Here is a 72,089-nt window from a genome sequence, read left to right on the forward strand (position 1 = left end):
GTCTGATGTTCCCCTGATCGAGAGGGACCCCAAACTGGAATGGGTGGGCTTTTCTCAGGCTCAAAGCCCAGGCAGTCACGCACACTTCATCCTCAGGTAACAGTCCTTCTGCTGTGGCAGCCACCCTCCTAGGAATGGCAGAGGGTCCAGAAAGGAGGACGTGAGTTCTTTGTCCTCCGCCTCATAATCTAATCGTGTAAACATATATCAACAATAGCTGGATTTCAAAGTAGACTCCAATCAGACCGGAGGCATCAATACTCCCAATGGGAGCCAGGAGGGAGGGAGAAGAATTCTCCAGGGAGGATTTGGGACAATTGCCCAGGGGAGATTTGACTGTGAGCTGGATCCTGCAGAATGGGTAGTATTTTAACAGGTGGGAAGGGAAAATGGTAGAGAGGGCTTTCTAGGTAGAATGGACCAATTCATTATATTTTGACACCATGACCACATAGAGCATTATAGTTAAGTAGACACCTAAAATACATCAATGGAAAACACATGAGTACAGAAAACACTGTCAACAATCCACTGAAAAATAAACTACACAAATACATTGAATCTACAAATGGTAAAAAAAGGGGGGGGGGTGATGAGACTTTATTCTGCATGCTCAATGTCTACTATTCAGATCTCAAGAATAAAACATACCAGTAGCTATTGTTTCTATTCCTGTCAGAGCTTCTAATTGCTGCTATCTTATGGGGTCTCACTGAGAAGGGAAGAGGAGGGGGGAATGAAAATACAAGAGAGTTTCAGGAACGTGAAGTTGGAACCCCACTCTAACTACTTCCATTCATTGTTCCAAAGGTGACACTGGTCCTTGCGTTCAAAGGGAACCGGAGGAGGACAAGCGGTTTTAAGGTAGCACAAAGGAAGGCAACTTAATGCCTCCCTAAGGAGAAGCCGCAGAGGGCTGTGCTGGTGGAGAGAAGCATAATAGCAATAATAACAATAAAAGAAAAAAGAGTGGGGGTAGAGTGGGGTGCAAAGGCGTCCCGAGAACTTGGGATGAGGAGGGAGGAAGAGGTGGAGGTAACCTTCGCAGGTGTTCGAGGAGGATTTGTAAATGATGCAAACATAGAGACGAAAGAAGCTGTGAGGCAGGATGCAGGAACATATTCAGGGAGCTCGCAGGAATAATGGAGAGCACACGTTGCATCATCAGGATCACTGAGACCCGAATCCTCTGGGGAAGTCACGTCTTTTTTGTACAAAATGTTTTGAAGCTGAGCTTGGGGGTGGAGTGAAAGAGGAGGGGAAAATCACCGGGAAAAATTAAGCAGTCTGAAAGGAGTGTAAGATTATGAAGATAAATGTTTACCTCTCTGCTGCATTGTATCTCTTGAAATGAAACTGTTTTTGAATAGTGCTGCATCCGTACTGCAAGAACGTGGGCATTGTGAACAAATTGACTGTCTCAGATGATTTGACACATTTTGATTTCTGCTTAGGAAAATATCTGTTAATCCTATTAGAAAGAGAAGGAGAGGGTCCTGAGCAGGAACGTAAGAGATCAAATCACTTCACCATCTTGATCACACTCTCCCAATGCCAAGGTCTTAAAGTCTCAGCTCTTTCCACAAGACCCGGTGCCTCATCCCTGCCCTGCTTGGCATCACATCAAAACCCCTTCTTCTCCACCTCCCCCAACCCCACCATGGCACTGGCTAAAATCAAGACGAGACTGGATGGCTGCCCTCTCCCTGGCAAACTAAAGCAGAAAAGAGATCTTATTTTATGCTTTATCTTCATGTAATTTTCCTTCTTTTTCCTTCCTATTCTCCTTTTCTTCCTTCTCCCTCCCTCATGCCCTTTCTTCTTTATGTGGTTTGCTGTTTGCTAATATCCAACTCCAGACCATTCTTTGTGTTTGGCAAAGGAAGCAGTTTTATTCTTTGGTAACTCCAGGGGGGATATGGTGTCTATGATGTTGTCTAGGCCAAGCCTCCCCCAGGAAGGTTAACTACCTCTGGCCTGCTCTCCAAGGGCGAACATGCATGGCGATGCACACTTCAGCACCAGCCATCCTTTAGCGAGAAAGCAGATCCGCCCTGGCCCAGAAGTACCCTTGCTTCCCACAGTGGTGTATCTCCATGTCACCGTGCCACTTACTGGGATCAGTTACCTGGAATCCAAATCTACAGACTGCAAATTAGGAGTAAGGGAAAGAGAAGACATTTTTTTCCCCGACTACTTTCTGAAGAAGGTTCTTCTTGGAGCAACACCCAAGTCTGAGCAAAGGGTCTCTTCATCTGTCGCAAGAGCCAGCACTGGAGCCCAGCGTGTAGCTAAAAATATGCACTCACAGTGCTAGAAAATTGTGTTCATTAAACTCTACCTACAGGTCCTCACCCAGAATCTGCTCTATGCCAGAGCAGCGTGTTGCTCTTTATCCTCCTTTATAGATTAGGCAGTAAAATAAAGAGGGTGGGGCCGAAATGCAGGGGAAGTCTGCACACGTGTTTGGAAAAGAAGAAAAGGAAAAGCACAGGGATTTCTTTTTCTCTCCTTCATGTTCCGAGTTGCCAGGGTTGTCCAGACACCACTGAGAGGTGCAGGGCTTTTTCACGTTCACAGTATTTTCACTTCCACAGGGTAAGTGCTACATGTAAAATGGGAATTTAGAGCCAGATCAAATAAATGCCTTTCAAACTGTGGCACATTGCTATTTCTGGATCCCCTCCTCCCCGCTTCTTTGTACATTAAGGAGGAAATAGGAATAATCACAGCTGACATTATTGAGCACTTACTATGTGCCAAGTACTGTGGCACGTGTGCTGCATACATCATCTCAGTGCCTTCTTCTAAAATCCCCACAAGGTGCTTGTGTCACCGCCGTTCTGCAGAGGATGACATGAAGGTTGTAGAAAGGTGACATAACTTGAGCAAGTAAGTGACAAAGCTGGGATTTGAACCCTAAGCTTCCAACATCTTGTTCTTAACGTCTATGCCATAATGCCATCTCTAAGCAGTTCCTGTAAAAATATGCTCTGTGGTTTTTCATTTAAGATTTTGGTGACTTTGCCTTAATAATAATTCTGTTATTATCTTAATTTTTACAATTTTCTGCAGTCAAATAGTAGGGTTCCTCAAAGGCAGGGACTGTGTCTCCCTCACCTTTGCATCCCCTGCAGCCCTCAAAACAAAGTATCTTGAACAGCAGTTAAAGAATTATTTGTTGAAATGCACTTTACGTTATCTCTGTACCTAAATAAAGCCCATCTAAACAAGTCCATTTCGCAGACACCGCGGTTTTCCTCTTCTTTGTAGCCACCCTCTTCCTCCTGTTTTGTTTTCAAAAGGTTGATTTTGAACTGGAGGGACATTGCAGTTGTCTTGTCACTTAGCGTGATTTGAAAGTGAGAGTCTGTGTAGTGCTTTAGCCTGCCCTCAGCAATCAGGCTTCACACTCGCAAGGCTCTGATTGTAGGAGTTGCCTTATTTGCATTGATGAGGATGAGCCAGCTGCTAGAGCATACAGAACTGCACCTGACACAATCACCGAGTTCAGGATTAGCGCGGGGAATCAGGAATCCAGTGCGCTGCATGGCAATCTCAGCCCTACATTAGAGTCACTCATGCAAGATGACCCAAATTTGCAACGAGCACAATTAGCAATCCAAAGATGCATGTTAATTTGGGGGCTGGAGATCTTCCTACATTTCCCTAAATTAAAAATAATAAATATACTCTTTCCTAGACGAGTCTGGGCATGAAAATAATGCAGGGGATTCTGAGTTTGTAAAAAAATGGGTAAACCCCAGAAAATGTGGATTTCTTAGGCGCCCCCCTCCGCGCCCCCCCCCCATACACACAACCGAGGTATTAAATTTGGCATCAAATACGGTAAGGGCTTTGTGGTGTCATACTCCTTTTTGAATTAGTAGAAAACAGCTATTTATAAGGGTAAAAATAATAAAAATAGCAATAAATATAATACGTAGAAATGGAAAATTTAAGCTTCTAAAAGGGATTTGATATTTTATATTCTGTATTAATATTTCTGGGGCTACGTTTGGGTCACACATCACCACAGATACACCCAGTGATTTCAGGATTTCCTAAAAGTGCAAGCGATTATGTTGAATTTTTATGAAACAGAGTTTGTAAATCAAATGGAACATACTCAAGCCTTGGGCTGTGCTTCCATGGGTCTGCAGTCTATAGGTATTGAAATGCTCACCTATACTTTAGGAAAAAAAAACCCACAACATTTTGCAAAAATTGAATGAATGATCATTCGAAGCAAAAGCATGCAGTTCAAAAGCTAAACCTCCCATTGGAGAACAGAAAATTTAATGAGCTTTTAATGGAATGCAATGCTCAGAGTAGTAAATTATTTGTTAGTTGACGATGCAATCAGCATGCTGATTAAGGTTGCTTGGTTTTTTACTAAACATTAACTGAATGAAAACGGGTAGTCCTTGTTCTGCTTGGGGGGCTTTAAGGAAGCAAATGGACTTTCAGAACAGAGATTGTCAATAAAGGTGAGTGCACTCCAGGTGTCATTTGAATATGATGATAAAATACTTCTGATAAATATTTAAAAGCATTTTAAATCCACAATGTTCGCCTAGTGTATTGTGGACTCTGTTTAAAGAAACAGTGGGCCTTAGCAGGCCTAACAACAATCCCTCTATCTCTCTCTAGAAAGAAATATCTAGATCTGCTTTCTTTTATTGCAATAGAGAAAAAAATGGGGGTAGTATGCTTTGAAAATATAAGCCAGCATGGACTCTAGGACCAGGAACTGTATGGGAGTTTGGAAAAGACAAAAAAGGACAAAAATCAAAACAAAGGAAAATATTCTGACAGCAAATAAAGAGACATCTGTTTCTCTGGAATAGATTAAGATAAAAATTTAATCAAGTAGTTTTGATATTTTGATGTTTTAAAATAATTGCTATTAGAATACATATTTTTTTCAACTTATAAATGATGGCATTCTGAGACAAGAAGGATTGTGATATCGGAGTTATATTCTGTCTAATTTAGGAGGTCTGAAAGGGGAGTAAAAGAAAAAGATCAAAACTTGGAAATAAATTATGCAATGCTTATTTTTGTGGTTAGATTGTTAATACAGAATTTATAAGGTATATTATTCACCATATATTAATCAATATGTACATTAGCTATAAATTACTGTTTCTGAGAGAGATTTTGTTACTAAATCCGTTTAAATTGCTAGATTTATTTTCCCCCAAAAAAGGGATTCTTTTGTTTGTTTGTTTTTCTCCCTACCAACTGAAGAATTATGGTAGGTTAATTTTCTTTGAACAGCTACAAAGTTCTTTTTCTATAAATCCTAATTAGTTTCATCATCGGTGATTCTCTGGCAATGATAAGGTACCCTTAAAATCCGATAAATAACTACCTCTTGCTTTTAACTCTTCCTGTTTATGACCCAAGAGGTTAAAAGCCTTTGACTGGCATTTGACTTCTGACCTCATATAAATGTTATCTTATCAGTTCCTGCTTGTTAACTTGTATTGAGTGCTTGTCCCTGATGGCTCTTAGATAAAGGGTTGTGGGTTTTTTTCTTTTTTTTTTTCTTTTTAATATATTTCCTATAGGAACTAAACCACTTGCTTTGTTCTATGCCTAGTGCACTCCAGTCTACACAGTAACTGCTATGAATCTGTTAGAAAGCCCCAAATATACTTTTATTTATTCTCAACATTATTTTTAGTTTAGCTTTATGGGTGGGATTTTATGATTGAGTATATTTATTATAATTAATAGCAGTAATTACTAGTGCTCTTAATCCTTTAACATGTCAGTCAGGAAGCTGGTGAGCGTGGTACACTCTCTCTTTTTTTTTTAACGCAAAAAAATTTAAAAAAAAAACAATTTTAGCTTTGCATTTTGCACCAGCATGAGATGAGTTAGAGAGATAATTTATGGAAATCTTGTCTCCCCAGACTTCTGAAGTCTGCCTAATGAGAGAGTCATCAGTAAGATATATCTTTTTTTAAAAATCGAATCCAGACCATGAACAGTGCACTTTTGGACCTTTGAGGGAGGAAGGTGGCGGCCTGGCGGCCTCCTTTGCCCTTCTGTCCTAAGAATTAAGAAGGATTTCAGCCTTTTATTCCTTTTGCAGCCGTGTGTGTTGTTCACACATTCAAGGGTGTATGTGTGTGAGTCCAATCTCTATGTACACATCTAAATACATTTGAATGTTTGCATTTTAATCTCTCTCCATACCTCGACGGCATCATGAGGGTATTCTAGGTAGATGCTGGTGCCTCAGAGACTGCCTCATTCACAGATGACCTACAGTGTGATTTGTAAACAAAATATTACATGAATTCCTATGTGGAAAACAGGCAGTGAGGAGGGGAAGAAGGCAGAGGCAGCCATCTTGGAGTCATTTTGCCTTTTAGCCTCCTTCCTCCTCATCCCAAGGCTCGATAGTTAGGATATTATCTTCACGTTTAATTGGCCTTCAACATAATGCAGGAGGCATGTACAAGAGACCTTTGTATCAGTGTTTGGAGGAGAAAAAAGTTGTAACCTCTTTGGACTTTAAATAATAACTGCGACTATAGACAAACTACACCTATTATTCTCCATCCTTCTAAATAAATATACATATAAATGAAGCATATGCCACAGCTTGTAAGAGACCTGTACAAAACCTATTAAGGGAAACAAATGTCTATTTGGACCATTCATTTACTGCTATCTAAAGAATTAATATGTCAGTAAAGTTATCTGCCCTCCTCCTCCCCAATCTTTTCTCCCCACACAAACACTCACAGGCACACACACAAACACCCTCACTAGGCAGCAATGACAACCCTAGAAACTTGTTCTTTTAAACACGAATTCCCTGTCTCTTAAATCTGAAGTAGTTAAGGATGAATTTAAAAGGCCAGCTTTTATTTTTTATTTTATTTTAATTTTCTGTGTGTGTGTGGAGAGCTGCTCTGGCTCTGTAATGTCCCAACACCGCTTTCATCATGCTCATATTCTGGCAACACACAGGTTTCACGCAATTTGTCCTAACTTTTCATTTCAACCATTGCTTTTCTCAAAGTGGCCAGAGTTTAAAGACTCAAAAGCAAAGGGAAAAGAAATACCCCCGGCAGGGGGAAAAACAAACCAGCCCCCAAACTGGTGCTGGTATTCACAGCATTGACACATTCTCCAATGTTTTCTCTGTAGTTATAACACAAAAGCGCTTTCTTCCCTGTTTTGATGTGTTAAAGACGAGAAAGAGAGAGGACACTTGGAAGTGGTAAAATAAGTATTTGGAAGCACAGGGAAGGTGTTTCTCCTTTGAATGTCCAGCCTGTGTCAATAACATGCAGATACTTACAGTTTAACATTAATTAAATGTTTAAAAATGGAAAGGGGGTGAAGAGTTAAATTTAAGCAAGTTGTGTCGCATCCATTGAACTTTTAGCTCTCAGTGTCGCCTTCATATTTGTCTAATGAGATGTGCATCTGAAGCCAACCATTCTGCTATCTCTGAAATAAGGGTAACCACGATCCTAAGTCCCTCTGAAAAGGGTGTGAGTGGATCAATAACGAACTACTGTCTAATTCTGGTATTTGACAGAAGAAACCACAAACTTTTACTCCTTTTGTGTCAGTAATCTGAGTTAATTTTTCTAGTCAATATGATTTGCAGATTGTTTTACTGGGCGAAACAAATAAGGATCTGAAACGAATAAGGATCTGAATCCTAAACGCTCTCCTGTTCTGACGGCTAAATTCTCTGAGTTGAATCCCAGAGTCCTCTACCATTGTACGTTGTATCCTGGCTTTAAGAAAAACAAGATTTAAACATGTAAGCTAGATGATTTCAAAACTGGTGCACATTACACCACCATTCTTATTCATATTTAAATAATTTTTTAATATATAGTGGTAAGTCTTAGTATACCTAAGGCAGGAAAAAAGTATTTACTTAAATCAGTTTCTATACCAATCAAAATGAACTCCCCAGCCATTTTTGAGGTAATATTTTAAAATCATTGTGGTTAGTAATACTTGTAAATCATTGTTGTGAGAGGAAGAAGATGAAAGGTAATCGAGGCCCTTGTTTTTCTGTATAGCTGTATCATCAAGCTTTATAAAGTTACTTAAGGGTGTATTAAAATACATTGCTTCTATGTAGTTATACGCTTATAAACTTACTCTAAGAATATAGCAAGAAATACAGTCCATTTGATTTTTTTTTCCCATTCCTTGCCAGAAATCAAACATGCTCTATTTGGAAAAAGCAGAGACTTCTGTGATATCATGGACTTTTTTGTATTTCAGTAAAGAAGTTGAGGACATGGAATCAGAAATATCAAAATTTTTAGGACCCAAGTTATTCTTGTAAAGGTTTTATCCCTTCCTTTGTGAAGACTGATACAGATGGATTTCTAATTTCCTTTGGTCTCTGTCCTCTTTTTTGTGTTTTCTTATTCACAGAAATTAGCTTTGTCCTTTCTTACTAGAATGTTTGATTTGGGCACACTCTCCCAGATAGATTCTCAGTCTCACTCCCCCCAACTTGTCTAGGGTTTAGGATAGGGAGTGGTTTTCCTTATTTAAAAAGCTTTGTAATTCAGACTCCGAGAGCCTGGACCTTTTCTCTATCCATCTGGACATGCTCAAAGGTCATACCCAAGACCATAAGCCATGTTTATATCCTTCTTATGGGCAAATGATAAAAATAATATCCACAGGCATCTGATACTAGGGGCATGGCCTGGACACACACCTTGCCCTCTTCCCCTTGGCCTCTCCTGCCCTGATGAATGAATACATCCCTCTCCAAAGTTGATGCTTTCAAGTGACCAGTCAGATGCTGGCAGGTCAGCTGGCTGTCCTCTTGAACACTCTAGGGTTCATAAATCAGAGAAACGTTGGTGTGACTGAAAGAACAAGGTAGTCCAGCCTGAGGGAAGCCACGTAAATCTCTCCCGGAGCATTGTTCCTGATAGAGAGTGGGGATTCGAGCTGGGGTAACTCCTGGGGTCTTGGCTGCTATTAATGCCCTGGCCCTCCTGCAGTGGGTGCTAACTTGTGCATGAGAGCTGCCACCACCCTTTCCAAACATCGGGCCGCTTGGAAAAGTCAAGCACTGCTGAGCCCTGATTTTCATTTAATAGTCAAAATCAAGATGCATTTGGGCTATGATGATAGGACAGCTCCCTTGAAAAGAATATTTGAACTACAAAGGCATTCATTTAGGGCTAGCGATGTTGCAAAAGGGCCTGCTAGAAATTAGCAGCCTGTCCTGGTATTTGGAGAGCAAGAGTGACAACTTATTGGAAGTTCTCAAGGAATCATTTATATTTCACACTCCACTAGGCAGCTGATTTGAGATTGTCTGTTAGCATAACAAAGGCTCTGAGCCTGTGAACTTCAGAAACCTTTCGACCTCTTAGCTGCTGGCATGAATAGCCCCCAGTCCTGCCTATAGAGATCTCCCAAAGCTCCCCTGTTCGTGGCTAAATTGTTAATCAGGGTAATTTAATATAGTTTTCAATATGCCTCATCTCTTATTGGGAAAGGTATTCACAGCTCCCCTACCCCTGAAAAAAAAGTTCTTTTATTCAAGTGTGAGAGGGGCAGCTGCAGACAGACCCCCATCCCCCAACACCCTCCCCCCCCACCCCGTAGCAGCAGTAACATTCGGAGCAGCAACCATGGTGAAGGGCCAGAAAAAGAAACTCGAACGACCATCCCTCTGCATGCATGCACTCCAACCTGAACCTGAAATTCCAGTCTGTTTAGGCTAGGAACCGACAAAACAAAAACCCAGAGCTCAGCATAACTGAAACCTCAGCGCTTACACACACACACACACACACACACACACACGCCACACCCCCTTCTCCACCCTCTCTTTTCCCCCACCCTTCTCCTCCCTCCTCGTCTCCTAACTAAGCTTCTCTTCTGGCTCCCGTCAAGACAAAACGCACCAGAGCCCAAGGCCTGCTAATTTTCATTTCTCTCCCTCTTTGGAGGCAGCCCACACCATCCTGCATGCTCCTTCACACAGTCACCCTCAGCCCAAGCCTGCAGCCTCCCCCAGTGTCACATACACTTGCTCTCACCGTTCCCTCGCACACTCTCAATTCACATGCACATTAGTTAGCTGAAAAGAGCCAGAGCACAAATATATACATTTTAATCCAGTTAAGACCTAAGAGGTCTCATAGGATGTTCTTCGATAGTTTGAAAACCAAGTATAAAACTCAGATTTTGCTGTTCATCTCTAAGAGGCCTACAGCGTGCCTTTCTTTCACTTTCTACCAGTATATATTGTAAAAATATAAAATAAAGTGAATAAAAAACAATCACAAGCAAACCACCCAGCTTCAGGCAGACGCTGCTCAAATATTAATATGTTGTCTTTTTAAATTCTTGTACCCATGTGCAAAGTCAGAAGAATAATTTCATACAAAGAAGGAAAAAATCTAAAATCACTATTTTTTTAAATTACAAATGTAAGGATACAATCTCTTAATCTCATTTTTCCACGTGAGAATTTTAAGACATTTATAATCTTCAATCTTTCATTTCCACCTGAGAATTTTAAGACATCTTAAAATGTATCTGAATATTTCCTGATCCCTTTAGTGGTGATTTTCTGTGCATTTGTGCTCTGTCTTTGTGCGAGTTGAGGCCCTGTGTCTTGCTGCTTCCTGGAACAGCCATTTCTAGTGTGCCCTGTTTTGGTTGGTGGGCTGGCCTCAGCCTCCTGAAGTTGGATAAAGCCAGGATCTAGTGCCTGAAGTATTTTCTTTGAATTTGCTGTAGTTAGAGTGGTCCCTGGTGGGGGTGGGGAGACATTCTTCGCTCACTTGGGATTGTAATCTAGCATCTCAGAATCGCTGAGATGGGAGACAAATTTCTGTATACAGAATCAGGAAAAGGATTATTAACCTCCAAAACAGAAGTACAAATATAGGCCCACAATTAATAAAACAAAACAAATCAAACATCCCAACCTCTTTCCCAAGATAATTTTTCCCGGAGTTAAAAGAATAAAAGGTTTTCTAAAAAGTTTTCCTGGTCAATTTTAATATCTAAACAATACCCAGAGGTGACACTTTAGAACATAAAATAAAATAAGTATATCTGGTTAATATATTATATGGCAATCCTAAAATCTGCATTTTCCTAAAAAAAAAAGGATTCTGACAGCTTTCATTTCCGTGTTTGAAAGTTTTTAGATTATAAGCATTTTTGTCAATAATCTGTGCATTATTCATTTTAATGTTGGGCTTTTCCATTTATTTTATTCTGTAAAGTAGTGCTTTTCATTTTCCTAATGTCTTAAACCAGAACATTTCTAAAAATATTAATTGATAGTTACTACAAATCAGTGTATAAATATTTCTGGTTTCTCTTTTTAAAAAACCAAATATATTAAACAATTCCTATATAAATTAACAGAAATTTAACTTTCAAAAGATGTTTAGAGAGAAAAAAATATTATGGCTTTTAAACCCAAGAAAGAAAAAAATACACAATTTGAATTTTTAAGTGCTTTCACTGAACATTGTTTTCATTAGCTTTTTCTTCATTAGAATTTATGACCCATGTCCATCATTACACTTTCACATCTCTGATTTCTGTTAAATTTTCTAACAGAGGTTAATAAATATAAAGGGGTAAAAAGGCCTATTTGCTTTCATCTAAAGTGTTCAATATTTCAAGGTTATTTGTATTTGCATTAAAATTTTTCCATGTTCTAATTTAAATTATTTAAATTGGCCTGAAATTAATTCTATTTGGAGTTAGGAAGTAACAGGAGGATTTTTTTAAAGGAATTAAGTAACATGATTTTGCTTAATTATAATGTTTTCTTAAGGTTGGGCCATCTAACACTCTTTCTAGCATGGCAGAGTAGTTTGGGCTTCATATTTATGGAAGAAATAGGGTTGGGGGGAGAAGGATGTATATTTGGAATGGTGTTTGACAGGGGGAATGAACGCAGACACCAGAACAATTATATTACAATCCCATTGGGAATGCCAGCACCAAATTTAGCCAGACTGATGGGGTACTGTCTAGACGGTCCCTTTTGTGTATCAGCTGTTTTTTCCATGCTTTATTGCACTGCTTGAATGTGTGAGTTGAACATGCATATGGATCCCAAACATAACCATTCCTGCAACCATACATTGCTGTTAAATTTTCTCTCATTTGGCTAAGAATCAAGGGCTGTGTATACTTACTATATTCCCTTTACAATATTTTGTAATTAAAATGCAGCTTCCAGAATTAGAGGTTTAACAAAGGTCATAAGACAAAGTAGAAAGTGCCTAGGCTGTTTTTTTATATGAAGAAAAAAAATGTACTAGGTAAGCATTTCTATCTTCTCAAACATGTCCACCTCTTTTCTACAGAAGTAAAAGAAAGCCAGAAAGAAAAGAAATAGAACAATGAGAGGAAAGAGGCATAGTACATGTAAATTACCACCTTTCCTTTTGCAAAGGGCAAAGGATAGAAAGAAAGAATATTTATTAAATGTTTACAGTGTAATTAATGGCAGTGTGTGTGGTTTTCCTTTTTTTTTTTTTTTTTTTTCTTTCCCTCTCTTTATTCGGTAAACCAAATAGAGTTCAGTAATCAGGGTTCTTGTGAGGTCTTAGAAATAGATTCCCAAACTCTTAAATAAATGCTTACAAGATTGCTGTTCTGTTATTGGTCAGGTAGGAAATCCCAGAGACATTTCACATCTGGGCAACTGTCAGGATTTTGTTTTGTTTGTCAAGATAGTGCAGGAAGGCTAGGACTTAGTTATATGTGATTACAGTATCCACACAAAACATTCAGTGTTCAAAGGAGCAGAAATGCACCCCTAAATATGATGCATACTCCACGGGTGATAGGTACTAAGGTTGGATGCCTTTGCTAACAACGAAGAATTTGAAACAAGCACAAATTAATTATTCAAATTAGAAAGTGAGAAATAGAAAGACATATTAATGCTAATGAAAGTAGGTATCAGATCTACCTCTGTCTATGAAAGGTTTATCAAAAATTTTTGTCACCAAGAATGAAAAGGTATAAGAAATTGGAATTCCACAAAATGTAAAACATCATAAATATAATTCTTGCCTTGTAGTAGTAGTCCAAATGAATCCACTGTTTCAGGAAAGAGAATCCCATGTTTCACAGCACATTAATAACTTTTATTAATATGTACACACAAACTATTCGGAGCAGGTTTCTACTTTCCATTTGCTGAATTGTGTGTGTGTGTGTGTGCCTTAACAAAAAGGAAAATGGTAAAAATGTTTTGCCCTTAAGGAAAATAAAATAAAAGTTAAAGTTAGTGATAGAAAAAAATATTTTTAATAGTTATATGGTTTGGGGCACTAAATTTTGTCAGTAACTAACTAATGGATTTTTAAAATAATAATTTTCCATGCTTTACCACTGGAATTCAGTAACTACCATGTCCTATGGGCAATGAAGATTTTGTCCATCTTTTGAGGATTGGGTATTGAAGAGAAGGCTGGAGGAAAGAGAAAGTAAATTTTGTTCCCAATGTTACTGAACAAGATAAGACTAGAAGTGATCTGTTTTTTGGCTTGAAATATCAGATCACAAATCAACAACCATAAGATATGACTGGGGACATAGGGTTGGGGAAATTTCCAGGTTGGAAGAAGGTATGAGACTTGAACTACTGACATTAAACATGACGACCTTGAGTAGGCACTTGTAGGCACTGATATTAAAAACCTCTGAGATATAACTTTGGCATGACTGAGAAAAAAATTCAACCAGAGGCAGGGACAGAGAGCAAGAGAAACCAAGACTGAGAAATAAGAAAGCAAGAGAAAAATGGTGGGAAGGGGGGTCCGGGGAGTGGTGCTTGGGGGTGGGTGTTAGGCAAGAGTGGTGAGTGGGAAAGAAAGAGAGAGAGAGAAGAGAATGAATATTCTAAGCATTGTTTTAATCTAAAACAGAGATGCTTCCAGGAGAATGAATTTCAATGGAGCTGAGCCAAAAATAATTATAGAGATTTTCTTGTTTTGTTTTGTGAATGAAGAGCATCTCTTTTCTCTGGGGATGCGAGAGTGAGAAAGGACCAGAGCCAAGAGATTGAAGTGATGCCCCTCTGCCCCTTTACTTCCACACAGCACAGTAGCGGACCTTTCTTTCTTCCCCTTTCCAAAAGCTATTGGCACCAAACTGTGCTAGGAAGAGAGGGAAGTGGCAGCAGCCCTCCAACCTAGCTGGATTTTCTATTCTTACAATAGCTTGTTTACTTTGATAAGGCTGAAGTATTGAAATTGGATGCAAGATTGTGTTGGGGGGCAGGGATACATATTTTAGGTTCTAGAGATAAAATTGAGCTATTTACAACTATGAATATTCCCCTGTTAGAGATACTTGAAACTTCCTTTGGGGTTTGTTTTACCAATTACATTTGTTGTCTTGTTTTTCATTATCAATAGCAGGCTACTAAAGGAAATAAAGTATTCTCTCAAGTTTCTTCCATTTTCTCTGTGATGTAAAATCTTTATATTGGAACCTTTTTTACAGGGAAAAAATTGTCGTTTGTTAAAATATCTTAAGCTATGACTGGATTTTTGTGAAAGCGATATAATATACCCCTCACGAAAGCAGAAATAGAAAGCTTTATACTAATTTGAAACACAGTATTGGGGGAGAAACTCACTAACATTAATAGACTATGGGGAGGAAGTAATCATAAACAACTCAGAATTAATACCTAAAGACTATTCATTTTCTTACGTTAGATTGACTTTCATACAATTCACACCATTAAGTACTGTCTGAACCTGAATATTCTCTCCAAATCTCTTGCTTTAAGTGTTGTACCATGTTAAAGACCCTGTTGTCATTTTTATCATTCATAGATAGAAGTTAGTTCTACAAGTAGGCTTCAGGTATTTTATTTTTGTATTATTTGAATTTAAAATATATATATATATATATATATATATATATATATATATATATTTCAGAAACCTAAGAACCATTTCTTTTCCTCTACATGGTATGTCACAACTTTTTTAAACAAAAGTGAAAATTAACTTTTGTTTTTATAAATATTTGACCTGCTAAGTTTAACAATGTAGTTATCCAATAGAAGAACAGCAGAGAGTCATAAGCTTAACGGGTTAACATGAAAATGACCTTCGTACACATTTAAAACAAGGAAACCTATTTTACATTAGCAGTCAAGATTATCTACTGGCTTAAGCATAAACATCTTTGAAAGCAGCAAAAATACATCTAATTTCCTTTAAAACATTTACATATTAAAATTCTTCCTGTTTCTGTCAAAAAACTATTAAAATGTATAGTAGTTGGCAGTAAAGTTGTATGATTCTATTATGTAGTTAAGTTTTTTAAAAATTTTCTTAAAGATGGAAAATGTCTTCATGTACATGAGACTTTATTTAGGGATTTTCAAAACATGTTTTAAATGTCACTGTGAATATACTGTGTAAATCTACGAATATGAGTTTTATGAATCCACATTTAATTTAATTAATCATATTGATTCACTTGACATTTTTCTCCTCCTGCATCTCCCCTCCCCCCTTTTCCCATCACTCTATTAAAAGCAGTTCATTCACAGGGCTAGACTAATTATTGAAGCAGATTTTACAAAATAAAACTGACAATGGTTTTAGAAGAACTTTTAAAAGCATTCAACATAGATTTTGTTAAAAGTGGTTAAAATGAATATTTAAGAATTCAAAGTACTTAATCATGCTAATCTTAACATTACATTTAAAACCCAATCCCCAAATGAGAGATCAACTTTTTAAAAAGAGCAATTATTAATATTAAATAACCAGAATAATCACTAATACATTCTAAGCTGAAATAAGTATATGAGATTAGCAATCAATATTTATTTTTCCAAGTTTTAAAAGAAAGCTTTACCTCTTTTAAAATAAAATAATTTGCAAAATAGGAAAATATTTAGTAATATTTAATGTCTATTAAAAACCCAATATACACCATTTGAGAATTTATGCTTATGCTGCATCATTAAAGTTGTTGAGAGAAACTATTAGTCTACCAAAACATTTAAAGTATAGTAGATAATAATTTATCGTTAACACTAGTGAAATATATCACATCAATGTGTGTATTTGTTAATACTATCAAGCTCTAGAATGGATTAGGAAATGAGGAGATAAAGATAGGTTTACAATTAATAAATGCCCCAAAGATATTACCAATGGCAAGGTCTATATTGTACAGGAGTATATAGATATATGTTTACAGATATGCTAGATGTAGATATATTTGTCCTTTGTTTGTACTGGTCATCATATTATAAAATGGATTTTTAAGGGTTCTATCTTGACCAAATATTTTGGTCAGAAAAGTTACATTTCACTTGAACCCAACCATAGAAATTGCCCCAAAGGAAGTCTCGTTGGTTTGTTCTTTTCATTTTTAGTGGTATAGAGACCAGTTTGCAACTGTGGGGCTGGGGACAGGGGACAAAGCAGCAAGAAGCAATTGAAAGGATTAGGATGGAAACTTCCTCAAGCTTCACAGGCGTGTTTGCTGGTCACAGATGCCATTAAGGTGTATAGATAAGATAGATTTAATATTAAGACTTTAAAAAGAGCCTTCACACTCCTGAAAATGCGCAGGCAAAGCTGAGCCTCTTTCTTTAGGCCATATACTTTATTACGTTGGCCCAAGAATCCTGGCTAAAGATAGTTTCATACAGCTCACATGCTTGGGTTTTGTCACTTCATGTCATAACCTCCACATTACTTAAAATATAGTTTTAAAATGTATTAAACAGAAATGCTGATATAAGCCTAAATGTAGCTGTACTTGCTGTTTCTGCTCTAAGTTCATTCATGGTGGAGGATTTAGTTAAAGGGCCCAGAACAGCCATGCTTAACAGTAAGGAAACAAAATCCTCCTGGCTTCTATGGGGGCTAGGTCTATGTCAGAGGAGAGGGAACTCACTGTAGATATCTGAGATAAATACCTTCTGTAAAAATGTACACATTTCACTGGTGTCCTATATAATGTAAAGAAAAGTATGCTGCGTTACAAACAAAGCCCTGTTAGCTTTTTTTGCCTAAACTAAATGCTATTTTATATATCTTAGACACAGATAATATGCAGTAACATTTATGATAGTAATAGCTGACTCCAAATAAGAACTGCTAGTGATTCTAGGTGTCTCCTGAATCATAATCAAGGACTACCTGGTAAGCATTAAGTGACAATAAAGGGTATTCTTGCTAAAATATTAGATGAATTAAGAATAGAGAAAACGGTCACTTTGACAGAAAAGTCAACAGAAAATAGCAGTAATAATATGTGCCTTGTATACGAGCATAGTGTATTACATCCAGTGTGCAATGTGCTATTATAAAAAAAAGTATGGTACCTCTTCTGGATGATACAGCTGCATTAGGAAATTTTATAGAATGGCTTATTTTCCAGAGCACAACATTTAGCCTTTCCACATGCTTTTTTGGTAGAATTTCTCCTCCCAGTTAAAAACTGGTTTTCATCACACAACTGCATAATTATTTTTCTGCAACTAGCGATAATTACTTGTTTTGTGTATCTCTACTAGAGTGATTCAGTGTTTGCTGTTCTACCTCATAAAATGCATCTGTATTAGAGGCGTATGAAAAGGAGTATTGACCTTATATAATATATTGCTATATTGGTAGGGGCACACAGCTCTAATTCTTTGTAAAAGGCACAAAAGTCTATATTGCTTTGAGTTTTCCTTTTTGAATGCTATGTGAGTTTTCTGACTAAAGCATAAAACTGGAGGTAACTGAAGACAAGAAACCTCACAACATGGAAATTACTCAGTACACAAAGAAACTCCCTCTCAGATAGATGTACAATGGATGACTGAATAAAAAGGGCTGTTGGAGGGATGTGTTTATAGTGGCATCATAAAAAACTCTGGAATCACTGTTAGTGAGATTTGTCACACCAAAAAATCAAACACAGATTTCAGATCATTCAAGAATATCTAATCATTTTCTGTCACTCACAAAGCTCTCCACAAAAAATTAAAAGAAGGAAAATTAAGCAGAGCCCCTCCTGCCAGCCTTCTTTTATCTTACAGCAGTCCTCCTCTTTCTCTATTTTCCTTCCAACTCTTGTTTGTGGTTCTCCTTTCTTTCAAGTTTTCTTTAATCCTTGCTTTCCCATGTCCCTCTTTAGTCTTATTCATCAGTGATGCCAATAAAAATAAACAGACTATTTAAAACAAATGAGTCAGTGCCAAAAAATATACGTGATTGGTGTGTGCCTTATTTTTTAATTTTATCTTTCAGTGAAACTACACCTGTGGCATTCTCTTACTTAAACTTTTTATAACTTTAAACACAAAGAAAAGAACAGAGAGCCTAAGTACTCTTTAATGTCTCTGGGTTTATTTATAAATATATGTAATCTTAAATGCAGTGAAATCCTTGTGAGACTACTTTTGTGCTTACTGATCCCAGGGTGCAGAAGGAATTAGCTTATCCAGGAAAACTCAAAGTCATAATTAGTCTTGTGAATTATAATAATCAGGTTTCATCCTACATTTCTTTCTCATGTGGTACTTCCAGTGGGAGTTCTGCATGAAAAAGGACTACAGGATTGGGCATTAATAATGGTATACCTGTGAAATATGAGTATATTCCTATAGTGCCAATGAATGAAATTAGTATACTGCCCAATTTTTGTCCTATACCCTTCAACCAAATGAAAAAAATAACTTCAAGTGATTTTTCAAATTTCAAAAAATTCCATTCTTAGTTTTTTTAAATACTTCTTAAAATTATAAAATAAAAATGGAAGTTTTTTCCCCAATGATATATATCTCTCACTCTTTGTTATAGATATAAGGCTATAATTAATTTTTATTAAAAAAAGGTTAACAATGCTTAAGTTTTACATAATTTCCTCCAACAAACAGAAACAAAAGAACAAGTAGGGAAAGAATCAGTGAAACTCAGCAGAAAGCTATATTTATTCTCAAAGCTCTCAGATCAGCCATTTTCACTAATTTGATTACTCAGGTCAATCAAACACCTTGCTGACTGATGGAGATGATCAATTTCTTTAATATATAGACCCAGCCTAAATTAAACAAAAGAAGTATAATAGCTTACCAATCCTGAGATGTTGATGTTTTGTCATTTGTGAAACAGAAATACTTCTTTCAAAATTTACACTATGATGAACTGCTAATTAGGCTTAGAAGAGTATGAATGAAATGAAGAGACAGAATGCAATCATAACTGTACATCTATCTAAAGCCCAAACCTGCATAGCTCTAATAACCCTAAAAATTTATACAATTGTCCATCAACAGGTAAATGAATATACAAACTGTAGTATATTCAAATAATGGAATACTACTCAGCAATACAAAAAACGAACCATTGGTACATTTTACAACATGGAAGAATCTCAATAAAATAATGCTGAGTGAAAGAAGCAAGACCAAAATCATTTATATAATAGTCTAGGAAATTCAGACTAATGTATAGTGACAGAAAACAGATCAGTAGTTGCCTAGGGGAATGATCAGGAGGCAGGAATTACAGACGCATGAGGAAACTTTTGGGGGTGATGGATATGTTTGTTGTCTTGATGGTGGTGATGGTTTTCACAGGTGAGTACACATGGGCAAACTTTAAAAAATATACAGTTAAATATGAACAGTGTGTTATATATCAATTTTACTTCACTAAAGTTGTTAACAATAAATGGACCAATTAGAGTGGATATAGGAACCAATCAGAATGGATGCTACACATTATCCAAAAAAAAAAAAAAAATTCAGACAGTAGGTTTCAGAATTCTCTAGGTAATTGGGACCATGTACAGTTGACCATAAAGATTTTGGGGATTGAGAATGTCCTCTTTATCTCCTTGCTGATGTTTATGATCCCTGGTTTGATTCAAACTAATTTTCTACTTTTTCCTGTTAAAAATCAGTACAGTCCTGAATGAGGTGAACACCACAAATTTTAGATTTTGTCTCTACTAGTGCAACAAACCATGTAACTTAGGTCAGGTGACTAAACTAACATCAGAATACTTCCAGACAATTGTTCAAGGTAGAGGTAAAATGAAAGATACTTCTTTCTAGAGAAAATAGGATCCATCCAGCAAACATTTCCATTTAACAGTTGTGTGTTTTGTCATAAAATCTCCAAAGGTTTTCTCTTCCCTTTATTACTGTGTGTGATAAAAATGGAGTAAGGAGGTAAATGGGGGGGATACTGTTAGCAAAATAACAAAATTACCTGAATATATTTGTCTCAAGTAGATCTCACCATGTGAGCTGATTGTTTTCAATTTGCTACAGCAAAAAAAATTATTAAAATACACAATAAGGGGCAAAATCACCATATTGCAACTCTATTCTGGAATGGAGGATGACTGAGTCACCTGTCAAGGTGCCTTGTATCGTATAAGGGACTGAGATAACTCCAGGTTGCTATTTTTATTGTTCTATTTTTATTACAGTGAATATTATGTTTATTTACTTACAACTAAATTTCTAGGTGCATAACTTGAGTTAGATCAGTGCCCATATCAGGGATGAAGGAAAAATAGCCCTACATAATTTTTAAGAACCTCAGGGACTGAGCTAAAAGTCAATAAACATATGGCAAAAAGACTGGAAGCAAATTGAATATATGTGCAAATTGACATTTTACTAAAAGAACATGCTTAAAACTTTAGGTTTATCAAACATAGGTCAATGAAATTGAAACTGAAATCTATTCAGCAAGTAGAATGTATTACTGAACGCAAAAATACACGTGTTTTACAGGACCTGAAATGCAAACGTTTTTCCATATTATGATTTAGTATTCTGATTTTAGAGATACAATATTAAAAATGTGTTAATGAAGACATTTCTATTTAGAGTCTTAGGTACATTTTAGTTTTTAACAATGTCTATCTTTTTGCCAGGGTCAATCCTCACACCGCATGGTTGGGTTTCTGAAATAAGATTTGCAGAAAGAAAAATGTGCCACTGATCTTGGACGTAAATTTATAACTTATCTTATGTTGGTATGTAGCTAACTCCTGAATTTTAAACCTATATATAATGGCTTTTCTGGGTACTTTTTCAAAATGGAAAAAAAATTAAAGTTCAACTTTGTACTTATCCATGTCTCCTATTTTTCTTTTTCTTGTATTCTTTCCTCCCTCCTTCCTTCTCTGCTCTCACTTCATTATTTAGCCAGTGATTTTTTTTCTGCTGTTGCTACTGTCAGTCAGTGACCAAGACCTTGTCTTAACCCTGAAGATGCAGTTGCTTTAGGCAAGTCCCCTCACTATTTCTTGACTGTGTTTAGGGTTAAGAGCTCTTTAGGTACAACGTTAACTATCTCTCTTTCTACAGTGTCTGTGAGATTATTTTCTTTTGTTACCTCTTAGTACAAAATGTTAGCTTTAACCAGGACCAGTTCAGTGATAAAGGAATTGGAAAGGTTTTGAAGAGGCCCCACCACAGCCTCCCTCCACCTGATTTCTCATGTTCCATGTAATCTAATGAGATGAATACACCTCCTTCCCCTTCAGACTGTTGGGAAAGTGATCTAAATCAAGCTGTTTAGAAGCCAAAACCTAGACAGCAAACCCGTACCTAGGTTCCTGGAACTGGGAACTCTTGCTGGAAAAGCACGAAGGATCTTTTGATATTGAGATGAAGATCGCTGAAAAAGCTGATTTCTTCTCTGTGTGGAATCATCTCTTGGTGTTCAGCTGTGGCTTCCTCTGGATGACATGCTCAATCAACTTCTCATACAGGCCACACTCCTTACCTGAAGGGAGATTTAACTTGGTGTCATATTTATGATACTTCTGGATGTCTGTTTTTTATGTATATATCTTGGCAAAAATCTACCCTACCCATCTCATTGGATTTTCTTCAGGGTCCAGTGTTATGATATATATTAAATCCTTTGCAAACTATGAAGTATGATTAAAATGTAAGACAGTTTTCCTGGAGACAACAGAACACTAGAAACTGATATGGTATAGCAATATCAAGCCAGAGGCATATTGGTTAATTCAGACCCTTCATTTTTTTAGGTCCTGACACAGCCACCTTGCTTGTGCAATACTCTTTTTTTAGTTCACAGGAAATCAGATCATTATTAAGGTCAACCAGCTGCTCCTTGAGATGTTTCGCCATGTAGTCTGGAGGAAATATTGCAAGAGTTTGTCAGCATTGAACCATTTGGACATGGGTAGTCTCATCAGAAAAAAGAATCTTGTCCTCTCAAAGGACATGTGACAAATGTTTATGGACAAGCCGTGTAGCTGATAGCTTTATCAAGGTCTATCCTCTGTTAACTTCCCACATGCCCACTCTCCTGCAACTTAAAGACCCTCCTTTTTCTCTTATTGATCCATTAACATAAGTAATTACAATTATAATGGATTTATTAATTAATGGCTATTATAATCATTATGAATTACTCTTCACTATATAGCATTTCATATAATCCATTCCATAACTCCTCATCTTTTAAAAGACAGCATTCAGAGTTACCCCTGAGGACAATGGAACCCACAAAATCAGTTAGAGGCTATAGTTAGAAAAAAGAAATAAAAATATTTATCACTTCAAAATGAAGAGCTAAATAGACCTTGTAAATCTCCACGTTTATTTTACGTGCATTAGGTTTCATTAAATTGGAAAAATCAATACAATTTCCAAATTACACTTTGTTCATTGCTTTTATCTATCAACTATCCAAGGAATATGATCTCAAATTTTTATTTATATAGATCTGTAACATTTGGATAGACAGTGAACAATTTTATCTGCTTTCACTAAAATTTTTACAAAATACAAAATTAAGAGACGGTAATTTTTTAACCCAGAACATGAGAATTACTTGTAAGAAAGTAATATTGATTGGAAAACAAAGTATTACTTCAATCAATGTCCAAGGAAAGTTATTGGAGTATTTTAGAAAATTCCAAATTCCATGCATTTTACCTAAAATGACATCCTTTGCTATATACATTATTTATCTGTAACTAATTCTTTTTACAGGTTGTTTAATATTCTGTCCAAAGATCAACATATCATGTCAACACTTTCTCTAATAGGATGGCAAGTGGCAAGAACAAATTGTACAGAATCCTCTTTCAAAGTAAGCAAAATTAAACTATGGAGAAGCCTGATGTAGCCCAAGCAGGTATTATAAGCAGAGACAGATAGATATGGGTTAAAGGCAAAATTCTTTGCCTTAAGAGATCCTAGAACGAAGCTGAGGTAGGGGAGATACAAAAGACATATAATTAGACATAAATGTTACTTTTACCCTCAAATAACTAACCCAGTTATTCTCTTCTACTGACCACTTATGGCTCAATTCACTAATCTAATCTAATACACAGTTGAAATGTTTTACCCCCAATTCTTGAGACCATGTGTCTCAAGAAAGATACTACATGACATCTTTTAAGATGCCATTGTACAAGAACCAGCAAGTATGCACCTGGTCCATTAAAAATGGCCTGTATAAAAAATAAGATATTCTGCAGAATCCTATAAATCCTGCTACTGCTGCTTCCTGGTTTCTATCTGTCGGTTACCTTGGTTTGTTTCAATAGTCGCTGATCCTTGGTTCTTGTTCTTACCTCAGTCCTTGGCATTTCCTGTATGACTCCTGGTAATCGTATTTAGCCACTCTTCACCACCCCCCTGAACCTAATGTCCGCTTGTTCTTTACTGATACTCTCACTGCCTTCTTCCTGCAGTCTTGCTGTACCAGTCCATGTTATGCATGGTCTGACAGCTATGTCAAGCATCTTCTTTTACCTATGTAAGCATATGTACTTGGTCAATTCAGGAAAATAAACAGTTTATTTTAATATGTACTTGTCCACCTGGAAGGCCAATTAGGAGACTGCTGCATAAAATAGTCAAAAGATTATGAGATTCAGAACTAAGATGGTAGCAGGAGTGTGAAAACATGATGGGTTTAAGAGCTACTGAAGAGATAGAATTAACAGGATTTGATGACTGAATTGAATAATAGAGCTAAGGCAGAGGGAAAAACCATGGATCATGCCTTAATTTTGGCTCAAGAAATGGAGGTAATCATGAACACATTTATTGAAATGGGAAACACAGGAGGAAAAGCAGATTTGGGGTAGTGAGATGTGATGAATTCAGTTTCTAATAACCGAATTATAAGCGTGTTGCCAAGATATCTAAGTTGTCATGCCCAGTGTGCAGATAAATTTAGGGTCTGCAGATCAGGCAAGAAATCTAGCTTGAGGATACGTATTAGAGAATAGAGTATTTTAAAAAGACTAAGTGATCTAAAAAAAAAAAAGTCAGGAAGTCACTAGGATAAGGACTGAAACCCACCGGGTTTACCACAGAGGCTGTTGATGAATATGGCTGGTAGAGTTTTAATTAAATGGTGGAACATAAGCCAGACTTTGGAGGACAGAGGAGCAAATGGAAAGTGAGGGACAGGAATGTCTTATCCTTACAATGAGGACAGCTGGATTTTTATCTCAGTCAGGATTAAGAACCAGAATTACATACATATTTTCTAAAAAAAATTAAAATGAAGTCTTCTACCTCTCTTCCACATCTATTCTCTATTCTTTCTTCTAGGTGTCTCTGCTGAGGCAGTTTATTTTAAAGAGATAATGTACATAAAATACTTAGCACAAAGTGTAACATAGTAAATACACCAGGGATATAACTACAGGCATTCGTAATTATCTGAATGTAAGCTACTTCTGAAAAACATGTGGGAAGGCAAATTTGTGTGTAGCAAAAGCAAATATTTAATTATTTTAAATGGGAATAATAATAACAATGCATTCTTAGTACATGTAGAAAACCCAACCAGTTCCTCTAAAAATCATTAACATACTTAAACATGTATAAAATAATCTATTAAGGATTTATGCATTATAAAAACCACATAATACTTGCTTACTTAACATTTAATGAGCACATTAGTGAATGTGTTGCTGTGGATCACAGATACTATCAGGTACATATTGCATTTTCATTCTACACCACAATGAATATGTGTTCTAATGTAAATAGACAAGAAGATAATATGGAAAAATACATATTGAGTGCAATTAACAAAATAAAATAAACAAATGAGGCCATTTTTTTAAAAAATGGTTACTTTCCAGAGTGAGGTTTAGTGATGTGGGAGACGTTTTCACTTAATAATGCATAACACCTTCAAAACAGGCAAACACAAAGCGCTGTCTTATTCAGAGAATAGCTGAGATGTGAATGCAACATACTCTGCATCCTCTTGTACACTCTCTGGAAATTACATGGAGATTCATTATAACAAATAGATTCAAACACTAAATTTGGGGTAAATATTTTTTAAAGTCGTTATCACTACTGTTAGTATTATGTGGACCTATGGTGTAACTCAAGAGTGCTATTGTTATGGGATATGAGCCAAGAAGAGCAGTGGTTCTTAACTGGGAGTGAATTCTCCTCCCAGGAGACATTTGGCAATGTCTAGGGACATTTTTGGTGGTCACAAAATATGTGGTCCAGGATGGTCCACAAATCAAAAGGTTAAGGATGCCGCTAAACATCCTACAATGCACAGAACAGACCCCCACAACAAAAATAATCCAGCCCCAAATGTCAATAGAGCTAAGGTTGAGAAATGCTGAAGGAGAGAAAAGAGTGAAATCAAACCAATATTTCAGAGGAAACCTCAACTGGAAGAAGGAAGAGATCAAATATTGCAAAATCAGAAGTTGGAATGAATTGATGTTATTAGCTTGGGGAACTATAAAGTGGATCTTTTCATCAACAGTGCTAATAAATACAAGAAAGGGAGCTACTTTGGGAAGGGATTATGTGGAAAAATATTAAGTTTAGTTTTTGCTATGTCACACTTCAGGGATGGATGGAACATCCAAATGCATGAGGTAATTTTACTGAGTGCAGGGGTTTTGTCTAAATTTTCTGGTTAACTTTTTTTTTAAGCATTTAGATACTCTTCGGGTTATAAGTCAACTAACACATTTGAACTCTAACTCTGTGTCATATATCATACATTTTTCACATGCAGTGTTGCTTAATCTTTAAGGAATTACTGGAGAATGATATTACCACCCCATTTTATGGATGAGAGAAATGAGGCTTAGAAATGTTAAAAGTGACTAAAGTCATACAGCTACTAAATCATTGTACAAGGATTGAAATCAATGTCTTTGAACATTAAGTCCTGGGCTTTTGGCTAAAATAATTCTCTTTTGATGCTCATGCATGCTCCAGTTATTTCAGACAATCCCCTACAACCACTCTTTACTGAGCTTTGTAAGTAACTTCCCTCAGCTACAAAACACACACACACACACTTTTTATTTTATTTTATTTTTTTTTTGCGGTACGCGGGCCTCTCACTGTTGTGGCCTCTCCCGTTGCGGAGCACAGGCTCCGGACGCGCAGGCTCAGCGGCCATGGCTCACGGGCCTAGCCGCTCCGCGGCATGTGGGATCTTCCCAGACCGGGGCACGAACCCGTGTCCCCTGCATCGGCAGGCGGACTCTCAACCACTGCGCCACCAGGGAAGCCCCACACACACTTTTTAAAATACAGTTTTTCTTTTTTCTGTTCTTATGTCAATGTAGAAGTTTGGAAAACATAAAAAAAAGCATAAGTCAAGAAGATAAAAATTATCATGAATTCCACCACGTAGAAATAACTGCTACTAAATAACTTTTAGCTAGTGATTTGAATTTTTACTGTTTTTCTTTTGCTGTTCTTCTCTGCTGATGGTTATGCTGATGTACAGTGATATTTCTAAAATGAATCATGAAGAATTAGAAAGAGGAGATGAAGGGAATGATGGTAATAAGCTAGAGAATTAGCTCTCAAATTCATAAAGAAGAAACTGGGGTGAGGTGAGGGTGGGGAAAGAATGGGGACAGGGTAATTTCCAGAACCTTTTTTTTTTGCCCAAGGAGTACTAGGAAGTTAATAAATCTTAGTTTATCTGTCATTTCTATGCTCTGCTAATGACAATATTAAATTGAAGCTACACTCTCCTGAGTGCTTATCATTTGCAAATGCAGTACTAAGAGCTTTACTCACATTATCTCATCTTATCCCTGCAGCAACCTTGAGTAGGATATTATTATTCCCAACTTAGGGAAGAAATTTAGGCTTAAAGAAGTTTTAAAAACTTGCCAGGTTCCACATCTGGTTAATGGAGAAGTGAGGCTTCAAAAGCAAATCTGTCTGGCCACGGAGGCAGTGTTCTTCCTCTTTGCTAGGTTGCCTCCTCTGAAGAAAATGAGGCGTGGAAAGTATAGAATTCTGGAAAGTGATGGCAGAGGTGAAGGAGATCTTGGGATCTCAGACAGAATACTTTTTCGTGGTTACTAGCTCCGACTTCCTTTTCTTTTCCATTTGCAGGAGTGGGTTGATATTTGGCCTCTGAAATATGGTTCTAAGCTTGAGTCACCAGATGCTTTTTATTTGATTTCATTGGAAAAATACAGTGTGATAAGGAATGCACATGAGAAGATTACCTGCCTGACACATAGTAGGCTCCAATAGTGTGCTGAATGAATGACCAGAGGAAGGCAACTCCAGCAAACTGAAGATCATTTTTCTGGAGCAACTTTAATAATAAGCTGAGCCAAATGCCTATTGAAGTTTACCACTTATTTATTTAGAAGAGCCAAATATCAACAGGTGTTGGCTGACTGAAATTACTATTCCCTGCTAGCTTTCTAAAAATCAGACCACTGCTCTTGGAAAAAAAGAATATCAGAGTTTAAAATTGTGTGATTACAAATGATCATATTTTGGCTCAAATTTAAAATAAATAAATATATTCCTTTGGTTTTGACAACATGTTTGGAAAACATAGTCTTTGGCTTTGAGTTTTAGGTTGTAGGATGGAGCTGTTGTGGAAAAGTAAATCATAGTTTAGGTGTATTTTCCCAGTTAGCCCTCTGGGTTAGGAATATTCTGCTCATCTGTGGAAACATGACCTCCCAGTGAAGTGCCATGCAAGTCATTGGTTTTACATGAAAGCCTATATTAGTCTAGTCACTCACAGGCATCTTTAAGCATAACTGTTGGGTAATAGTCTATGTTTATTGTTATGATAAATGTTTCGAAGCTTCTGTTCTCTGGGGTTTTCACAGTAAAGGAAGATACTTATCTCATTGGAATTTTAACCACACTACAATTAAAATGAAATGCAATCAATAAAATATTAATTCAGGTATGTTTGCAGATCAACTACTTAATGGCTAAGTCGATATCTATCATTCTTTAGTTTTCTGAAGGTCAATACATAGCAGAGTCAATGAGTTAACCAGCAAATCAGAAATACCTGTCTAATTGTGGGTCTATTATTGTGGGTCTATTATTAAGTCCTTAATAAAGTGCATGACTTGATGAGAGTTTATGCTGCCTATTCTTTTTAAAACCTTCTGCCAGACTGGGTTGCTGCTTTAAAGTCCAAGGTTATTGAACAATATTTTTAATGCTAGATATCAGTGTAATACCATAGGAAGTAGAATCATCGGATGTTAAAGTAAGAAATGGCTATCCAGATCCCTTCTCACCCTTTCTTTTAGAGCAGGGGACACTGAAAATCAGTGAAGATAATTGAGTTGCTCACTGTCACACAGTCAGTCATGGAGCTGGACCTGGAGTCTAGTCTCCTGGTTCCCAGGCCCTTGCTCTCCAAAACACCAAGCTACTGAATTTCAAGATTCCACCCTAGGGTCTGGTTTTGCAGATACTGTGGGTAATTTGCCTTGTCACTCGTGGGTCTGGGCTGTGTTCACTGTTTTCTAAGCAGAGTGAAGTAGGAATTAAGTAGGTGAAGGCATAAGGGAGCAGCAGAAGCTTGCACTAACTGAAAATGCAGTCCCATAGTGGCAGGTGCCATGGGGATTTTTTGAGGCTGCTATTGGTGAGGGTGAGCTACCTCTCCCTCACTCAGAAGTGAGTATCTGAAGTGACTAGCACCAAATTTAATACTATGAAAAGTATCACCTCCAAGTCCCAGGCAGATGGATGGAACTCTTTGGGGCGTCTGCCAAGTAAAATGGGTTATTGAAAAATACTGATATCTCAGTTGTCAGCATGGTGTTTTTTATGTAGGCAGTAGAAGTAAAAAACTAACAATGAATTTCCCCACTAATTTTCCACTGCTACTTTCTATGTGAGTCAGCTTTAATCACTTGTTTTACTTCATGCTGGGTAACAAAAAGATTCTAAGCTTTGGTCACTTGTGTAACTCTAGCAGCACTCTACAAAGGAGAAAGCAAAGGTTTTGAACTGAGGTTTTTACTCTTACTGTACAAGCTTATAGCAAAAAAACAAACACAAAGTTATAAGTGGAAATAGCAATTCATTTCAGTGTTTAAGACATTTACTTTCATCACATAAATGGTCACTGGGCAGTTAGAAAATGTTAAAGATGCTTAAGTTTTGCAGTATTATCAAACTGCATCAATTTGCTATCAAAATACAAAAAAAAATTAGCTCTAAAAAATAAAACAAAAACAAACAAAATACAGCTACTCTGTTAAACTGATCACAGCATTTGCTTTTCAGCTCTGTCAAAAATAGTTTGACTGATTTAATGACATTTTCCAGTTTGATTGTTAGATAAAGGTCTTTTGGAACAACCAAATCAAGTTGACCACTTCTTATGCACACTTCCTCATTACCTTTTCGTGTCTGAATGAGTTACCCAGAGTCATGGAGTAAGAGGAGTCAGGTCTTCCTACGAGATCTTTGCATCTTAGTTGTTCAAAGCACCAGCAGAGGAAATGTACCTCTATGTCTTTTGCGTGTCTGTAAACTGAAATTACCGATTTGCAGTATAATAAATTGTTAGAACTGGCAGAGGCCTTGGACAACATACAACCCAGTGTTTCCCAGGTGGAGGGATGTGTACCACTAGTGTGTACAGATAATTTTCGGAGACATATCAATATTGGATGACACAATGAGAAAATTCACTGCATTTCAGGTTTTTGGAGACTTCTAATTATATCAAGAAGGAAGTCTCAGGCTGGTGCTGACAAACAGCTATCTAACAGTTTTCCCTTTCTTTTTAAGAAATAGAAGGCAAGCCTCAGGCAACTATATGGAGCTAGAACTTAATAATACCATATGGTTTTCATTAAATTAATTTTTTCAGGTTACCATCTATTTATGACAGGGAAACAAAACTTCCTTTCAAAAAGCATTTATTTAAGTTAAAAATAAGTTAATTAAAAGATAAAAACTAAGTAAAAATTACTGCAGTGATATTGGCACAGTAGCCCAAATATTAAATAAAGGCTATAGTCACTTATGTGGTAAAAATCATAAAGCTTCTGAGGGGGCTGGAGACCAACTCCCTCACTGGACAGGTGGGAAACCCAAAGCCTTGAGAGGGCAGAAAATCCCAAAGTCAGGAGTGCAGTCCACAGGCTACTCACCAAGTGGATATCACCTCTTTATTTGAATCACTTCTGAAAAATGACTAGTTTGAATCATTTTCCACAAAATGGCCTTCTCCCCATCACTTTGTGAACAATGCACATTAAGTTTGAACTTGAAAGACAATAAAACATATTTCTTCATTCCCATGACTAGAAAAGGTTATTGAACAGGAACTATAAATATTAGGAAAATTAAACTAGATTCATGAGACATGAGTTAGTTAAAAAGAAAAGTGGGAAAAAAATTCCCCAGCATAAAACTTTAAAGTTTAAATTCAAAACTAAACAAGTAGTTTTTTTCTCTTTTGAAAATAAAATGTTTTGTCTTGTTTTAAATTTATAAGTCTTGAATACCTGGAAACATAGCAAGACTAATTTTCTAACCAATCATTTTTTAAAACATGTACAAGCTTTCATTGAAATACAAAACTAAAATGCTACAAGAATAAGAGGAAATTTAAATTAAGGGGAAATTATGTGTCTTGCAAATCTTAAATTATAATTAAACTTGCAGTCTGAGAAAAGAATTCTAGAGGTTTTTGTGAAATCCAAAGATACTTGATAAAAAGTATTTCTGCAAGGCCTGAGAGGAATGTAGGCACAATTTCCTTCTACTAACAGAGAGTCAAGGCCTCCAAAGGTGCTGGCCACTCAGCTGAGTATATATTCTAGAGGATAAGGAACAAAATTTCAGAATGACAGAATGATCACTGGACTATTGACTTTAAAAATAAATAAATAAAAGGTTTCCTCTTATCGTTCAGTTTCTGTGACCCACAAATGACTTTTATATCTTTGCTCTTGCTTAGGAGGTTCAACTGCTTTATATGTCCTGAAAATATCCCCTGGTCCACCTGTGAGGATTCAGACACAAAGAGCTATTTACTTATTTATCAACACCAGGTCATTCCATAGTTTTATCGTAATTGGAATAGACTCCAATACTCAGCCTTCCATTCAGACGTTTCTTCTATAATGCAATTCCCACTAGCATCCTCTATCTTAATGTTCACCCTTTCCAGGTGAGTTCAGAAAGAACTGTTATCTCAGGTCTATCTATCCTCATCATTTGTGAAGGATGTTACAGTGGTCCCATTTACAGATGAGGCAACTGAGTCTCAAGGAGAATAAAATATATACAGGCATATCTCATTTTATTGCATTTTGCTTTATTGCACTTCACTGATTCTTTTTTTTGTTTTGTTTTACAGATTGAAGGTTTGTGGCAACCCTGCATGGATCAAGTCTATCGGCATAATTTTTCCAACGGTATTTGCTCACTTCATGTCTCTGTCACATTTTCATAATTATCACAATATTTCAAATTTTTTCATTATTATTCTATTTGTTATGGTGATCTCTGATCTGTGATCTTTGATGTTGCTCTTACATTTATTTCAGGGTGCCACAAACCACACCCACATGAGACAGCGAACTTAATTGATAAATGTCATGTGTGTTCTGACTGCTCCCCTGACCCGCCGTTCCCCTGTCTCTCTCCCTCTCCTCGGAGCTCTCTATTCCCTGAGACACAACAATATTGAAATTAGGCCAGTTAATAACCCTACGATGGCCTCTAAGTGTTCAATTGAAAGAAAGAGTCACACGTTTCTCACTTTAAATCAAAAGCTAGAAATAATTAAACTTAGTAAGGAAGGCATGTTGAAAGCTGAGATAGGCTAAAAGCTAGGGATCTTGTGCCAAACAGTTAACCAAGTTTTAAATCCAAAGGAAAATTGGAAATTTTGAAGGAAATTAAAAGCACTACTCCAGTGAACACATGAATGATAAGAAAGTGAAACAGCCTTACTGCTGATATAGAGAAAGTTTTAATGGTCTGGATAGAAGATCAAACCAGCCACAATATTCCCTTAAGCTGAAGCCTAATCCAGAGCAAGGCCCTAACTCTCTTCAATTCTGTGAAGGCTGAGAGGTAAGGAAGCTGCAGAAGAAAAGCTTGAAGCTAGCAGAGGTTGGCTCATGAGGTTGAAGGAAACCATAACACCTCCATAACACCAAAATACAAGGTGAAGCAGCAAGTGCTGATATAGAAGCTGCAGCAAGTTATCCAGAAGATCTAGCTAAGATCATTAATGAAGCTTCACTAAACAACAGATTTTTAAGGTACATGAAACTATCTTCTACTGGAAGATGCCACCTAGCACTTTCATAGCTAGAGAGGATAAGTCAAGGCCTGGCTTCAAAGCTTCACAGGACAGGCTGACTCTCTAATTAGGGGCTAATGCAGCTGGTGACTTGAAGTTGAAGCCAATGCTCATTTACCATTCTGAAAATCCTAGGGCCCTTCAGAATTATGTTAAATCTACTCTGCCTGCGCTCTCTAAATGGCACGACAAAGCCCGGATGACAGCATATCTTTTAACAACATGGTTTACTGAATATTTGAAGCCACTGTTGAGACCTATTGCTCAGAAAACAAGACTCCTTCCAAAATATTACTGCTCACTGACAATGCACCGGCTCACCCAAGAGCTCTGAGAAAGATGTACAAGGTTAATGTTATTTTCATGACTGCCAACACAACACCCTTGTGCAGCCCATGGATCAAGGAGTAATTTAAACTTTCAAGTCTTATTAAGGAAACACATTTCATAAGCCTATAGCTGTCATAGATAGTGACTCCTCTAATGGCTCTGGGAAAAGTAAATTGAAAATTTTCTAGAAAGAATTCACCATTCTAGATGCCATTAAGAACATTCGTGATTCATGGGAAGAGGTCAAATTATCAACATTAACAGGAGTTGGGAAGTTGACTCCAACCCTCATGGATCACTTTGAGGGTCTCAAGACTTCAGTGGAGGAAGAGCTACAGATGTGGAAATAGCAAGAGAACTAGAATTAGAAGTGGAGCCTGAAGATGTGACTGAATTGCTGCAATCTCATAATCAAACTTGAACAGGTGGGGGGTTGCTTCTTATGGATGAGAAAACAAAGTAGATGAAACCTACTCCTGATGAAGATGCTGTGAAGATTACTGAAATGACAACAAAGGACTTAGAATACTACATAAACTTAGTTGATAAAGCAGTGACAGGGTTTGAGAGGATTGACTCCAATTTTGAAAGAAGTTCTACTGTGGGGAAAATGCTATCAAAAAACATTTCATGCTACAGAGAAATCATTTGTGAGAGGAAGAATCAACAAGGCAAACTTCATGATTGTCTTATTTTAAGAAATTGCTACAGCTACCCTAACCCTCTGCAACCACACTACCCTGATCAGTTAGCAGCCATCAACATCGAGGCAAAATCCTCCATCAGCAAGAAGATTATGACTCGCAGAAGCCTCACATGATGGTTAGCATTTTTTTAGCAATAAAGAAGGTATGTACATTATTTTTTAAATAATTAAGATATGTACATTAGTTTTTGTACATGCTATTGTATACCTGATAGACTACAGTACAGTGTAAACATAACTCTTATATGCACTGGGAAACCAAAAAATTTTTTTGTTGCGGTACGCAGGCCTCTCACTGCTGTGGCCTCTCCCGCTGCGTAGCACAGGCTCCAGACGCGCAGGCTCAGCAGCCATGGCTCACGGGCCCAGCTGCTCCACGGCATGTGGGATCCTCCCGGACCGGGGCACGAACCCGTGTCCCCTGCATCGGCAGGTGGACTCTCAACCACTGTGCCACCAGGGAAGCCTCCAAAAAATTTTTGACTCACTTTTTTGAAATACTCACTTTACTGCAGGAGTGTGGAACCAAACCTGCAATATCTTCAATGTTTACCTGTACCCTAGCTGATGGAGGAGAAGGCAGCTTAGTTAGCTATAAAAGTATTGATTCTTTTTGGTAAAAAAAATCACTTACTTACTTTTGTTTCCAGGGTTTCTGACTCAGCGGTCACCCATCTTTCATGTCAGACCTCCTTCACTGGCCTACTGCTTGGTTCTTCTACTCAGCAAATAGGGGTCACGTTATTTAGTTGAATTGAAGTCACCTGGATTTTTTCCTCCACTGCCCCTGACCCACCGTGAACAGCACACATACCTTTGCCCTTTAACCAATTACAGAAGAGTTTTCTTGTTCTCTATTATCCTTTAAGTACTTAAAGAGAGCTTTAACAAATTCTTTAAAGAAAGCCACTACCGTTTGCAGCTTTAATAATTCATTTGTAAAAAATTAAAAATTTGTGGGCTTCCCTGGTGGCGCAGTGGTTGAGAGTCCGCCTGCCGATGCAGGGGAAATGGGTTCGTGCCCCGGTCTGGGAAGATCCCACATGCCGTGGAGCAGCTGGGCCTGTGAGCCATGGCCGCTGGGCCTGTGCGTCCGGAGCCTGTGCTCTGCAACGGGAGAGGCCATAACAGTGAGAGGCCCACATACCGAAAAAAAAAAAAATTAAAAATTTGTAGTGAGATATTATAAATTGAAAACATTATTTGGTCTTTTGGTTTCATCATACTTGCTTGAGGAAATGAGCAGGAGCTTAAAATCTGTTCTTGGGTCTTCCCTGGTGGTGCAGTGGTTGGGAGTCTGTCTGCTGATGCAGGGGACACGGGTTCGTGCCCCTGTCCGGGAAGATCCCACATGCCGCAGAGTGGCTGGGCCCGTGAGCCATGGCTGCTGAGCCTGTGCGTCCGGAGCCTGTGCTCCGCAATGGGAGAGGCCACAGCAGTGAGAGGCCCGCGTACCACACACACACACACACAAAAAAAATGTTCTAATGTTGACCCCTCAGATATATAATCATCATGGAAAAGTGAAGACCTTGGAATTGTTTGGAACTTGGTTTTGCAAAGGCAGATGGCTTTACCTTTTATATGTTTTTCTCTGCTTTATTAGTGCTACAGCAGATAATTATAATCAAGTAGCCCAGAACCATGAGAATTAAATTATCTTGAATAATAATGCGTTTGGTTTTTGCCCAGTCTGAAAGGACAAGGATGTAAGGCCAAAGGGGAAATTTATCTTTCATCCCTCCTTGATGAATGGTTTCTTTAATAATAATAAAAAATTATCAAATTTTAAGGTGGTTTTCTTTTTCATGGCTTAATTCTACATCCATTTTAGGGAGGAGTTGAAGTCTCTGACGGGTGGTTGCACTCATTAATTATTTATATTGAATGTAATGTTTGCTTAGTATCTAATATATCTAACCAGACACTCAATGTTATGTAGACATGTAGATAAATGTGGATGAACAAGACACAGGCCTTAGAATTTGACCAAGGAGAAATGTGTGTAAGAAATTAATTATGATGAATTGGGAGATTGGGATTGACATATATACACTAATATGTATAAAATGGATAACTAATAAGAACCTGCTGTATAAAAAATAAAATAATATTTAAAAAAATAATAAAAATAAATTAAAAAAAAAGAAATTAATTATAAGAGTGTGTTTTAATGATGAAACTGGGAAAGATTTCACAGAGGAGATCATATTGAATATGGTCCCAGAAGACTGAGTTTGCTGTCTTGGAGGGGGCAAGAAGAACATTCCACATAGAGGGAATAATTATGCAGATGTACGGACAGATGCAAGTTGGAAATTTTAAGTTCAGGAGGCAAATAGCTCAAAAACTCAAATTTGAAGTCAACGTTTATCCAACTTTTTTCTCTCCTTCAGTCCTTTAAGAAGTCTAAGTTGTTAAGATGATAGTGATACCATTTTAATCTGATGCATTATTTAATTGCTTCAATGATCAGACTTAAATAGTCTTTTCACAGTATCTCTCCTCCACAATCTCTGATGGGCCAGCAGAAAAGTGAGCTGATATTGGGAGCCCTGAATGGTGACAGACTGGTCACTTTCTCCAAAACACGAGTGCTCATGAAAGAGCATGTTGTAAGATGCTTAAGCACTGTGGTCTAGATGCTATCATAAAATGGCATGGAATTGGTAATGACGCCTAAGTTTAGTGGGTCTAAAGCTTGGGGTTGAGAGAAGGTTTTTAGATTCATGTAGTATAATATATCTGAGGCAGGGAGACAATGATGTGAAAGTGGTAGCCCGTGTTCTTTCGCAAATGACTATGCCGGGGAGTGAGGTTGTCACAGAAGTGCCCTTTGTATCAGGAAACATTTTGGCAGAGCGTGAGGTGGCTAGACATTTCTAAGAAGCATTAGGATTATGTTTTTTACTTTCCTTGTGATAATAATTTTACATTTAGGTAATCAAGTATCACTCTATAGCAAATCACTTACTTTAGGTATCATCATGTATTCACTTAAGATGATTCTATGTAGCAGACTCTTAGGTGCTAGGCATATAACAAAAGAAAGATAAAAAGAAAGAAAAAAGTCCATAACTCTTTCCCTTAAGGTGCTACCATTGTGAGATTGGGAAGAATATGTTAATGTGCTGAAAGGCAGTCTGAAGACTTTAGGAACCATGGTCCCTTTGGGCAGGCACTGCAGCAATGGAAATGGTAAAAGCTCAAGATTAAATCATTCCAATGGAAACTACACCCCACATAGTCATTTGAAACCTACCTCCTTTAGAATGGATAAACTTTTTCTCAAAGAATATAGTAGTCTGGAAATCTCAGGATGCCATAGAAGTGGGTGTCCAAGAACATGCCTGGAAAAATATTTCAATCTTCAGGCCACTTGGATAAAGCCAAGAATCCACTGCCTACTCCTACTCCAGCCATACCCTTCAAATTAATTCATCAGAATTCATGCTCTCTTTGATGAGGCAGTAGGAGCTGATGTCTAATTTTACTGCAGATCATAAGTAAATATTAGCTTATGCCAAAACAAAGAGGATGGTCATTGCCACTGATTGGCCTAAATCATAGGCTATAAATAGGATTTCCATGGAACTCCAGGAGTTCTTGGATCACATTTTGAGAACCACTACCCTGGTGTACTTTATGCTGGTGTCTTCTTGGAGAGCATATGTCTGGGATATATAGATGGAAAGTTCATGCTTCTAGTAAGGCCAGAGATGGAAACTCCAAGTACACAACTTTCAGGAAAGCTTCAGGCTGATAAGTTCACAATTTACTCATTAGATTGCCTGGAAATGATTTTTGGTCAGAATAAGTTTCGGTATTTTGGGTTTGTTTTTTTTTTAAGTGTAGAAAGTTTCTTTTTTTTCATCTGTAATGTTCAGCATTCCAGCCATATCTGCACACTTTTATCAGAGCTGCTTAATCATTTTTTGGTTTACCTTTCAAGAAGCCTGAAATGAGGTTGGGTTTTCTATGACTTTGACTGGTAAATAAATATGAAACTGAGGTAAAGTCCACCTCATTTTAAATTTGCATTTTCTCAGAGAATACTTATTTACCAGTCTCTAGTCCTAAATTTTTGTCATCATTGCAATAGTCTCTTTTTGGGCACATGAGTGAAACACACACACACACACACACACACACACTCCCATGCACATTCCTCCCCTACCATGATATAAAGTCTAGGAGTTTGTCATTCTAATTGCCAGTGGTTGAAATTCTGATTTCAAAAAAATAATGAAACAAATTGAGAAATCCTGAGATTTTACTTCGTCTAAGCACTCAGCAAGGGAAATGAGCTTAATTTGAAAAATGGTGGTGATATATGCACTAGATTTCCTACCCAGCTGGGAGATTTATAGCATGAATAAGATGCCAAGAAATGAACCAATAGGGTACTGTGTGTGATTGTCTTTAAAGGGGAAAATTATTCTACAGGACTCACGAGCCATAATTTCAAATGCTTGTGTAAATATGGTTTAGTTCATCATCACCTTTTCCAATTATGTTTTTGTTCAGCTCCAGAGTACAGCCTCTGCTTCCTTGTTTGAAATGCCACCAACTGAACTAGTATTTTCATTAATACAAACAATGTTTACAGTGTCCAGAAATGATGATAGGAATATAGGAGTCTTTTGTTATTTGTAAATTAGACCTACCTCAAAGAGGTGCCCCATTAGCTCTGGCTTAGCTTTTGAACAAAGCCAGTTAAAATATTACAATTTTTAGGTTCTTCATGAAATTTTCATATTTATATAGTAATTATTATAACTATGTAGATAAAATAATATTATCTTTTTTATTTCTAAAAATACAATTTCATACCTAAATAGATTAGGAATTAAATCATAGTTTCTGAATAAAAAACTTTTATTTTTCAGGAAAGTTATAGAACCACTAAATATTTGGAAACACACCTATAGCTTTGCTTGTAACTAAAGTTTTATACTTAGAAAACTATAAAATATTTTAACTGTGTTAAATATGGTGTAGGGGTTATTTTCCCCAAGTCGTTGCGACTTGGAGAAAACTGCCTGAGTTTGAATCCTAGCTTCACTCTCCATGACCTTGGAGAGTTGCTGGATCTCTCTATGCCAGTTTCTTCATCTGTAAAATGGGGATAATAATAGATCCTATCTTAGAGGTTTGTTGCAAAGATTAAATTAGTAAATATTTGTTAGCGAGAACAGTGAAATAGAAGTGTTTACTCTTGCTCTTATGGCATTTCACAATTGTAAATAGGGGTTCAAGAAGGAGTAAAATAAGAAATATGTAAGGTATGGCACAATCGAACAGAAACAAGGCTTTGCAAGTGCTAGGCTGTGAACGACACCTTTACATCTTTTGTCCACTCCAGGAACCAGGATATTATCTGTAAATATTACTGAGTCTTCCTGATTCAGACGTCTTTCCTTAATAAAGCTGAAGACAAAGTTATTAAATACTTAAAGATCATCAGGAAGCTAATTAAGAATAATTGAGTGCTGAATTAGCTGATCTTCTGCTTTATTGTCCAGGGTTCTCTATTCTTCAAAGTTGGTACATTTGGCATTTGACTCTTTGTCCTTTCCATGTTTAGCTATTGACTCACTTTGTCATTCTTTCTGATTTAGTTCAAATTTGGATCATCATTATCTTTCTTTGTCAGCTACTCCTTGCTTCTCTTTCTGCTGCTCACCCTAATTTCACCTTTCCCAAACTCAAAACGAATTTTTTTAAAGGAATATATGCTATCTTACTTTACCTGGTTGCTTATATCCAGCTGTCCTGCCTCTAACAGCATAAAAGACATGCTATGTGTCAATGGACTGAATGATGGTTACTGCCCTGCTAGTTCTCAGTGTTAACAATCCTAGTTGATTCCTCACCAGCACCTCTAAATCAAAGTAGGGAAGAATGGTTTTGTGGTACAATATACTAGTTGAAAGATATTGGTCGGGTCTTACTGCTTGAAGTCATAGGTTAGAAGAAGAGGGAACCATCTATCTTAGGATCTGAACTGGTGACCTAGACATGAGTTCCAGCACCTGTCAAATACCCCAGAGCTATGCTAGCTTATAAAGTGATTACTCACTATTGGTTTGAAAACAGATGTTAAGGAAGAGAAAAAGGACACACTGAAAACCAAGCTTGAACTAAGGACCTTTGGAAAATCACTCTAATACTTGCCCAACCATGCTCAGTGGGAAGACTTCCTTTATTGAATCCATACTTTATCAGAATGCCTTCTCAGAAGACACGCAGTTTTTAAAAAATCCTTGTTCACAGAAAGCACTTGATAATGGAAGGAGGAAGGACCAAAATGGTAATAATTCCACATCCTCATCCCTTCCTTTGCCCTTTTTTCACTGAAGTTCAGGCAAAGTAGCATGGAGAGCAGAATATGGCAGTATGGTAGAAAGAACTCTGGACTAGGCGATGGGGTCAGTGTGTGGGTCTAAGGTCTGTCACTTGGGAAAGGCCATTCCTCTGCCTGAATTTCAACATCTATTCGTATAAGAAGGTAATGATATGTACCTCACAGAAATGTTGTGAAGATTAAATGAGACTTTTGTATGTTGCAATAGTAATATTAGACATTATTATTGCTTTTTACTAGCAATGAATAATTTTGATGTTATAGATCTGAATAATTAAGGTACTCAAACCAAACCATTTTTTGTCCCATAAATTCATAATTGGCATGTCTTCTGGGATGCAGTATGTGAAGTGCACAGGGCTCAGACATTAGGAAATGAGAGGTCTGAAGACAAACTCGGGTAAGGCACTTTTAGTCAGTGCCAGTCAAGTCTCTGACCCTTGGTTTTCCTTTCTAATGTTTCCTTTCTAATGGCGCCTAGCACAGTGAATAGTTCACAGTAAACAACTATTATATTATAAAATATTTTGGGTTTTTTTTTGCTTTGTTATACCTTCATATTATCATCCATACTATGGGGTTGCTTTTGTTTACAATTGCTTTATGGGTCCTCAAGCATTGTGCTTAATGAACAGTAAGTGCTGACAAGATTGTACCTTAAAAAGGTGTCATTTGGATTGATAAAACATTAAATGTTAATATAGTGGGCTCAAACATTCTTTTTTGTTCAGATATCCTAAATGGAAATTCTTTAGAAACTCAAGTTTCTGAGGAATGTAAACATTGATAAGACATGGTTATTGCCTTCAGGAAGCTTACATCTTAGTAGGAGGCATTTCTTTCACTAAAATCTGTGTCCAACAGAATGTGGTCTTTTTATGGTGACTGGGCTATTAAGTAAGAAAAGGAAAAATGCTTTCAGAGATTAGATGGCAGTCTTTGAAGTCAAACTTCTGTCAAAGGGGATGAGTGATGTGGAACTGGATTGGTGGGGCCGGTGGAGGGGGGGGGCGGAATTAAAGTCTGTTACTTGTATTCTATTGTCAGGCACAGTACTAGACAAGTCACATTCATTGCTTTAGTTAATCCTAAAAGCAATCCTATGAGATGGGTTGCAAAACGTTGACTTTATGGTTGAAAACAGCTGGTAACTCAGAGAGGTGAAACAAGCTTGTCTAAGATCACACACCCAATGAGCGCTGGAGATGGGATTTCAATCATTAACACAGGGAGTGGATTAGAAAGTGGGTTGTGTTCAACTTAATTGAAAAAAATTTTTAATCTGAGTATCTCACCTTCTGCAAAAATTTCTTATTTTCCCTCCTGGATTCTTCTCCTTCCCTTCTCTGTTGGGCCTGATAATGAGTTCAATTCTGGATTTTGGAGCCCTCTGATCAGGTCTATAGTCATCTTTCTGTGCACATAACCCAGGAGGGCTTATCTTATTTTTTTAACCTGCATACTTACAGAAATAAGAACTGATAGATATTTCAGATGTGCTAGTGTTTAGCATTCACATGAAAGGAAAGTCACCCAACATTAATTTAATCGTATAAATATGGTATAGAATACACCACAATTAAGATATATGACTCAATCATTTATCCTTTTATTTAACAAATACTAGTGATTATTGCTCCCACCCCCTCAATAAGTCACAAAACTTTAAAAAGTAGTTTTAGGTAATCAGTATAGTCAGCCACAAGTACCAAATTAACATGGCTTAGCAGAAAGGATTTTTTCCCCTTATGTATTAACAAATCTGAAGATGGATAACCCAGGATAGATAAAGAAGAAGGATGGAGGGGCAAGGAGACGAGGAGTCTGTCTCTTTCTTTTTTTTCTTTTTTTCTTTTTCTCTTCTTTTCTTTCTCCCTTCCTCCCTTTCTTCCTCTCTCTCTCTTTTTCCTTCCTTCCTTTCTTCCTTCCTGTTAGAACACTTAACATGAGATCTACCCTCAGAACTAGAGACCTGCTGTACAACCAAGTCTGTCTCTTTAAAAAAAAAAAATTCTGGGAAGCCCCAGCTACCAATTTCACCTTCTCCTTGGTTGAAATCTATCACATGGTTACTCCTAGGAGCAAGGAAGGCTGTGTTGTGGGTTGAATTATTTAAATTGGAAGAAAAAGAGAAATATTATCAGAGAGACAGAAAGAGGTCTTTTTAGAATATCAAGAATTTTAGTTTTCCAGCCTCCATAGTAAAGAAAAGCAAGGCGGAAAAGGGCTACAAAAGGCTTTGAGGAAGCTATCAGCTCACCCACAATGCTGGGCACAGGAAGCTAACTAGCCTTCCCTGGACTGTGTTTAATACTACAAAGGGCATTCTGGTTCTACTATTTACTGTGAATCACATTCTTGTTTCTTGACCTCTGCCAAGCTCATCTGCCTATTTATAAAACAGAGATAATTATAGTGCTTATTTTAAACTATTTTATAAGATGGTGAATGAAAAAATTTGCTTAACATCATGCCTGGCACATAGTAAATTTTAATAAATATGAGCAACTATAAAAATACAATCATTGATATTGTAAAGCATAACACACACTTCTTGACTAAAGTGAGCCTTTTTACATTAACTGCATATTCCCTTTAGTTTCTTGCTTTGTTTGTTATTTTGCTGTCCTAGGAATACCCTTCCTAAGCTCTGGATGTGTCCTCTGAGAAGGTACCCATGACACAGACCACACTGGACACCAACTCAGATATTGGGGGAAAGTTCCATGACAGCCTAGTGTGCACATGCTCATCACTGAGCCCCTTGATGAATGAAAAGCTGCTAAGCTCTACTCTCAAGCTGATGGGGCTGGTGCTGCCTTGAAGTGCTGAGAGATGCCATGCCAATTCACGGCAAAGTCTTTATTGTTGAAAGTCTTGCATCATGACATCTTTATGCATGTGAAAATACAGGATGAATTTCAACTATATGATATTGTTCATGTTCATCAGAAATGTTATTTGTCTTTACAAAGTCTGGTTTCAATGAACCAGTTATGTAATAGATATTAAATAAACATGGAATTTTACATTTTCATAATATTTGGTTTCTTGTTGTGATTTTGATGAACTACACTTTCAAGCACTGTCAGTTCATCCTTATTTACAGACAAAACGTTTGCCTGTAGCAGAGTGATGTAGTGACTTGCTTTAAGATAAGTCAACTTTTCTGTTCAATGTTTAATGCGAAACTGACTCAAAATGTTCTTTTAGGCCACATTTACATTTCTTTCTGTATAACATGTATTATACTATTTTAACTTAATGCTGTGAGCTATATAAACCAAAGTAAACCAAAGACATTCTAATTCTGTTTTTAATGTATTTTTCTAAGATAAATAATTTATAACACACTAATAAAAGGAGCTCATATTAAAAGAATTATATGACCTACTGAAACTGATCTATGGAAATTGACTCTCTTAAAAGTAATTTTGTGAAATTATTTTATACAAAATTGACTTTCTTATATGAATTCTTGACAACAAATATAAAACAAAAAGAACTTGAAATCTCCCTCTCTGTCCTTTTACACACTGAAGAGAAGTAATCGAATACTTTCTAACTTTATGATTTTGGGGTTTCTTAGAAAAAGAAACCAGATGAATAGTAAACATTTCAGTTGCACATATCAGCTCTGGCTACCTATTTAAAATAAAAATACTTTTCAAAGTACTCCTTTCAAAGTACTAGTCTTTTCACATTTAAAGTGATATAGTTTTATCTGTGGATTTATTTGTGAAATGTTTTCACATTGCCATCCAGGGGAAGAAATATCTTTGGGGTTTTTTGTCTTGTTTTTTTTGTTTTTTAATTCGGAAGGCTGAAAATAAGTAACCCTGAGCCTAAAAGGCACCTTGTAAGCAGTCATATGCATCACAAGAGATAAGAAAAGCGATGAAAGGGCAAACAAATATTCCAAGCATTAAGGTTCCTTTAACCTTGAAAGGGTTTATTTCAAATGGGCACTCATGGCATATCATGACCTCCTAACGTTATCAAGTACATATCAATGTATTTGACATTCTGCCTTTGCAGGGAGGCACCAGGAAGATGTTGGGGAAGGGAAAACTGACCAGCTTTCTGAGAGAGTTTCAGATAACAGGGTGATGGTGTTTGGCTTTTAGTTTTAAAGTTGGGGTGGTGGCAGAAATAAGGGAAAGAAAGGGAGGAGAGAATTGGGGAAGCTGAAGAATTGAAGGAGTGGAAGAAATCTGTAGGAATTGTAGTGACAAAATGCTGATTCCTATGACCATGCTTCAGAGCATCCTAGCACCAGCGTGCAAGGGGCAGCAAGATTATTTAAAAGAGTTAGAACTTTGGAGTCATGAAAAATAGTTTTCTATGCCATTTCTTGGATTGGGCTACTTTTGTGGGTAACTAACCTCACCCATTCCTAGGATTCTTTCCATTTGACTAGTTCCATTTTTCAGGCAGCGACCTTTCCCTGACCTCGGCCCCAAATTCCAGGTCACCTTGCTGTAGCCTTGGTGTGGTGCTGAATAGAGGGCTTACCAGATTGTTGGCACCGGATAAGTGGTACTGAGCACAATCATCCTCTTTCATGAGCAGGAGGGAAGTTGCCTTTCCTGGGGTTCAGAGATCTGGGCTGACTTAACGCCTCCCTTTCATTTTGTTGTTCAGTAATTTTCCCTCTGGCCAGATCTGCAAACTGGTTGCCTTGCAGGAAGGTGACATGCACCACTGATGCAAAAAGAAAAAAAAAATACTATTGGCATCAGCACAACATCCAACGGTACTTGCAAACAGTTTCATTTTATGATAGAGTAGGTCAATTATTTGCCCCAAATAATTAAAAAGTTTCATTGCTTAAACTCAATCTCATATCTTTATGTTCCTATGTTGTTATTTAATTATACTCCTGAGTGGAATCATTATCTGAACACCTAGTTTTGCCAGTTTTCCAATCCACCCCCAAATTATCTTTGGAAAGACCTCGCTCTTCCTCAAAATAAAAACAACCTGTATCTGCCAAGTTTTTAAATAGTGAAAAAATAATTGTTTGATTATACCTCAGTCAGAGACTCTAAATAACCTGTCATCAGCCTCCATGTTGCCACATAGCCATGGCTCCACAAGCAGGATGGTCATTTCTGATGTTCTAGACAGTTCTGCTCCTCTTTTTTAGCAAGAAACCTAATGGGTCCTAATGCTGAGATTCAAGGGCTACAGTGAATGGCAAATTCTGACATGTCACATTGAAATGCAAAGCCAGTGTACCAGCCTGTCTCTTTTGAATAAATCAATATGGCAATACTGACAATTTTCAAGCCTACCTCTCTATATTCTGTGTTTCCTCCCATTCTAAGGATGTCAGAACTAAAGAAGGACAAAAAAGAAGAAATAAAGAAAAAGAAGAAGGATCTCAATAGTGAATGGAAAACATCAAGCTAATCTCTTATCTTGGCATCCAACTCAGTCAGTTCTTGGAAAAATAGTGCTTCGAATTATTTTTCAAATGATTAGATTCATGTCTTATGTTTGGACATTTAATTAGGCTTAAGGGAAAAAACACGGAAGTTTTTTAATACCATTCTGCTGTGTAAAATATGCATGAATGTTTCTACCATATTAGGTAATTCCCGATCAAATACACTTGTGATTCCAAGTGGCCTGGTCGGGGCGCCGAAGCACGCAACCGCCAGCCAATGCTAGCTCCACGCAGCACGCATTGTGCCCTGCGTGCTTTAAAGCAATCAAACGAGTCTGCAAATGTTCTTCAAAGAATACATCTAGAATGTTACTTCTCTAAACATCTCCTTGGCATTCATTCTATTTTCCACTTTGAATTGCTGCATTTAGTTTTGTAATGACCTTCTATAGCAAGGAGGTTTTATTAACTCTTTGATCTTCTAGCTTTGGGATGAAAACAAAGAATATATAAATGAGCACTTTGTACACTGTCTTATAGAGGAGACCAGAAGAAAAAAGGAAATATGTTTTCATCAAACAGATTGGTCTGTGTGGAGACTTTCAGCCCTTCCTGTTCTTTTCTCTCTTTAAGCAAAATGCTTATCAGTGTTGTACATGTGTTTGTTTTAATGTTGTCTGAATAACTGGATCTTTGTTTCTCTTCTCTCTAGCGCCCATAGCTGAGGTGAGGGTCAGATATCTCTTTGTGGATTTTCTTTTTAAGGCATTCTTCATCCTTGGTTTTTCTAACCCTAAGTGCCATTCTTGGGAAAACTGCCATCGTCTTTATGGGATGAAGGCAGCCCTGCTCTGTTTCCAAGTGTTCCTTTGTGTGGGTCTCTGTGAGTGGGGCAGGGGAGTGGATCTGCAGTCAGGTAGGTGCCTAATACTTTGAGGAGAAAAAGATTGAGAATCCCACCTCCGAATTCCAGTTCTGTACTTCAGTGTAACTATGTCTATATATTCTGGAATGGAGTCTCAAAATTTATTTATCTTGCTCCTAAAGTCCTAAACTCGTGACATTATTAATCTAGAGATGAGACACTGCCTTTCACAATGGCTGACTGTATTTTTACTCTTTGTCACCCTTTGGTTTGTTTCCTTTTTCATACTCATATGATTCTATGTTTTTGATCTTTAACACAACTTTGGAAGCAAAACTTTAGGTAAAATATTATAAACTACCAGCATTCTTCAACAGAAATAAAAGAGTGGAAATAGTTACTTATCAGAACAAACTTTTTCTTTTCCCAATCTTATAATCAGTCATTTATTATAACACACACTTTCTTTAGCATCTTGAAATCTGAAGCTCTTATTTGTTGTTAAATCTGAAGCAACTTGAACGAAGAGCCTGGGGACTTTCTGGATATGCTCAATCCAGACTCTAGAACAACAGGTGCTCCAGTTGGATGCTGATAATGTTATCTGGTCCTTTTGTAGTGCCTTAGGTTTATTTGAAATGAAAAGCCTTTTTTTTTTTAATCTCAAAATGTTTTCATTTTGTTTTGGCTAAGGTTTTCTTTTACCTGACTCATGTAACACTATTCGCTGTTACTGGTGTGCTAAAAGTGATAAAGTAAGTGATAAACTTACTTTAGAGATGGAGAAAAATGAGTGATAGTTTACCTAGATGCTTTGCCCAAGTAAAGCAGGCCCACTATTAGAACCCACACCTTTTAATTTCCTGCCTGCTTTAATTCGCTTTTCTGGGTCAGACAAAGGGTGGGGGAAAGAATCAACTATTGAAATGGGAGATATTCAGCTTTTCATCCTTGATATTTTCTCCAGTGATGCTCTCATCTGTGAGAGGAGTGCCTACCAGCTTGGTCAACCCCTTTTCACATCTTCACTTGGTGCCTTTTAATTGGTTTTTTTGGAGAATATTCGTTCCTCATCCTAGCAATTATTTATATTATTTTATGTTTGTTTGTCTTATCATACTTCAAATTATAATTTCCCTAAGATGAAAACTTGCTTATGCTCTAGAATAGGTTCTAAAAATATTTTGCAATGATATTAATAATGATAAATGACTGAAAACTGTGAGACTGCTTCTACTGGGAAATTTGTATTTATAGATAAGTTACTGACTTTGAAAGGGTGTCAGTCTGGCAGTTGTGATCAGAAAATAGTCTAAATTTACATATACATCAGGAATATTTCTAAACATTCTACTGAAATACCTTTCTATAACAAAGCAAGTACTGAGCAATCAACATTTACATACATGCAGTGCTTTAACCCTGGGTACAAAGCAAGATGATAAGCAAAGAGATTATTATTTATTAATAATTATAATTAATATACTAACAATTAATAATTATAACTGTATATTATGCTAATATATAATTACTAATTATATTATTACATTATTAAATGAAAATTATATATATACTATAAAATATATATATGAAATGCTGAAATTTGAGATCTTGAAACACTAATTGTTTTAAATGGTTCCAAAGAGATTGGAAAAGATTGGGAGAAAAAAATTAAATTACTCACAGAATTCTTTTCCATCTTTACCTTTTTGTGGTCCATTAAAAAAAAAAATAGTGCAAAACAGTATGACATTTATTCAGAGGCTAATAGCATTTTTAACCTATTTGATAATCTTAAACTATGTAATCATAAAATAATATTGTGGTGGGTGTACATAGGGTGTACTGTTAAACAGCTGAAGGGGAAAGCCCTTTATCATGGACAATTATTTATTTAGATTTTTCATCCATGTTACTAGGTCAAAGAGTAAATTTGTTTTTCTACTTTGCAAAATGGTGGGGGCAAAGGAATTTAAGGATCAAGGGCTCTTGTGAAAAGTTCTGACTGTCTTGATGTTTGTGGAGAAAAAACCAAGAGGGCTCTTCGTTAAAAATGGTGAACTAATTACATGCACTTATCTCTTCTCCTTTCACAACCTCTGCCAAAATGATAGTAAAAGAATAGCAAAGGTATTTGCCTCTAAGAAAAGAAAATGAGAAAGAAAAAAACAGTGAACATGGGATTTCAATAACTATTTGGAAGAAAAGCAGATAGAGAAGTATAAACAGATCAGAGGAACAGAGCCAGGAGTGTGCCCAAAAGCCCTGAGAGACTGAATGAAGAAGGGAGCGTGGAGTACAGGGCTGGAAACTAGAGGGGTGGAAAGCTTGAATACAGACAGGGTGAACTCCCAGATCTCCTCCCTCCCTACATACACACACACACACACACACACATACACACACACTACCTTCACTCTCTCTCCAGCAGGAGAGAGGGGGCTATTCTCCAAAGAAAATGAACTATACTGGCTCTGGTTTCAAGGATCCCAGGCATAGCAGAGACTGAAGCTAACACACAGGACTGAAATAAATAAAAGTTTAAAATCCCCTTCTCTGGCTCTGCTCTCAAAATGCTTCCAGCCAGGAACATGCTTTCCTAGGTAGGAGACTTCAAGAGAAGTCTCTAGAGAAATTGAATGGTCCCCAAGAAAAGACCTATACAAACTGAAATTTGGATACTCCCAAGAAAATGCTGGTTTAGTCCTACAGTGAAGTCTAGTCATCAGTAAGCTCTCACTGTACATGCAGAGATTTCACTCAGCTTTATAATGTTCTATGTTTAAAATATGACTAGGCAACTAAGGATCACCAGACACATAAGCAAAGTCTTCCATGTGAAAGACAGAGACAGAAAATCTAAAGACAGAGGGAAAGAGTGACCGAAAGAACAGAGAAAAAGAATTCAAAATTATTATAGTCAGTATCTTCAGATATATGAGAAAAACATTGTGTCTAAGAAGCAAGAACAGAATGTTATGAAAAAGAAATAAAAGAAATAACTTTTTTTTTTTTTTTTTTTTGCGGTACGCAGGCCTCTCACTGTTGTGGCCTCTCCCATTGCGGAGCACAGGCTCCAGACGCGCAGGCTCAGTGGCCATGGCTCACGGGCCTAGCCGCTCCGCGGCATGTGGGATCCTCCCGGACCGGGGCACGAACCTGTGTCCCCTGCATCGGCAGGCAGACTCTCAACCACTGCACCACCAGGGAAGCCCCAAGAAATAACTTTTGAATACGAAAAATACAGTCTTAATTAAAAATTCAACAGAAAAGTAAAAAGATAATGATTCAGAAAGTAGAGTAAGTCGAAGAATTGGAAAATAAGAGAGAAAAGATATGAGCAGAATTATTATCTATCTCAATATAACGACTACACAAAGAAAATATATTCCTTTTGTAATCGTGTTCATAAGTTAATGGTAGATATTCCATGTGGCTTGTGTTATGGCTGTCATGAATTTTGCAATGGAAGAAAATGCCACAACTTTATTGGGAAAGGTCTTCAGAGAGTTGAGAAATGGCCAAGCTCACTAGGTGCCAAAGTCAGTACGGTCCAGACTTGAATAAACACAATTTTCTATGGATTCAAGGATTCAAGACTGACTGAGGTCACTGCTAGTACTTAGCATCCTAGGGCTGGTAGCCAGTCAATGAAAGAGACTGGGTCAACTATAGGGTCCTGGAGCCACCTGAGACCATTAATGAAATACTCAAAATTCTAGGGCTTCATTCATTCATCCATTGATTCTTCAAACATTTAGTTACTATCATCCTTTCCTCTTCCCTGTGCCTTAAGACATTTGGTCTTTAATATATAAAATAACAAATAAACGCAGTTAATTGTCCTTGTAACCTTTTCTGATTCTTTTGTACTCTCTCTACTGCATTTTATCTCCATCTCAACCCCTCCTCCCCTCTGCCTGAAAAATGTCACATTATAAGTCTGTCTCATGCAGCACAGCCCATAAAGTCATCTCAGAAATATTTGATATTAAGTTGTATACATATTGTGGTATATGTGCTGTTAATAAATTATTCTCCTTGTGGACACAATAGGATTGTATTTCCTCTTCACTGAAATTAGGCATGGCCATGTGACTACTTGGTCAATAGAATATGAGTAAAAGTGAATATAAATTGCTATAGCTTTTTCCTTCTGCCATGGTGACTGGAAATGTTCCAACCACTTTTCTGTTCGACTCAAGTGAGGATGATGCAGAGCAAAATTCCAAGTCAACCCATGGAAAAATAGAGTGAGCAAGAAATAATCTCATTATTATTAATAATAATTAATTGCAGGGCAGAAATTGAGACACAGATGTAGAGAACAAATGTATGGACACCAAGGGGGGAAAGCGGCGGTGGGTGGGGATGGTGGTGTGATGAATTGGGCGATTGGGATTGACATGTATACACTGATGTGTATAAAATTGGTGACTAATAAGAACCTGCAGTATAAAAAAAAAAAAGAAAGAATCTCTGCTTTTATAAAATCTCTGAGATTTGTGGATTGTTTATATTACAGCAAAATCTAACCTATTCTGACTGATACAAATATAAATATAAAAAAACATATAGTCTTTTCTCACCACCAGTCAGCCAATACATATGAGTGCCATCTTAAACTTTCAGTCAGTGAACATTCACATGCCATTCTGTGTTTTCTTTAATGGTACTTCCCTTGGTTGTTTTTAGTTCTGCCTTTATTTGTGGTGAAGAATTTTGACTAATTATGACAAACCAAATGTTGGAAATGATTGTTTTGGAGGTTTCACCTAAACTCCCTAACAGGCTAGATGTTAAAATGTAAACTTTCAAGGAAATGGAGGAAATAGAGGCTAAAGGGCAACATGTAGAGATTGGTGGAAGACATTTGACATGACGAAGGGCAAGCATAACTGCAACCTGAAAGATGTTATTAATTGTATGAATAGTAGCCAGAAGAAACCATGGCCAAAGACAGGCCACAATTCAGGTGTTTTTTTTGTTTTTGTTTTGTTTTTGGCCATGCTGTAAGGCATGTGGATCCTAGTTCCCCAACCAGGGATCAAACCTAGGCCCTTGGCAGTAAAAGCATGGAGTCCTAACCACTGGACTGCCAGGGAATTCCCACAGGTGTTTTGAAGATAGAGGATGTTAGGTATCTTTTTTTTTTTTTTCTTTTTGCGGTATGCGGGCCTCTCACTGTTGTGGCCTCTCCCGTTGCGGAGCACAGGCTCCGGATGCGCAGGCCCAGCGGCCATGGCTCACGGGCCCAGCCGCTCCGCGGCATATGGGATCCTCCCAGACCGGGGCACGAACCCGTATCCCCTGCATCGGCAGGCGGACTCTCAACCACTGCGCCACCAGGGAGGCCCGTTAGGTATCTTTTGCTGCATAACAAATTTCCTCAAACTTAGCAGGAATTCAGAAGTGGTTCTGGCTTGGGGTCCTTCAAGTGTGAGGAGTGCCTTGGAACATGGATCTCATCACAGTGCTGCTTGAGTGTCTGCACAACATAACAGCTAACTTCTTCTAGAGCAAGTGATACAAGAGAACAGGATAGAAGCTTCAATGTTTCTGACCTTGACTCAGAAGTTACATTCCGTCATTTCCACAGTACAGGCATACCTCATTTTACTGTGCTTTGCTTTATTGCACTTCACAGATATTGTTTTTACAAATTGAAGGTTTATGGCAATCCTGCATTGCCAGATGATGGTTAGCACTTTTTAGCAATGAAGTATTTGTAAATTATACACATTGTTCTTTTAGATGCTATTGCACACTTAATAGACTACAATATAGTATAAATATAACTTTTATATGCACTGGGAAACCAAAAAATTTGTGTGACTCACTTTATTGACATATTTACTTTATTGCAGTGGAATAAACCTGCAATATTAGGAGGTTCCTTTATTTGCTGGAACCAAACCTGCAATGTCTCTGAGGTATGCCTGTATCCTACTTGCTACACAAGTTAACTCTATTCATTATGTAAGGAATTAACATAAGGGCTTAAATACCAAGAGACAAGGATCATTCATGGCCATCTTGGGGGCTGACTACCCCATTAGATGAGCCCTTGGCAAAGTGTAACTCAGGGATTTATCTCCAAAGGTGATTCTGCTATAATGGCCTTGCTGTTTGTAGATGTAGTGTTCCCATTCTAGAAACACAATCTACTCCATCCCATCTGCATCTACCCAATGGAATATAATTAACAAATTTCAATACAAAAAAAAATGAGATACCTCATGAGCTACTATTAGCTTAAAAAAAGATATTCTACCCCAATGTTCCATAGTATTTTATTATTATCTGCATAAAATTGAAAATAATTTAAAAGAACTTTTGAAATCTCAACTAAATCTTTCCTTAAGTATATTATTTTTCTATTATGTAAATATGAAGATATATTAACCAAGAAAAGTTAAATTATAATTTTTCTAAAAGTAAAATTTGAAAAAAAATTAAGAAGAACATTGTACATTTACATTGTACAGCACTCACTGTCAGCAGCAACTGTACACTTTTGGAATAATTATTTCCTCAGATTATTCTGCAAAGATTGATAATCATCATTTTGATTTTGCTCCTTTTCTCATGTCTTTAAAATTGGAAATATTTCTTGATTTTCATTATAATGGCAAATTCATTATATACTTTAAGAATTTTCATTTGAATAGAAGTTTAAAGTTTTTATTATTCCATTAGAAAGACAAATATAATGAATATTTCAATTATAAATTTTTAGCAAAGACATTATTTCTACCCTTGTTTGAAATTGAATTAACATTCTAAAATTCATGTTGATTTCCTTTTTATAAAAAAAGCTGAAGAAGGGCTTCCCTGGTGGCGCAGTGGTTGAGAGTCCGCCTGCCGATGCAGGGGACACGGGTTCGTGCCCTGGTCCGGGAAGATCCCACATGCCGTGGAGCGGCTGGGCCCATGAGCCATGGCTGCTGAGCCTACGCGTCCGGAGCCTGTGCTTCGCAACGGGAGAGGCCACAACAGTGAGAGGCCCGAAAAAAAAAAAAGCTGAAGAAAACATCTAGCATGATGGTGACAAGACCATAACCATCTAAATGGCACCAATGTTCCTTTCTACTTCTCAACTAGAAATGTATTTTAATGGCTGTCCTAGTTTACTGATGGGTCTCATTTCAAAAGTTTGTTTTCTAATTTGGTTTGTTTATAATCTGGAACACATTTCCCCATAGAAATAATGTTAAGCATAATAGTGAGTTAACTAAATTAGTCCTCAGAAGCCTTCTTAACCATAGAATTCCTCAATTGAGTATTCTCCATCTACAGAATCTAATCCCCTTGTGTGGGAAAACTTGAAGATGGGGCTTGGTTGAAGGATGTGCTACATCCTTCAGTCTCTTGTGGTTTGATTGGAGAAAAAAAAAAGTGGTCTATATCTTTTTCCTTTTGTTCACTTCCTAGTGACTTAGACATACCTACCTTTTTCTTCCTACTATTGTTCCCTTTGCTTCTGCTAGAATTTATCTTCTTCTTTGTTTCACAATAGACACAGAATTTACTTCTTAAATAATAATAAAGTACCAGTAATCATAATAATAACAATAATAAAAATAATACTTACTACTACAAATTACATGCTGGTCCAAGCATTCTGTGAGTATTATCTCATTTAATCCTATAACAACCCTAGATGTAAGGCATTAATATTATCCCCATTTTAAGGATGAGATAACTGAGAAGTACAGAAGTTGAATAACCTGCTTAAAATCATGGAGCCAGAAAGTGCTGGGATAAGAAGTTAAACTTAAGGAGTTTGACTCTGGATCTCACCTCTTGTTAACCATGAGAAGATAGATAGATATAGATAGACAGATAGGCACACAATTTACCTCTACTAAAATTAAAAACAGATGGAAATAAAACTACATCTACCTTATTTTTAAAAATTTAGCAGCAATGGGAAAAGCAAAACTTCAGAGGTCAGCTATAAGTTGTACATTTTATCTCCATTTCAAAAACATAACTTTTTGGAACTGAGGCAGTAGCTCTGGGTAGGCAAGGAAAGAAATGAACGCACTCTGACAGTGGGTTCTGGCCCGGGTGTGGCAAGCACAGCAATTTGTTGGAGAGGTTGAAGGGAGCGACCCTTCCTTCTCCCTTCACTGCAGGACCACCCGGTCTCCAAAGAACTTACCCTGAAGCAGCCTTCAACATCGCTGGGGAGGATGCCAAGAGGCTTTGGGGTTCTGAGTTTGCTAGGTGGGGAGGGAAACTAGGGTCAGGATACACTTAAGTGGGTAATGTAAGGAGCAAGGAAAAGGTTAGGAAGCTAGAAAAACACCAAGTGGCACATATTTCCTTCTGTCCTTTCAAAAAATAACTGACAACATGTCTAAAGTGAAATTTGTAGGTGTAATGTTTTACAGAGAATTTAACTCAGTGAAAAGTCACTTAATCCTAATGTTATTACTTCATTTCTTTAATCCATTGCTGATAGCTGGGAACAGAACCAAATACCACAGACACCTCTGGAGAAAGTCACGAGTAGCAAGGAGACTAAGTTGTTCTCAGTCCGAAAAATTAGAATCCTTCTCCCTGTGCATTCTTACATCCTTGCCAAGAAAATAGATACATTTCCCCACTAGGAAGTGAACACGGTCACCTTGGCCCAGGTTGTCAGGATCTAAAACAGTAATACACACTTGTCTACAGCAAGATGATAATATTGCTATCAAAGATTTCTAACATTTCTTTAAAAAGAAATGGCATAGTAATATGTGGAGATTTAATGAATATTTAACAAATATGAGATGGCAATTTGGTTTGTTAGTGCCAGCTAAATACTTCTGTTAAAAGAAAAAATTAATAAATGAGCAAATAAATAATCAGTTCAACAGTCAAGTAGTCAATTGACTTCCTCTAGCTAGACAGAAAAGCAGTAGTTGCAACTGGGAATAAAATCCAGATGGCAGCCTGCAGGGCACAGATAAGGATTGGGCATGTCTTCATAGGAGGTTTTGAGGTTCACCATTGTAGGGGAAGTAGGACATCTATAAAGACGGTGAAAGTTTTCATATGGATAAACATTGCCGTGAGAGTTTGGAATTTGGAGATTCACTGCTGCTTCTGAAATGAACAGTTTTGTGACCTTGGGAAAATTATTTTTCTTCCCTGGGTCTGGCTTCCTCTGGGAGTTAGGAAAAAATCAACAACGGAGGGCCTACAATGCCTGAAATACTTACTATCTGGCTCTTTACAGAAAAGTTTTGCCAACCCCTCATGTAAAACGTCTTATAGGATTAGTGCTCCTTGGAACACACATAAGGATAATAGGCTAGATGGTTACTCCAGTTCTTTTCCCCTCTATCATTTTATTCATGCAGTAAATGAACATTTCACTGAACACTCATTTGTCTTAGGTGCTGTCCTAGGCCCTGGGACATAAAAATATGAATCAGTCATAGCCTCTGCCCTCAAACTGCTTACAGTCCATTAGAAAGATATATAAAAAAATAAGTGCAAAAAAGTGTTTTAGGCTATACGATAGTGGCCTGGGTAGAGTTCAGGAGTGTGTAGAGGAAGTCTTTTGGTTGGGTGCTGAGTCCCTGCCCTTTTCCTGAGAACTGCCCACTCCAGGCACTGTGTTAGGAGTTGTGGTTGCAGAGACAAGCACAACAGATTCGGTCCCAGCCTTCAGGGAGCTTAAAACCTAATGAGGGAGACAGAAATGCTTATGATTACCATAAATGTGACAAACATCAATGATGGAAAAGTATCAATGACTGATTTCTGACAAAACACATAGGAAAGGCACTTTACTCAGATTTTGAGGGTCAGGGACATTTCCCAGGACTAGGTTACATCGAAATTAGTAACTTTCGGATTAGTAGGAATGAACTGAACAAGATGGCAGAGTACCAGGGGATGGGGCATGGAGGAAGGACTCCGGGTGGGAGGAATGGCATGTGCAGCCACTCTGAATTATGTTCCTTCTGCTGAGAAGACACTTAAGCTGGTGTCTTCTCCCTGCAGGGAACCTGAACTTCTACATGAGCCCATTCATTACACCAGGAATTCAGGGTTCAATTTTGAACATGTTGAGCTTAAACTGTCTGTGGACAACTGGCTTTGTCGAGAAGACAGTTATTTGGCTGTGAAACTCTGAAGACTGGTCTGGACTGGAGAAGAGATCTGAGAATAGCCAATGTAGATCGTAAGTAAAAGCCTAAAAATGCATGAGACTGCATGGGTAATAGATGTAGAGTGAAAACCAACAAACCAAGGACATAACCCCAAGAGAAAACTCATGCAGAAAAGGAATCAGGGGAAATTTTTTAAATGTGAAGGAAAACCAGGAGAGTGCAACATCACAGACGCCAAGCTAAGCAAAAGTTCAATGAAGGGGGCTGGTCAACTGCGTCAGATGCTGCTAAGATGGTCAAGGAAGGTGCAGCCTCGAGGTGTCCACTGGATTTAGCAGAAAGGATGTTTTGGTCACCTTGATGAGAACAATTTCGAGAATTCGTGGGAACAAAAGCCAGATGGCAATAGGTACAGTCAGCAGCACAGAGGTGAGAGCAGAAGCCACAAGTTCATTCCCACTCAGGGAAATGACAGAGCAGAGGTGAGTACATTTTTCAACTTCAGGATGAATTCAGGAAACAGAATTGTTAAAAGGTTCTCATTGTTTGATTCAAGATGAAAGTAATTTAATTGAATTCCATAGAAAATAATATGAATTCCTACCATTTAGGTTATCCACTTTATTGAACAAAAAATTGTCAATGAGAAAATTGAATCTTTTCTTTTAGTCATTAAATGATTACACTCTAGGCACGTTTGTTAACAAACAAAACAGAGGCAATTTCCTAATCTTTTAACCTTTCCATTTGTATAACAATTCAAAGTTCAAAAATATTTGTTCATTCTCAAAATCACAAACCCCAGGAAAGCATTGTTATTACTATTTTCTCCACCTTACACATGAGGAATCTGAAATCCAGAGGGTTTGAAGTAGCCTTTCCTAGGTCACTCAGCACCTCCCAGTGGTATGGCTAGAATCATTCATTCAGGTCAATGAAACTTTCCCCTTACCTATTGTATACCAGGCCTTGTGACGAGTGCTAGTTATGAAGGTGAATGGGATGCTCCTGGTCACCACTAGTTCTCCCTACATTATGGCCATAGGACATCATCTAGGACCCTACTGGGTGCAGTGATACAAGGGAGGTGGGGTGAACCATGTAAATGGGAGTGACACCAATGCCTTGTTTCAGAGCACACTGACTCTTCCACCAAGGGCCAGGTTTGGGTGGTTCCTTGCATCCAAAGATTACAGCCTGCTGCAAAACTTAGCTCAAACCCCACATAGTGTCACCTTTTGATAGCTCATTATTGACATGGTGTGAGAAACAAGAGGCTCAAGACAGAACCTAGAAGCAGCTAGAGCAGGGGTCCCCAATCCCCAGGCCACCGATGCTACCGGTCCATGGCCTGTTAGGAACTGGGCTGCACAGCAGGAGGTGAGCGGCGGGTGAGACTGCAAAGCTTCATCTGCCGCTCCCCATCGCTCACATTACCGCCTGAATCATCCCCCCCTCTCCTACCCCAGCCCCGGAAAAATTACCTTCTACAAAACTGGCCCCTGGTGCCAAAAAGGTCTGGGACCACTGAGCTAGAGAAAAAGAACCCGTGAAGAAGACTAAGCAACTGCCAGAACTTTAGGATGAAAATCAGGAAACACTGGTATCAGCTTCACTTGGGAGATTGGTTCTGGGAGGGAATTCTCCACAGTGTCAAGTGTCACAAAGAACTTAAATAAGATGAAGTTTGAAACATGTCCATTGGATTTTGCCAGTAAGAGGTAATTGATGACCTTGCCAAAGCAGTGTTCATTGGCCAAAGATAGTTGTACAAGTTGTTGACTGAACAAGGATACCAGCCTTCATTCTGCTCATGAAATCATCCCCCAGAGGAGGGGATACATTTTTCCTAATTGGGACAAAGGCACCAAATGCGCTTGTGAAGAAACTGAGGGTTTCAGTAGAATAGGGGGTGGGGGGGGAAGCTGGGCAAAGCCCTATCACAGTGAGTTGAAGACTAAACAGGAGGAGAGAAAAATGGTACATTCTAGGGTCCAAGCTCAGTATTCCTAGTGGGCAAATTTAAGCTGCCAAAAAGAAGGATTTTCACCATGGAGGGAAGTGGTGAATCAGAGGAGAGGTGTTAGAAGAACAAATGGAAAAAGTAAAGGGAGAAGGAAGTGCTGTGGAGTATGAGTTGTGGCTTTCATTGCTAATAAAACCTAGCTGTTTATTCTGCTCATTCTTATTTCTGTAGCGCTCCACAGCGTTTTGAAAGTTGTTGCATGTTGCATTTGATCCTTAAAATACCTTAGGAGATAGGTAATGCAGCATTCCTGTCCCTCTTCCATACTTAAGGAAACAAAATATACAAAAAGTTCAATTTTAAGTATATTGTAATGGACCAAGGATGGATCTTGCCTGCAAATTCAGGTGCCCGTCCTGGCACTGTCACTTAGGAGCAAGTTACATCAAATCACTGAGCCTCCATTTGCATGACTGTTGAATGGAACACAGAGTGTCTGCCGTATAGAGATGTGAGATGAGACGTACAAACACCTAGGAGAGAGCAGAGCACAGACAATCAACATCCATAAACTCCCTTTTCTCCTCTTCTCCACCTAGAACTCATATTCAGGTTATCTGACTCCAGGTTGATACGTATAAAGTGCACGGCTGCTGTGGTTATTTACTCATTTATTCATTTTCTAATCTATGTAAGTTTTTGTTTAATGATTATCCAAGAGACTTACTTTGTAGAAATTAAGTTCCTTACTGTTTTTCAGTAAAGAAAAACAGTGTTGGTTTTTTTGTTTTTTTTTTTTACTGTTTTCAGGGATTCAATTGGAATCCCTCTAATTATGTTATTAGAATTTTGGACTACTTCTTTAAAATTACCAACCTTGTTTCCTGCAGGTGTACTGAGAGGGCTAATAGGGGTTTGTGGTTTTTAGGGAATGGAAAAGGCTGAATGTTTTGCTTTTTGTTAAACTACAGTATTGTCAAGATGTAAGAATTATTTCAGATTTTATGGCTAACATTTTATTGTGCATCCCATGCACTTCTGCTTGTATGATTAGAGAATATAAAGATTGGAGACACAGGGGAAAAAATCACCTTGCGTATAAACTAAGAAATTGCCATTATAATTCAAAAATCCTTTGCAAAAGCAGTAAGTATGAGTTTAACTTGTGATATAAATGGCATGTAACTTTCTCTATATAAATACATAACATATATATATATATACATACACATATATATATATGCTGATGTTTTAGTGTCTTAAACAGTGGTTGCTTATGGAGATATATTCTGGTAACAAAGAATATAGCATTTTCAAGTTGATACTAACATTTTAACTCCAAATAGAGAGTAAAAGCAATGGGAATATTTTTTCATATTTTTAATACTGTAGTGCTGCTGACATCATTATCCACTGGTCATGATCATCTCAAAATGCACACAGTATTTGTATGATCTTTATAATGAAAAAAGTGTTCAAAGATGGGATAATGTACAGCTTCTTTGGGGTATTTATTATCAGATTATTGTACTGTGCATATGCTTTAAAGAATCTGGTCTTGCAAACAATATGTACTCTTCTTCCAATATCATACCACACCGTGTGCTGGATGTGGCTACAGAGTTGTTCTCTCTGAATTTCTGGGTCCATGTAAAAACCCGTTTGCAGCTAACCAATAAAACAAAAAAGGAAACTTGCAAATAGCTGGTTTATATAGACTTTTCAAAAAGCTTATGTTCTGATCCATAATATGTGTGGAATTTGTATTAGGTTTGGTGAAAGAAAATGGAAGTTACTATAGCTGTGAGTTAAGAAATTAATTCCAGGAAAAGAAATAATATCTCCTTTCTTAGAAGATCGCAACAAAATGTGTTCTTGGTGTGGATGCGTTTCTTGATTTTGTGTTATTGGCTATGAAATACATGTGCCTGGAAGAGCGATAGCATCCAATATGAAATTATTAACTGTTTCATCACTCTAATATGGGAACTTCCCTACTTATAATCTTCTAGTTTATAAAGATAATTGACTACAGTGGAACTCGTCAAGGCAGTAAAGAAAGATTTTACAGATTTGCAGACATTCTGTGTGTGTGTGTGTGTGTGTGTGTGTGTGAGTCCACATATAATAGTTTAGTAAAGTGCAAAGCCAGTCTTATTTTGGGGGGAAAGAATATCATAGTTTTACAAATAATAAACTCGGAAAGAACCTTTTTTGCTAACAAATTCAGTTATCTTATGGTTAAAATCATTATATTTCAGAAAATGTATTTACTTGGGTTTTATCCTTACTCCCTATATCCACCTTTGAATAGAGCTCTACCATATCACTGTATTTAGTCACCATTAACAGGTGTTGTAGTTGAACAATCTTTATTCCTTTTCCTGTTAAAATTTTCTAACTCCTTCCTTTTTACTAAAAACTGCAATATCATTTAAAAATATATGGTTTGATACAAGAATGGCATCAAAATATGATTCCTACTGGGTCCCTTTGTCATTAGGAGATCCTAGGGATCCATAACTTTTTTCCAACTTCACTTTAATTCAAAGGCCAACCCCAGTGCCTCTGTATTTAACAGACTTCTAAAGAAGGTTCTTGTACAAACTTTACATTTATTACTGAGAATAAAAACTTTAGCAAAAAATAATTGTGCTGATTTTTCTAATACTGTGATTACATGGTAGAACCATAACTCAGAGTTGAAAAAATCCAGTCCAGTCTCTTTTAGTAAACTATAACTAATTTAATGATTAATTCAATATTATATCAAGCTGTGCTGAATGACAAAAGACACTTTTCATAACTTCTGTAACCACTCATTCCAATGAGTGCATTTATTCATAAAAACAGAATAGATGCTCCTTCCTTAACTATTCTTCCTTTACTTGGTATCCTTATTTGAAAAAAGTAAGAATACCAAAGTATAAAAATTAATGTGCTGACACTATTAATAATACCCCAGATCACTAATTATTGGAGACTGGTTAAGTAAGAGTATACCCATATAATGGAATAGCATGCAGCCACGTTAAGGGATGTTGTGGAAGAATATTTATTGAAATGGGAAATTGATAAGAAAAGTAAAAGCAGAATATATGGTATAACTTAATGGTAATGATATACCAAGATCTTAACAGGAATTATTTCTGGGTAGGAAGATTTTGATGATGACTTTTTTCAATTCTATTTTTCCTTTGTGCTTTTCTGCATTTTTAAAGTTCTCTGCATTGGCTGTTTAGTAGTTTTCAATTTGAAAGAAAGTTATTAAGACCACCTCATTAAAGGGAAGAGGAATAAGTGAGTACAGAGGCAACAACCAGTACTTTGTCAGTCGGCCTGATGCTGGGTTCATGCTCATCCTCCCTCTTCTGCCACCAAGCTCCCTTGGTGACAAGTGAGGAAAGAGGACTGGCTATGAGCCTATCCCTGAAACATTTTCAGGTTTGATTAAGATTGCTCAACCTAGTGGAAGAAATTTATTTTCTGATTATCGTTATTTAGCTTTTTCCCAAACATTAGGTTTAAATATCCTTTTTCACTATTAAACATATACCAATAGGAACTGCTGTGTGACTATCAGATATATAACAGTACTTTTACAGAACATGTATAAAAACCACTATCTTCATTTTAAAGCCATGCTTTGTAAAGTATTTTGCAAAGGCAAAAAGCACTTTCAACTTATTTTGCAAACTAAGAGGGAAAGATCATTTCTGTTAACCTTTATCTTTACTCCATATTAAATCATCTGGCACATTTGTCATTTCCCCTGTATTTGGCATTTTCTGCACGTTGTTAATGCTGATTTTATCTGGTCATCTGCCAAAAGGACATCAGGTGTCAACAGTCGCTTCTGTGTTCCAGAGTTCCTAAAAGAAATAAAGACATATACTTTTGGTTCAAAAAAATCTGTGATAAAGTGACAAATTCTTATAGCATATTTAAAACATATTTTTTTACCTTAAGGATGCTGAATTTACAGTATAATTTTGTTAAGTATACAAGTTCTTCTATAGTTAGGTAAGCCAGAGAATAAAGATATGTCTGGAACTTAAGAATATTCCCTTCAAGAATTAATATTGTTAAAATGGCCACACTATCTAAAGCAATCTACAGATGTAATGTAATCCCTATCAAACTACCCATGATATTTTTCACAGAACTAGAACAAATAATCCTAAAATTTATATGGAACTTAATAATAATTATATGTCAATTAATCTTCGACAAGGGAGGCAAGAATATACAATGGAGAAAAGATAGTATTCTTCATAAAGGTGTTGGGAAAGTTGGACAGCCATAGGTAAATCAATGAAATCAATGAAGTTAGAACACATCCTTTCACCATACACAAAAATAAACTCAAAATGGCTTAAAGACTTAAATATAAGACATGACACCATAAAACTCTTAGAAGAGAACATAGGCATAACATTCTCTGACATAAATTGCACCAATGTTTCCTTAGGCTGGGACTTCCCTGGTGGTGCAGTGGTTAAAAATCTGCCTGCCAATGTAGGGGACACGGGTTTGAGCCCTGCTCCAGGAGGATCCCACATGTCATGGAGCAACTAAGCCTGTGAGCCACAACTACTGAGCCTGTGCTCTAGAGCCCACAAGCCACAACTACTGAGCCTGCATGCCACAATTACTGAAGCCTGCATGACACAACTACTGAAGCCCGCATGCCTAGAGCCTGTGATTCGCACCGAGAAGCCACTGCAATGAAAAGCCCGCGTACCACAATGAAGAGCAGCCCCTGCTCGCCACAACTAGAGAAAAGCCCACGCTCAGCAACGAAGACCTAATGCAGCCAATAAATAAATAAATAAATAAATTTATTTATTAAAAAAAAATGTTTCCTTAGGTCAGTCTTCTAAGGCAATAGAAATAAAAGCAAAATAAACAAATGGGACCTAATCAAACTTACAAGCTTTTGCACAGCAAAGGAAACCATAAAAAAAATGAAAAGACGGGCTTCCTTGGTGGGGCAGTGGTTGAGGGTCCGCCTGCCGATGCGGGAGGCGCGGGTTTGTGCCCCGGTCTGGGAGGATCCTGTGTGCCACGGAGCGGCTGGGCCTGTGAGCCGTGGCTGCTGGGCCTGAGCGTCCGGAGCCTGTGCTCCACAGCGGGAGAGGCCACAGCAGTGAGAGGCCCGCATGCCACAAAAAAAAAAAAAAAAAAAAAAGACAACCTGCAGACTGGGAGAATATATTTGCAAATGATAAGACCGACAAGGGCTTAATTTCCAAAATATACAAACAGCTCATACAACTCAATAACAAAAAAACAAAACAACCTAATCAAAAAATGGGCAGAAGACCTAAACAGACATTTTTCCAAAGAAGACATAGAGATGGCCAACAGGCACATGAAAACATGCTCAACATCACTAATTATTAGAGAAATGCAAATCAAAATTACAATGTGGTACCACCTCACACCGGTCAGAATGGCCATCATTAAAAAGTCTACAAATATCAAATGCTACAGAGAGTGTGGAGAAAAGGGAACCATCCTACACTCTTGGTGGGAATGTAAATTGGTGCAGCCACTATGGGAAACAGTATGGAGGTTCCTCCAAAAGCTAAAAGTAGAGTTGCCATATGATCCTGCAATCCCACTCCTGGGCTTATATTCAGAGGAAACTATAATTCAAAAAGATACATGCACCCCAGGGTTCATTGCAGCACTATTTACAATAGCCAAGACATGGAAACAGCTTGTGTCCATCAATGGATAAAGAAGATGTGGTACATATATACAATGGAATACTATTCACCAATAAAAAAGAATGAAATAATGCCATTTTAGCAACATGGATGGACCTAGAGATTATCATACTAAGTGAAGTAAGCCAGAAAGAAAAAGACAAATACCATATGATATCACATGTATGGAATCTAAAATATAACACAAATGAATTTATCTATGAAACAGAAACAGACTCACAGATGTAGAGAACAGGCTTGTGGTTTCCAAGGAGGAGTGGTGGGGAAGGGATGGATTGGGAGTTTGGGATTAGCAGATGCAAACTATTATATGTAGAATGGATAAAAAAGAAGGTCTTACTGTATAGCACATGGAACTATATTCAACTATAGTCAATATCTTGTGATAATGGAAAAGAACATGAAAAAGAATGTTTATATATGTATAACTGAATCACTTTGCTGTATAGTAGATATTAACACAACATTGTTAATCAACTATATTTCAATAAAATAAATTCTAAAAATACTCCCTTCAAATATTAGGGTTTTATTGAATTATTGTAAATAGAATGTTGGGAAAAATGGCCTAAACTTCATGTTTTTTTCCCCTAACAGGTGTTTTTAGAAGACAATGAAAAGGTAATTCAAATGTAATTAAAAATAATCACCTGATAGAGAAATAATGTATTCAAATATTTCTAACTAAATTGGTTTGGATTATCTAATGATAGATATGACGATGTACTTTTCTTAGGAGACTATTCCCATAGGAGTCAAGAGCCATGCCAGCTCCACCCTAAACCAACAGTGTGACCTGAGCAAAACCCAGAACCTCTCCAGGTTAAGTTTCCTTAGTCACACTTTACACACTAATTTTGATCACACGTTTGAGTACATGTTTAATGATAAAACTGAATATTTAAGCCCACAATGATGAAGGATTGGACAGATATCCTATTAGGTGCATTCTAGCCTGAAATTCATTTGATTTTATATATGTATACATACGTTATATATAACATTCATAAATTTTAAAACGTGGCTATACTAGCAATGAGAACTTATATATCGTACTGCCTCATCTTTCTATTTGCAGCCAATTACCACCCAATCTAATGTTTCGCTGTATATAAATTCATTTATTCTTTCATTCATTTCAAATATGTGATGATATAGCTATGAAATCAACGTTTGGTTGTTTCGAATAACCCCAAAACAGCAAATAATTTAAAAATCACTTCCACTGGAGTTTGGAATCTATTACATGCACTGTTTTTCCAGAAAATTTACCTCATAATTATGTTGTGTGGGAGTGAAATGAGTTTCTATTCCAAATTCACACATTGAATTCTGACTGCTGGGTGATGAGAAGCATCCAGGGTTAACAATGGCTATGTTGCCATGGGTAATTAGGACTGATTGTGTGTGTCTTTAACTCTGAATTTGGTATCGACTCTTATGAGTCCAGGTCACCATCTAATGTTTTATATCTGTTTTTGGACCTTGTCAGGATATCACCTTTCCTTTCACAAATTTTATACACTATGTGTTTTGCTTTTGGAGGCTTTGTTTTTCATACTCTAAGAGTGTTATCTTCTCTGCTTCTGTGAGAGTTACCGATCATGATCAGAAGTGAGAGATCCTTTTAAAAAGAGAATTCTTTCTAATACTTACTGTATTTATAAGACATTATTACATAAGAATAATTCTTGATCTTCCTCCTAAACCTTCATCATCATCAAAACCCAATTCAAGTCAGCCTCGATACACATTCTCTTAAAGGCTGCTCTTTTCACCTGGTGAATTTCTACTACCCTGGTTATCATTCACAGCTCTTGCTCTATTCTATGTATCTGTTCCCTGGTCAGTCTCTTTTAGCCCATTCCCAGATTTTTTTTTATTTTAAATGGTTCATCTCAACCAACAACCTCAAGAGTTTTGGGTTTTTTTTTTCTTTTTTTTTTTTTTTGCAGTACGCGGGCCTCTCACTGTGTGTGGCCTCTCCCGTTGCGGAGCACAGGCTCCGGACGCGCAGGCTCAGCAGCCATGGCTCACGGGCCTAGCTACTCCGCGGCATGTGGGATCTTCCCGGACTGGGGCACGAACCCGTGTCCCCTGCATCGGCAGGCAGACTCTGAACCACTGCGCCACCAGGGAAGCCCCAAGAGTTTTGATTTTTGTGTATCATGATACTTCCAGGACCCACTTCCCAGAGCTACTACAATGTATTTTGACCACCGAAATACTGTCACCTGGATTTATCAGGCCATTTGCAGTTGAAACATTAATTATTCCACAAGGGCTCAGCCTCACGTTACTTTCAGTATAGTGTTATTAATTGCTAAATTTCTAAATACACTTATTTAAAACTTCTGGGGCTACATCCATTTATTTATAAATTCAGCAAATATTAACGAGTGTTTACTATGGGACAAAGCTGTTCCAGCTGCTATGGATACTGGGGTTAAGCAGATCAAATGCCTGTGGTCATGGAGGATATTCTTCAGTTAAGAGAGTTGGACAATGCAATAAAAAAGAAAATGTCAGATTGTGATAAAGCTAAGAAGAAAAATAACAACAACAGGGTAATGGATAAAAAGTTTTCAGGTTAAGATTTAGATTACGTGGTCATGGAAGACATCTGAGGAGGTGACATTTGAGTTGACCCCCAAATGACCAGCCCCCTGTACCACCCCCCAAAAAAGCAGCCAAATGTGGACATCTGGGGCATTAGAGGGAATCCAACTGCCTTAAGGAGCTGTGAGCTTGGTGTGTTCACAGGAGGGCCCTCTGGTTGGAACACAGTGAGTGAGAGGAAGAGTGGAATGAATCAGGGTCTGAGAGGCAGGTGAGGGCCAAATCATGTAGGGCACACAGGCTGTGGAAGGCGACAGCAGTGGGAAGCCATTCGAGGGTTTTATTTAAATGTTCACTCTAATTCATATTTGTAAAAGACTATTTACTGAGTATAGAATAAACTATACAACAGCCAAGGTGGAAGTGGGAAGATCAGTTTTTGCCATCGCTCAAGTGAGAGATGGTGGTGTAGACTGAGGTGGTAGCTATGAAGATGCTGACAAACGGACATATTCAGGATATGTTTTGAAGGTGCCACTAATAAAATTTCTGAAGGGTTAATTGCACATAAAGGAATTATTTAGTGAGGAATGATTCCTAGATTTTCTGTCTGGACTCCTGTGTCGACGGTGGTGCAGTTTGCTACAAGGGAGGTGGCTATGGGAAAGGAAGTTGTTGGAAGGGGCAGGCCAAGCATCAAGGTTTGGACTTGTTAAGTTTGAGACACCTGTGAAACTTCCAGTGGAGCTATCAAGCAGGCGGTGGGCCTTTGAGTTGGAGGTCAGGTGAGGTCAGGGCTAGATATATAAATATGGAAGGATAACTGATATAAAATAAAACAATACATTCAAATCTTCATTTTTAAAGATAGCACCCAATATGATCTGTTTTCTCTTTTGTGGGTGGGAGGATTGGGGAGGGAGTCTAACCATTTTGCTCCGAAAGTAGAGGTGTATGCAGAAAGCCATCCTCTTGAGGTAACTCTTTGCCAAGTACTTTAATTTTAACGATGGAAAATTCATCATAGCAACTTCATTTTGAAGTGCTTAGGTGATCAGGGGAAAGAGAACCTTCTCCTCACTCTCAGATTCTGATTTAAGAATCTCCGTAGGAAAAGCTGTTCACACGGTAGCTGCAAATATTATTGACATCACAGTATATCATCCAAGAACAAGGGTCAGAAATTCCACAAGAAAACTTATTCTTGTAAGATTTCCTGGCAGATGTTATACATAGAAAAGTGTACTCAGAATTCCAATAAGCAGATAAATATTTGCTGGTTTTCTATAGAAAAAAAACCCCCACATTTTACATCTTTAAAATTGCTTATTTGTTTGTTATCACTAGAGGAGTGATATCAGGGCCTGGAGCCTAAAAGATGTATCATGACATAATAGACAAAAGACCACTGTCATTTCTTGACACTTTTTAGTAAATTCTCTTAAGTATTGCAGAGATGTATAACTTGGTGACCCTACATAATCATGCTAAAACCATCATTCCATATTTTAAAATTCGACAAGAATTTTTGGGTGCATGTCATACAAATTTTGTTTTTTTAATGTTAACCAAGTGCATCTTGCCACATTAAAGTTTTTTAGAATGTGAAAAAGAGGTTTTGTATTTCCACGAGTCATTGCTAATTATAATTAGATCAGAATCACTTGAAAATCTTCATTGCCCTTTCATTATGACTAAAGATAGAGTTGGACAAATAAATAAATGTCCAATTCAGTGAATTACCCAGTGGTGTGTACATATCTTGTTCTTTGTTGAATTATGTTTTGTTTTAGTGTTGTAGTAAGTCCTTCCTGAAGGGGTCCACTTGTGATCCCCGAGGACGTAGGATGTTATAAAAGTGTAGCTACTGCAACTAAAGAAAACTCCTTATTCTCTCTCCCAGCTATATGCATTCCAATCACTCTTGTACAATGTCAAATAACAAGCTTTGAAGTCATGGAGTCTTCTGTCAGTAGAACTAATTCTACCAATTCACTGTTCTCTTCTTTCTTTTAATGCACATAACTATTAATCTACATCAGGCTCCTTTTTAGCCTAAAAAAATTCTAATGCCATAACAATCTCACTCATCAGTGTTTCAAATTCTAGGAAAAGTATTCTTGTTATTACTTGACATATGTGCAACATTTAATGTCTGCTATTTAACTGCTGTTTATTTGCTCTTTGCCTTTCAAATGAATTGTGACATTTTCTTTTCCATTGTCTTATTAATAATGATCCAAATGCACTGTGGGAAAAATAGTCATCTCTAACTACAAGGCAATAGAAAAACTCTAATTCTGATTGCACAAGTGGAAATTCAAAATGAGACTTATAAATTTGGGTAAAAAAATCATTTATTCATTCGATGCATTTATTTTGTCCCATGTGCTGGTGATTGGGAATATAAAGATGATATGATACACTGCCTGCTCCCAAGAGGCTTAAGATGTAGTCGAGTGAAACGGACATATGAAAGAGTAAGCACATGCAAGTATTTCATGAACTAAGATGGTAGTATGCGGAGGAAGGGAGGGAAGAATTTTCAATTCCACCCTAATAAACTTCATAGAAAAGGTGTCTTAAAGCTTTGTGTTATCAAGGAAAACAAACCACATTTTCAGCATAATCCTCATCCTTTTCACTGAATAGTTTTATTTTTAAAAAGCTATCTTTAACAATGTTTTGCCTCTATGATGCCTAAGCAACCTTTTAAAAAAATAAAAATTTGAACAACTCATTTTTTGGTTTACCAGGATGTTCTTTTTCAAACCATTTGGTTGATAATTACAATAAGTAGTTTGGGCATGATTTAGACTTAGTCTAGATTCTTGCCTGAAAACCCCAAACTCTGAAGTTACCGAGTTTGCTCCCATTATCCAGCCAGGTGATTCCCTCAATATAATTGAATTCAGTTCAACTATCATTTGAGTACTGTCTTATAGTTATGAAAACATACATCTGTCTGTTTGTTTTTAGGACCCAATATAAATTCTACTGTTTTTAGTTTATATGTAGGCCTAAGTACAAGGTTTTGCTTGCAGATTTTTTCTTTGACTTTTCTTTCGGAGAGGAAACAGAATGTCACTAAATAATAAGGGGAAATAAGCAGGAGTTCCAAGAAAAATGAAGGGAGAATGAGTACAAGAACGGTTGAATGTTGATTTACTGCTTTTGAAAAATACAAAAATCAATCCTGGTTATTAATCTTGAAATTAGCTAAGCTCTAGGCTTTTCTTATTTGAAAATTTGAGAGTCCCCTTTCTCACTTCTCATTTGCCCCTCAACAGAAAGAGTTCTGCTCCCACCAGTTCATTTTAAATCACTCTTGACAAGGTCACGATAAGTACCTTGAAGATAAACCCAATGGATCCTTTCTATCCTTCTTTTATTTGAGCTTTTGGCAATTTTTGACCTCACTGGCAACACCTGTATTCTTGAAACATTGTCACCCCTTGACTTACATGATTCTCAATTTCCTTTCACCTATTTGGCCACTCCTTCAAAATATACTTGTAATACTATTTCTTTAAAATGGGTGTGTTTCAGTGATTGGTCCCAGGCCCTCCTCTCTTCTCACTTTACACTGGGAGTTCTCAACTTTTTTTTTTTTTTTTTTTTTGGAGTCACTGATGCCTTTGAGAATCTAAAAAAAAGCCGTGCACTCATTCTCCAGAAAAATGAACATAGATGCATACAAAAAAGTTTTTGTGCATTATTTAAGCTGGTTCACAATATAAGAGACCCTCCCCAGCTGCACACAATTTGGTAGTATAATCTTCACTTACCATCGACATGCTAATTCCCAAATTTAGATTTTCAGCAAAGATCTGTTGTCCTCTATGTCAGACTCTTATATCCAACTGCTTATTGGACTTCTATCACATGCCCCCCAAACACCTAAAACCCAACATGTTCAAACTATAACTTATCATCTTTCCCTAAGCCATACCTCCTCTTTTGTTTTATATCTTAGGACATGGCACCACCAACAATCCAGTTATGTCCAGAAACCTCTCCTTTCATGTCCAGAAACCTCTCCTATCCATCACAAGAACTGTGAATGCTACCTTCAAAATGTCTTTTCAATACCTCCATTTCTTTGCACCCCAATGTCTACCAACCTCACCAAGCTCCACCTTTTTCCCTCTCTCCACCTACTGCAACCGCCTACTAACTGGTTCTTCTGCCTCCAGCTTTTCTCTTTTGTAATGTCTTCTCTGTGTCTTTGCAAATGCAAATTGGATTATGTCACTTCCTTCCTGGCTTCACAGCATCCTTCTTCTTTCATAAACAGATTTACCATCAAACCTGTTTTATAGTTAGAAGAAAGTTGATACAAAGAATGTTTAACTGGCTCTCTGTAAGCCCCAAATCATTCACTAAAAGGACACAGAGCTAATATCTTCTGATCTTGTCCCAGTTTCTTTTTTATATGATGAGGGTTGTATTAACACCTGCCTTTCCTAGGGTTTTATGAGAAAAAAAAATGAGACAGTAACAATTCTAACAACTTCCATTAGCATAGTGCTTGGCAACTTACAAGATGCTTTCATATACATTTCTTTGCAATGAATGTGAGAGTACTTTGAAACCCTGAAACTACAAGATAAATAGAACATTTAAAAAATGTTTCCACGTAATATTTCATATATGAAAGTCACTGAGAATCAAGGTGATAGGACAGGAAAGAGAACTAATGTTTCTGAAGTTCAACCCTCAGTAAGCTCTTTCCTACTGTCAGCCCACCACCCTATGTATAGCTAGAGGTCATCCCAGAGAGCCATGGCCCCTCCCATCTGCAGATGGGCTAAGTAATTTTAGCGTCTAGACTGCCTACACTGGCCCTTGAAAAGTCACATTTAGTAGAATCTTTAAAAAGCATCCTCTTTGTTCAGAAACTATTCAATCTGGAATATGATCTCTCTGTGACTTCGTGCTACTTGTGGCAGTAATTTTATCTTTTAGTAGAAAGGCTGCAATAATATTATGTCCTTGGAGGAAAGTGGGAAGGGAAAAAAATTTCACATCACAGTGCGTGACTCAAAAAACACAAAAATTAATATAAAAAACCTTTAGAAAAGGCATAGAAATATATGTACAAAACTGTTATTTTCCTTTTTTTAAAAAAAGAGTTTTACTTGTCTCTTATAGGAGATTTTGAAAAACTTAGGGAAAGCTACTTCAAGCTGGTTGTTTAGAGGGGACTGACTTTGTAGTGGGAAAATATGGGCCTTGGCATAGTTTAATCCTCCCCTCTCTCCATAAAGTGTGACCACATCTTTCTACTTGACCCGAAAGCCTGAGCAGAGGAAGAGGTGATGGGACAGGAAGGCATGAAAAGTGCTTGAGACTGGTTTTGTACCCATGTCTAAACCAAGAGATTCATGTCACACCAAGAAAGGTCCACAGGGCCTTTGCACTGGA

Source organism: Mesoplodon bidens (genome assembly GCF_964165515.1).
Source record: "Mesoplodon bidens genome assembly, chromosome: 4".
Taxonomy (NCBI): domain Eukaryota; kingdom Metazoa; phylum Chordata; class Mammalia; order Artiodactyla; family Ziphiidae; genus Mesoplodon; species Mesoplodon bidens.